Genomic DNA, 66,794 nt, shown 5'->3' on the forward strand with positions numbered 1-66,794 from the left:
TGTCAGATATTATTTATTACATACTAAAGCATAAAGACATATACCAAGTATCTATTATAGTTCAATAGTAAATTTACAAAAATGTATATAGAACTATGATTTGATTTTCCTCGGAGTTCAGTATTTTGGGAATTTTACTTTTTGTTTATCATATTTATATACATTGTTAACTGTTTTCTTCAACGGTTTTGCCTATACAAAAAAAAAAACACATTTATTCGTGAATGTATTCGGAATCAAAACTCATACTTTAAAATACAAACACCACTTGTTTATCCAAGAACTACATGTGTATTCGTGTTTTTATATAAAAAAAAAAAAAAAAAAAAAAGTCAATGCTTTAACCTTTTACTTTACGTTCTGCTATAAAGATGATGTCTGTTTATTGAATAATTCAAAGTTTGGTGACTATTCTAAATGCATACATGCATCACTATATGACCATGGAACTAAGGATACCAAGTATACGGTTAAGTTGACTTGCATATAGAAAATGGCAATGATGTTCCGATCGGTTCAAAACTAAACTTTAACCATAAAAGGGATGATTTCAATTATCTTGAGAATTTTTTTTTTCATTATGAGTAGCAATATTCCAGCTCATGTATATATTATATATATAAGTACGTCTGAGCCAGTGACAACTCTACAACAGATTTATCCATCGGATCACCAGCAGTGATGGGGATACATGGCTGTGTACATTATGTATATATACAAATCGTCTAAACATCAACCCAACAATGTTAGATCTGTAAATTTGCTTTCGCAATTTTTTTGTTCTTCCCACGCCGGGTTCGAACCCATGCTACTGAGATATCGTGACACCAAATCGCCTGCCCTGTAGCCGTCCCGCTAGACCACACGACCACATGGGCTTCATTATATATATATCTCAAAGTTAATACTATATTCTTGGACTTACTTTTCTCATCCTGAATTCCTTTGTAAATGTTAACTGCTTACAAGGAACTGCTGCGTGAAAGACCCAAAAATGCTTTTCCTCAATCTTAACATTACCGAATATCACCTATCCCCGTATTTAGCTTGAAATGCATAAGTAACTCAATTGATACCACCAGTAAGACATACATTGCTTAACCTTCATGCGTACGTGGGTTAGTCTCGTTGTTTGTGTGTGTTTTGTGTGCTTGTTTCTCAATCCTTGTTCTGTGTAGTGTTTTGTATGTTGTTCATTTATTCCTCGCTTTTTTTTAGCCATGGTCTTGTGTGTTTTATTGGATTGATGATTTTTTTTATCGGAGTGTATTCGTCCGGCTAGCCGGATGAATAGTTAAAAATCTCTATTCGTCCGGCCATACGTCTGCGGATGCGCAAATATTCAATATCAATAAACGTGTCATGTGACGTGGAAAGTGTCCCGGATGAGGTGTCGGATAACACACGCGGTGTCGGATAACACACGCGCGTATGCAATGGACGTGTTGAGAATTGGAGATCGTGATTCATATTTAAAGATGTCATAGTAGAGAGAAAACCAGAGAGAATGTGATTGTTTTAAACAAATGTATATAGGAGTGATTCCAGAGCAATCGCGTATACATGTTATTTAAACTGTGAGAATGATAAGCCTGAAATTAAGGTGAAATTGAAGATTTACCCCCATTTACCTTATCGAGGCAAAACACATTCGGAAAAAATACTAGATCAAACTTGCTTGGATGCATTATTTTTTAGGTATACTACAACGCAGATCTATGAACATACTGATATGCCCGGACTGGGAATAAGACACCAGGGTTTGGGTATCCCCCTTTTTTTCTGTTGTATCTAATATATATTTTTTTTCTAAAACAAATCTTATCGAAAACACAATCCTACTTTTGAGGACAGGTTACACGTGACTGCCCTTCTCATATTTCATATGAATTAAAATCCCGAACAATTTAAATATGAATCGTGCATAATCATATGAGGACCTTGCTTTAACCAAACTTCGCTGAAACTATAAATTCAGGATCTTTTGAAATCATAGATGAAGCCAATAATGATTGGTCCGACTATTTACCTTACAAGAAATTCAATACCCAAGCTCCTTTAGAATATTAGAATAAAAAAAAATCTGAATCAAATGTATAGTTTATTTTTTTTTTATTAGAATGAGGTTTTTTTTCATAAAACGAGGTTAGACAACATATTTTAAAACAACCCGTGCTTCATTCAAAACCTTTAAAACACGATGTTATATCTTTATCATTATATATTTGGCCGGACAAATAGCGAAAAACCGTAAAAATGCTATTTGTCCGGCTTGCCGGATGAATAGACATTTTTGACTATTTGTCCGGCTTGCCGGATGAATAGACATTTTTGACTATTTGTCCGGCTAGCCGGACGAATAGCCACTGCCTTTTTTTATTGATCCCTTCGTAGGTCCTCTCCCCCCTTAAATATATTATATTTTTTGTTATTCAGGTACTGTATTTAAGACTTTTCAATTGCTTGCACATCTTTAAAAAAACATGCATCAACTGCAATGCACTTTTTCATGAATTGAAAATTGTGACACGGTCATGCCTTTTCTTATAACGACGGTCTATCCGAGAAGCAGTAACTTCGCGGTAGACCTTTCATATTTGGTCTTGATATTATCGACTACATTTAGGGTTTATTTGAATCGTAGTTAAATTTGATGTAGGATAAGTTGTATCAAATCATCTTTTTGTCATCTTTACTTGTGTGTTACAGCATTGTACATTGCACAGGAACACTTAAGTTGACCTCCGGTGAATAATAAGAATCCAAGGCCATACAAGGCACAAGTCTTGTTGCATTTTCAAATTGAATTTAAAAACAAAAAACAGAAATGTGAGAGCAACAGAAGTGATAAAAGAGACCAACCATTCCTTCCAATGATTACTGGAATGCCATCATAATGCTCAGATCGCTCGCCTGTATCTTCTCCTTACAATCGATGTTCCATCCAGTTAGGTATGCATACCCTTGAATGTGACGTATAAGCACAACAGGTGCTCGGAAAATAAACTCCTATTAATTATTTTTTCTGATTGTTTTTTTTTTATTATTTTCAACCTATTTTCATTTATTTAATCTTTTCCTGGTGTTATAATAATAGTTGTTTGTAAATGATGCCCCTCTATTTTTTTCATATGGAATATACCGTGATGGGTGCTCTTAAAGGGTACGTTGAGTTGTGTTCAATGTACAATCGGGAGCAAGACATTTGGACTAAATCATAAGCATGACAGGGGTATCGTTTGACCTAAAGCGAATTGAGTCAAAACTACATTTGGGCTAATGAAGTTTTAACCTGTACAGGTAAATTACAGTAAGTTTCAACATAAGGAAATGCCTGTACCAAGTCTGGAATATGGCAGATGTTTGTTCAATTCGTTTTATGCGTTTGAGCTTTTAATTCCCATTTGATTACTTTCTGTTTTGAATTTTCCTTTGAGTTCGGTATTTTTGTTATTTTACTTTTGATATATGCAAATTAAGCAAACAAAAAAGTACGACGTGAATACAGATTCGATCATTGCTTGTTTGAAATTTAAGAAAAGTACTGGAGGATTTCCAGTATTTGAATCCTTTGCTGTTTCTTCTAAAATCAGTGCTGATTGAAATGAGTTAGTAGTCAAGATCAGCAAGTGTCAGAGTATAACAAAATGACAATTCTTAAAAGGCTTTTACCGTCCAAATCTAGAACAAGAACCAGCCTTTGAGAGAGAAAAAAAACTACTATAGGATGTACATTTTTATATCTTTTATACCTTTGCGTTTTACTTAGTGGAAACACTATCACTATCAAGTGTTATACAGATATGTCTTGCTCAAAATTCCTCTTTCAAGTTCCCCTTTGGTGAGTATAGGGACCAGACACTGACTGGCTTTCAAACGGAATCATGTGAATGGGTGCATACAACAAGAAACTCTATAAATAGAATATTATATATCATTTCTACCTCAGGAATAGATTACCTTAGGTGTATTTGGCAAAACTTTTAGGAATTTTTGGTCCTCAATGCTTTTCAACTTCGTACTTAATTTGTCCTTTTTAATATTTTTTTATTCGAGCGTCACTGATGAGTCTTTTGTAGACGAAATGGGCGTCTCGCGTAAATAAAAAATTTCAATCCTGGTATCTATGATGAGTTTATTTATTACATATGAGTTATTAATATATACATGTAATTGAAATATAGATATTGACATCTAAATAACCAGTATGATATGATGATAAGCCCGAATGTCGACTTCAGAATTTAGCCCAAACGTCGACTTACCATTGGCCCAAAACTGGGAATGGTATACTGTTAGTATGAGTCCAAGCCCAAACGTTACCAACCAATAAGCCCAAACATGCAATCTCTTGTACAATTAAACTCTTCACCAAAAAGAAAATGACAATGAAATGTAGTAAATTTCTTGTTTTTTTAGAAATTGTTCATTGATTGATTGCTTGTTTGCTTGAATGATTGATTTATTCTTGTTGTATGTTACTATTCAGTAGATATCATAGTACATTTAAAGTACAATAATACGCATAACTTGATTTATAAAATTGGTACGAGTTAGAAAAGGTACGAGTTTGTGCAAATTCTTTGTATGCATACACAATTATTCGGGAAGGTCTAAAAACAGGACAGATAAAACCAGGACACTTTTTTTCGATACGTTTTTATCTGTAACTTTTGTTTTACTCAACATAGTGTTAAAATTTAAATTGTATAATAAAGAACAGGGTATTTAATAATATTATTTGTAAAAAAAATAAAAATAAAAAATCTATAAGTTAAAAAAAATCTGCCAGGACAGTTAACTTTTATGAAAAAAATGGCTGATATTGCCGAGAAATATTTACTTATAATTGGAATAAATTCTCAAAATCAACTGTCTGGCATATTATTTTTGTACGATCATAAAGTTTAGGGAATAATGTTTATAAAAAACTATAATTTGATATTTTCTTTGGTGTTCAAAGTTAAAAAAAATCTCCCAGGACAGTAGCCGATTACGTTAGAAATTTTGTTGAAATCATCTCTAAATCTAAATATAAAGTTAAATATCTTCTTCAATTCGAATGTCTGGTAAGCAAATGTTGGTTCATTGGAAAGTTTGAAACATGAGGTTTTAGAAAATAAAAAAAAATATGGACTTTTATTTCATTGACACAAAAATAATCTGCCAGGACAGTAGCCTACTCCATTGAATTTCTGTATAATTTCACAACGCTATTTTTAAAACTGTAAATGCAATAGTTTATTTATTGCGATTGTCTGACATATAATTTTGATACTAAATTAAAGTAACAGACCCAACTATAATATAGAAATAAAGAAATTAATAGATAATCTGCCTATCAGCCGTCCTATAACTTAATAATGGCACGTGCCAAAATTTAATCTGCATGTGTATTCTGTAGTCAGTCAACCATAAAGTGAGCGTGTGGTGATAAATACCTTTGAGAAGTAAGTTTGTTTGGTTCTAATTATTTATCAAAATTACAATTGGAAACAATACACATCGAAACACTTACTAATTGTAGATTTTAAAGTAAAATTTGATAAGATCTCAATTTCACCGCAAGCATCAAAGAGTAATTAAATTATAGAATGTATATTACGCTTTAAGCGTGTGATAATTAACTTAATTAATCCGGTGATCACTGTGAGCACGTGTCACTCTAGGTACATGTATATAGATGCAATTTTTCTCCGGCCTTTCATTATTAAAAGTTATAAGACTAGTGCTATATTCTAACCTTTTGATACATTTCATAGTCAATTATAAAACCATATTTTTATGCTTTTTGTATAGAACATCTGTATATATTTTCATAGTGCTCTTTTCGTGCTGATGTTCTGACTCATTACCAGAGTCTGGTTGATAGCATACGACGAGTCAATCCTTCTTGCCAGATCTTGCTTTCTGGATTACTACCTCGTGAGCAGGACATGTTCCCTGGTAAGATGAAGTCCGACAGCTTTCTCTCTTTGGTCAACAGGAAGGCGTCTTACCTCAATAACAAGTTGCACAATATATCTAAGTCTATTCCCAGGCTTACCTATGTTGGGCATCACTCATTTGTTGTTGATGGTAAGCTTCAGCGTCTCCTGTTGAGCAAAGATGGACTTCATCTTACCAGGGATGGTGCTACCACAGTGGTCAGGGATCTAGAGGCTGAGATCCGTCGGCAACTTCGACCCTGTACTCCAGTACATTTCATGAGACTACCAGCCATACTACCATACTCATTGAACTACACTCAACAGGCAACTATAAAACTACAAGACCAACCACCAACGCCATACCGTGATGCACTGAAGACACCTACTCAGTACTCACAACCACCTACTCACACCAAACCACTGGCATTAGACAACATTGTAGATTTTCCTTCTTCACCATCTCTTGAAGTAAGTATATGGGATCCGTTGGTATCTCCATCTCGTGCTCGTGTCGTATCTTCAGTTGGTGCTCGTGTCGTATCTCCATCTCGTGCTCGTGTCGTATCTACAGTTCGTGCTCGTGTCGTATCTTCAGTTGGTGCTCGTGTCGTATCTCCATCTCGTGCTCGTGTCGTATCTCCATCTCGTGCTCGTGTCGTATCTACAGTTCGTGCTCGTGTCGTATCTCCATCTCGTGCTCGTGTCGTATCTCCATCTCGTGCTCGTGTCGTATCTCCATCTCGTGCTCGTGTCGTATCTCCGTCTCGTGCTCGTGTCGTATCTCCATCTCGTGCTCGTGTCGTATCTCCATCTCGTGCTCGTGTCGTATCTCCATCTCGTGCTCGTGTCGTACCTTCATCTCGTGCTCGTGTCGTATCTCAGTCAGCTACATCTCAGTCTAGTTCACATGTCACATCAGATACATCTCAGTCTTGTTCACATGTCACATCAGCTACATCTCAGTCTAGTTCACATGCCGTCACATCAGATACATCTCAGTCTAGTTCACATGTCACATCAGCTACATCTCAGTCTAGTTCACATGTCACATCATTTAAAAACAGAGTTTTCGAGGGCAAAAATTGACATACACGATTTGTTCATACCTTTAAGAGATGAAAAAAAAATAAGATTATAGATTTTTATAATTGATATTCCATAAACTTTACAATCGTACCAAAATATTATGCCAGACAGTTGTTTTGGAGAAAATATTCCAATTATAAGTAAACTTTTCACGGCAATTTCAGCCATTTTTTTCTTAAAATATAACTGTCCTGGCAGATTTTTTCTTACTTCTTAATTTTTTTTATATGTTTTTTTTTAATAATAATGTTAGTAAATACTTTCTTCTTTATTATACAATTAAAATTTTAACCATATGTTGAGTAAAACAAAAGTTACAGATAAAAACGTATCGAAAAAAAGTGTCCTGGTTTTATCTGTCCTGTTAATAGACCTTCCCCAATTATTCCCCTTGTTCTATATTTAATAACAAGGGGTTTTCCTGGAATACGAAATCCAAAAGCGAAGTGCCAAAGATGGAACACAAAAAGGTTTTCCTCGACACAGACAATCATGTATATTCATTGGAAGATTTGATAGGTCGTGGAGCCCAGGGTAACATATACAAAGGAATACATAAGGTATTAAAATGATACATTTTTGGGGTAAAAGAATAACTACTTTTCATGACTTTAACAGAGTTTTACGCAGTTGTCATTATGTTTTAAGATGTACATAGTTGCTAAAACTATATCCTTTGGGTAGTGCTCCACAATTAATGGAGAAATATACAAGAAACTGAACTGAACTGTCATTACTGGAGATTTGAAAATTTTCAGTTGAAGGTTTGGTCTCACAACTTGACATGCTTGAGATTTTAGGTGTTTATTTTATCAAGTTAAATACAAATTTTCCTTTTGTAACTTTATAATCCTTATAACAGAGACATATAATACTGTATTATTATATGTCTCTGCTTATAAGCGTTCGTCAATATTCACAATTTTTTCTCTTCATGACGGTATACACCTTATCGCTAATCCCGGCTGACCCGGCCGCTTGAACTTTTGACGCACACAACAATCACTTTTCCATTGTGGCGTCAGATATTTTGCTTTATGACGTCAAAATTTTACGGGAACCTGTATGATTTCGGGTAATGGCGGACAAATAGCGATGAGGTGTATTAAATCTCTTCATACATTGTATATATGTTTTGGTATTTTGCAAGATATGAATATGCTATTTGCTTAGAGTAAATTTTTGGTGTTGCTTTTTATTATTTATTGCATGCTGCATGCCTTGTTTTATTTGTTATTGCATATGTTTTTATATTCGGTGAAAAGCTCATTAGAGCTTTTGTTTGTATCTTCTTCTTCTTCTGTATGTATTTACTTCCAGTTATGGAACACCTCCGCAACTGATATTATCCAGCATGAGTTAATTAAAACTTATATTGTATGCACTAAAAGTTTTCAACAAATAACATAAAAAATTTAGATTCACTGTACACAGATAAAATCTAAACTATTTCAGGACTGATAAAATAATTTACGCAATTAAAAGGTAAAAGTATCTAGACCTTATCAATATTTATTTTTAAGATTTACTGTACACAACTAAAATCTAAAAATATAGGGTGCTTTATACATGTACAATGGAAAGCGCAGAAATCCAAAGTTTATGGATTGGAATATAAATGTAAATAAAAAACAAATAAATACTGGTCAGGATCACTTAAGCTTTATACAGTAAAAATAAAAGGGACACCCTGCCTCTACCTTATCACATATGTACAAATAGCTCATATCACAAATGTTCAATATTTATGGTTTTACTTTTATATACATGATATACAGTTCATCGGACGGATTCACAATTTCTTTAGAATACAAGTTCTCTCGGTATGCAACCTATAGCACATATCGGTAGACATTTTTTGAATTTTGTCTAAGTCGGTACAACTGTTAATATCAGGCAATATAAACGTACTGTCAATAATCAATTTAACGATATCTACTTGATTTTTAAATCTTTCAGTCCATCCTGACATGCCAATAAAACAGATCACTAAGGCCTTTAGATTATAGAATAATGCCTTTCTCTGCTGATGTTATGCAGGACAGAGGAGTAAAAAGTGTGTTATGTCCTCATTTGATATTCCACTCAATCTGCATAAGGAAGACTCTTTTCCACCACTAAATTTATGTTTATGTGATTCAAAGAGATATGTTCCAGTTAAAAGACGAATTTTTACTGGTCCAAACAGGGTGTACTGATCCAATTTTTAAGAGAGTTCTATCCAGGTGTACTAAAGTAGTTTTAGATTCTATTTCTTCCAGAAAAAATTTTGTCCAATATTTTTGAAGAGCCATTTTTACCGACGATTTCCACTTGAGTTTGGATGGAGGCTATTGCTTTAATGAATCAATGCCTGGCACATCATACATAGCTAACGTACCTGCGACCTTACAGAAGAAGCTTTGTTGATTATCCATATTCATAATTAGTTGTCTGTCTACCAGATCCAGTATTGTTGAGTTTTCGCATGAGACAATGTTATAAAGGAAAGAAGGTGCCTTTTATGGATTTTAGCCTCAATTGTATGAGCGTTTAAGATGAGAAATACAGCTCCAGTAGCTGTTCTTGCAGGCATTGACTGGAAATTTCTTAAATTTCTTATTGTTTGTCAATATGCTGAATCTAAATAAAGTTTTACTTACTTACTTACTTCTCATGGAAATTATATTCTGTTGTAAGTTGTAAAATGATAATCACATATGTAGTTTCGCTTTAAAAAATAATCATAAAAAAGTGTACTAAAAAATAAAAGAATTGAATAATCAGGTAATGGAATTGGTAAGAAAAAAATGAAAAAGAATGTCTATTAAATTATCCATTAAATGGGCACTAGCTGTCAAATTCATGGTTACATGTTTTGACTCAAATTTTCATATATTATTTATAACAATGTAAAACATTTATCCAAACTATCTAAAGTGTGAAATAAACAGTTTACAGAGCATATATGGTCAATAATATGTAGTTTCGTTTCGTGTGTATTTTAGTCTAGACTCTATCTAATTAAATATCGAGTTGACCTCAGATGACCATATAAGCCATGTAAACATTAATATACTAATGATTAGATACATGTATAAATAGATTAAGCCAATACCTGCAGTTGGATTTTTATAGGTCTGTTTAATTTTATTTTATAGATTAAAAATATATGTTTCTCATTGTTTTTACATGTAGAAGAAAGATTTTTAGTGGATCGAATCAGTCATCAAATGATTTACCTTTGTTTCACTTTCAATGTTGACATTCCTTTCCTTTAAATAAACAGAACGCGTACAAAGCATGAATTGTCCATCTCTAGTTAAGGGGTTTAATTGAAGTTCACATGAATACAGATTTAATGAGGTTGACTTATTCACTTGCAAGTGAATAATTCATTATCAATATTATTTAGCTTAATTTGACAAAATTGAACCATTTTGGCTGCTAAAAGTGAATTATTATTTCACTATTTCACTTTTATTATTGATTGAACAAAAATAAATCATACTATAGATTTTTATACATCTCGTAGCTAGTGCCCCTTTAAAAGAGTTTGTTTCCTCTAAATGAACATTTGTACTATATTTACACATGAACAGAATATGGCCAAAATATTTTAAAAGACCAAAAAAATGTTTGTTTATCTGTTTATTTTGTCATAGTTTTGTCTTCAGTTGTTTTTGTTTTTTTCGCTTGAACACATACAATAAAATTTCACAGAACTATACTGTTCTATTTCTCTGCATTCAGTTTATATTGGTGGAGGAAGTTAGAGTGCCTAGAGAAAGCCACTAACCATCCGAAGGAAAACTAACATCCTAGTACATGTTTTAACATTTACACAGTTACAAGTAGTTATTAAAGCCATATTTATAAATAAACCAGAATCACAAGTCAGTCAACACTGAGATTGTGAGTTCCAATCCAGTACATCACTTCACGCAAATCTTCATTAACTAGGATTGTCAGTTTTACTTTCAAATGTCAGTGGCTTTTGTCTTGACACCCTAAATTCCTCCACCAAAAAAAAACTGAATGCAGAGAAATAGAACAGAAGTGCTGAATTCAGTGTTTAGGATTTAACAGATTAGGTTCACATCTGTTATCTAAGTATTTACAAAAGAAAAAAGTGTAATGTCGTTCTTATCAAGGTCAAATGAAGGTTGACATCTTCACAGATAGATGGCAGATGATATCTTTTCTAAAATTTCAGATTTACAATTTGGGTCTGAAATTAACTCTGAATACATGTAAAAGAAAGAACTGCTAGTTACAAATTTCAGACTTACTCGCTCTGCTAATGCTAGTGTTACATACATGTATGTATCTTAGTTATTCTTATTGGTATTATCTTGTTTCAGTCCAGTGGTGAGGTTCATGCCTTGAAGATGTTTGAGAAGTATAATCTGCAGACACAAAGAGAAATGGATGCACTAAGTAAACTGCAGCATCCAAATATTGTCATGTTTTATAAATGTGAAAAAGATGTAAGTTATTTCATTAAGAAAATCTTTGATTTTATATTTTGAATCATTTCACACAATGTCATACCAAGGTTGTCCTTGACATGCATGAAATATATGCCACTGGCTGTAAATTTGAAGCAAACAATAATCAATCAATCTTCCATACATTTTGTACATAGGTTACTATATAGTATTGGTTTTGCTCAATGTTCCAGACCATAAAGTGACCTATGCTTGTTTTAATCTCTGTAAGATAGTTGTCTCATAGAAAATCATACCATAAATCCTAATTATGGTATAGAGAACAGATTAAGCATGTTAAGCCATTAAAACAGGTAAAATAAAGTCTTTAAGGACTGAAAATATGTCTGCATCCGGTTTTTGAAGTGCAATGATGCAGGTTTATATGAACAAATATCAGACTGTAACAGGCAAAGGATTCTAAAAAATACTGTCATAATTTGTCGGACAACTTCATTGTAAAATAATAGAACAGTACAAACATGAGGACAAACATGGTGCATATTCAGATATTAGAAAATGTGGCATGAAATATTGGGTGAATAAGGCACATAATTTAGATTGCCTGCAAACAATTTTGATGAACATGAGCAGAGACATATAATACAAGAGATTGGCAACTCGGCGAAATCCCGTAATATCACACCGCCACATTTAAACCTCGAGAGATCTCTTTGGGTAATAGAGTCTTTATCAAAGTATTAAAAGTACTCGAAGTAAGGGTGAATGTTTAAGCATAAATTAACTGTTTCAGTGTTAAATTTAACATAATTAATTAAATAATTTGAGTTCATGCATAAATATTTATTTCAGTGTCATTTTAATTTTGATTTGTATTATTTGTATTATTGAAAAAGAGACATAATTTGATATTGAATTAAAAAAAAAACGATATTAAATAGTTGACACTTAATAAATTGTATCAGAGTTCATTTTATTTGATAGTTTCATAATGGGTTAGGCTTGAATTATTCGATGGTCAGGTAAATCACAACCTGTTTAAAAGAGTTTTAATTGACACCTGGTACACAAGAAGTTGTTACACCACAGGTGTCCACAATCTTTCCAAAAATACAAAATATAAAATTAATTAATGAGTAGAAAAAAAACTTAATTTGTTTGTTTATTTACCGTTAATCATGATCAACTTTGTCTTATATTCATAATTTTTATAGATCATTGAAAAATTATTACTTTTTGTGTTCATTATTAATTGGGCATGTATTCAGTTGTTTTTTGGGGGGATTGTCGGTAAATTGTTTTCTAAGTGTGTTTTTCGAAATTTACATTATGAGCTTGCATTGAGGTTTTTTTTATGATTGTCGGTTAATTTATGGTTTCTCCTTTTCACGGATTGTGTATTTAGGACTTACATTTAATGATCATTTAATAGAAAATGGCAATATAAGTCTCACTTTTCACCTCGAATGTAAAGAGATTAAACCATAGTTTAAGTGTAAGCAACTGCTAAATATACTATAAAAACTCACAGCAGCAGATATTGCTGCCTTTTCATGTAACAATTTTTGTAAGAATAAACATTCTACTATGCTATACTTCTGTTAACATGGCAAGTTGACTTCAAAGCATACACCAGTTTAAATGCCATATTGATATCTAAATGTTTTGAAATGTACATGTTTCCCTTCTTTTTAATATACTTTTTGACTAGTTAAAATCTCCTTTTAGTTTTGAAACAGACATGCACATGTGTAAATAGTTTAACAACTACTTGACTTGATTTTTTACATATTGATGTGCGAGTGTATGACATTTCTTTTCTGTACAGTATATGCAATATAATATTTAACTCTCCACAAGAAACCAAATTACACAGACATTAACAACTTTAGGTAACCATAAGGCTCTTAGCAATGAGAAAAATTCATACTGCACTGTCAACTATACAAGGTCTATTTATGAAAAAGGTTTAACAATTCAATCAAGAAAACTAATGGCCCGATTTATGTACAAAATAATAACAAGAAAATCCAAATATTGTATACAGCAACAAACCACAAGTGAATTACAGGCTCTTTACTTTGAAAAGGCAAAAACATAATAAAGGCATGATGCTCTTTACTTTGGAAAGGCACAAACATAATAAAGGCGTGATAATAGATTTCACAAGCCGTACAATTTTTGTTCCTATTTGGTTTGTTTTGTTATGTTTTTTTCCCAATCAACCAAATAACATCTGTAAAAAAAAAACACGACATACATCCCAGTATTCTAAAATGAAAAGGACCAGTCAGACTGAGAATCAGAACATGTATTTATGTATACAATATATCTAGACTATCACTACATATAATTTCATCCTTTTTCAATAATTAAACCAAGATATAGGAAAACAAAAATCATTCCAGGTATAAATAATATTTTTATTATCAAACATTCATTTATAATGTTACTGTGAACGATATCTGAGTTTTATGCTCATTTCCTGCAACTGAAATGGTACAGTTCAACTATGCAAATTTCGGTATCTGTACAGCTAAGGATATATGTATCAGTGATGCTAACTTGTAATAAATTGCATAAAGTCTGAAAGGGAGAAAGGCAAGGTTCTTCATGTTCATTGTGTGTCTCATTTACTGCAAATATCTCAATTTTTTGTGTAATCAGTTGCTCTGTGCCTCCCACTGGTGCTAGAAAACAATCAGCATGACAATCAAATTCAAGCGTACATATGATGAACCTTTTCATCTTCAGTGTGGATTGAACGGCAACATATATCTCCTACATAATGGTACCAACAGCTGTCCATGGCCGAGGATTACTTTTCTTTTTAACTCCTTTTGTTAACTTAATTACTACATCTTTTCCTCTTTGGCATTCTAAATTAAAAAAAAAATAATATTTTAGTTTTGAAAAGAAATTCGAAGCCTATTATACAACATCCAGTTGTCTTACTTTTAAACGTTACTTCCTACATGTATGTCATTTAACATTCTGCAGGTTTTTATTATGCTAAATCTATCTTAAATTTCTTTTGTCATGTATAGACCTTTCAAGGTTGCTATTAGGTACAAATATTTTATTTGTTTATCAATTGTTAAACGTCATACAGTGAACATACAATGTAAGTTGCTGACATAAACTTTATTTAGTCTCTGCTTCTATATATTTTGTAGATCTCATGAGGGTTTGAAGGGGTTTACAATGAGGGTCTGGAAGCAGGGGCGGATCCACCCATTTTAAAAAGGGGGGTTCCCCACTCAAGATAAAGGGGGTTCCAACCACATGTACCCATTCAAATGCATTGTTCGTCCAAGAAAAGGGGGGTTCCAACCCCTGGATCCGCCAATGGGAAGGTGTTTACAAAAGGTAGACGAACAGAAAGCCACAGGACATAAAGTCACAAATTTGGTAGGACAAAATGTCACAAATAATCTGTTGACAATTGTTTGTATATATAAGCATATGACAAGAGAAATATCTTTAAATATTTACTTTTTAATACATATATTCATATTAAAGTTTAAGAAATGTGTCATTATATTTGAAAAATGAAGATTTATTTAATTTTAATCATGCAAAAGAAAGATTTCTTGGCACCATGAAGCCATTTAAGTGCCAAACCAGTTTGACATTTTGTTTTTTTTTAACAATTATTTGATCATCTTTGATATGTTTTTGATAATTTTATTTGGACTAGGTTTTATGGTATCAATATGAAAATATTAGTCACCTTTGCTGAAATTTTTAGAAACTACTATAGAATCGATCTTTACGAAACTTGTCTTATTTTAACAAGATAACATTTGGAAGTAATATAAGATTATTAAATTGCATATTTATTCGTTAATTTCTAAGTTTTATGAAGATGAAAAATGGTGAATTCAAAATGGTAGTTCATAGCTGGATTTGGGTATCAATGCGAACAAAAATCCCCTTTGATGGTATTTTATGAAAACACTATTTGACCAAACTATACGAAAATAGTCTCATTTTAATGGGATAACAATCGGGAGTAGAAAATCACTACAAAAATGTATATACATTTTTAAATTTCTACGTTTTGCGAAAAAAAAATGATGGACCAGACCGGTTCTACAGCAATAAAGAGGGGAAGCTGAATGGACCGACTTTAAATTAGTTTGCATTTGATTATTATCATCATCTCAGCACATTATAGTATAAACAAATTGGTAGAATTAGTAAAATGTATCTTTTGAATATACTTAAAATTGAAAAAGGAAATGGTGAATATGTCAAAGCGACAACCACCCGACCATAGAGCAAACAACAGCCGAAGGCAACCAATGGGTCTTCAATGTAGCGAGAATTCCCGCACCCGTAGGTGTCCTTCAGCTGGCCCCTAAAATATGCATAATAGTACAGTGATAATGGACGTCATACTAAACTCCGAATTATACACAAGAAACTAAAAATTAAAATCATACAAGACTAACAAAGGCCAGAGGCTCCTGACTTGGGACAGGCGCAAAATTGCGGCGGGGTTAAACATGTTTATGAGATCTCAACCCTCCCCCTATACCTCTAGCCAATGTAGAAAAGTAAAAGAATAACAATACGCACATTAAAATTCAGTTCAAGAGAAGTCCGAGTCTGATGTCAAAAGATGTAACAAAAGAAAATAAATAAAATGACAATAATACATAAATAACAACAGACTACTAGCAGTTAACTGACATGCCAGCTCCAGACCTCAATTAAACTGATTGAAAGATTATGTCTTCATCATATGAATATCAGGTACAATCCCTCCCGTTAGGGGTTTAGTATCATACTATCATAAAATATACGAGAAGAACATAACCCGTGTCATGCCAACAACTGTTTTTTTAGAAATAAATGTGTTTAGTTCCGATGCAAAGACCCTATCAGTGAATCAATGTTAAAGCCAAAATATGCAATCTTTAATGACCTGACAACAGTATCGTAACTATATCCCCTTTTAATAAGTCTATTTAAAGGTTTTGTTAGTTTCTGAGGAGAATACTGACATTTTTGTGCTTTATAAAGAATATTTCCATAAAATTTTGGATGTGAAATACCTGAACGTATAAGATGTCTGCATGTTGAGTTATATTTACGAATTATTTCCTTATACCGGTGATAAAATTTAGTAAATGTTTTGACCAGTTTGTGATATCGAAAACCCTGGTGTAATAATTTTTCAGTAATACATAAATTTCTCTCGCTAAAATCTAATACATTGTTACATACACGAGCGAATCGTACAAGTTGAGATATATAAACACCATAAGATGGTGACAAGGGAACGTCACCATCTAAAAATGGATAATTAACAATAGGAAATGAAAAATCATCTCTTTTATCATAAATTTTTGTATTAAGCTTCCCGTTTATGATATAGATATCAAGATCGAGGAAAGGGCAGTGGTCATTGTTATCATTAGCTTTATTTAAAGTAAGTTCTACAGGATAAATTTCTTTAGTATACATACTGAAGTCGTCATTATTTAGAGCCAATATATCATCCAAATATCTAAAAGTATTGTTAAATTTTTGTATCAAATGTTGTTTTGATGGGTCTTTGCTAATTTTAGTCATAAATTGTAACTCATAACAATACAAAAACAGGTCCGCAATAAGTGGTGCACAGTTAGTCCCCATTGGAATTCCAATAACTTGACGATATACGGAATCTCCAAAGCGAACAAAAATGTTAAGTAAAAATTCAAGTGCATAAATAGTATCAAAGCATGTCCAATTGACATAGTTCTTTTGTTTATTGCTACTAAAAAATGATCTAAAAGAGTTTGAACATATGTACTCGCATTCCGACTTTTTAAATGCCCAGTTAATTAGGGATGTGAATTTTTTCTTAATAAGAATATGAGGCAAAGTGGTATATAGGGTAGAAAAATCAAAACTTTGAACAGATTCAAAATCACCAATATATGCATGCAATTTATCAAGTACTTCCAACGAGTTTTTGACACTCCAAAAGTAATTAATTCCACTATTTTCAAAGGCCTTATTTGAACAATTTATTATCAGGTTTTTTATTGTACCAAGTGTACTAGTAAGTAAAACAGACAATTTAGTAGTTGAACAATGGCTGGAAGATGAAATAAATCTATATTTGTAAGGTTTTTTGTGCAGCTTCGGAAGCCAGTACATAGTTGGGACTTTCATTGTGTTTGGTTCTGCTTGTAAAGAAGTAGCTAAAAGTTTATGTTTGTTACAGATGTCGTTTTCTGAAAATGAAGTCAGTTGGAATGTTGGTGAATTCGTGATTTCCTTTTGCAGAACCTCTATATAAAATTTACGTCAAACAATAATGATATTATTAGCAGCTTTATCAGCCGGGACAAAAACAAATTCCTTGGCTAGTTCTGTTAGTTTATTTTTGATACGCGAAATAGGGTTTTTATAGTTTTTGTTGACTTACATGCTTTAGCTGTGAAAACAATGGACATAAAAGATAAAAAAAATCTTTAAGCGTATCGTCTCCTTTTACAACAATGGCGGAATTTGCTCATCTTCGTCCCAGGTCACATCATCATCCGAAGCACTTCCGGTAGCCAAGTGATTTCATTGGCCGTTATATAGACTACTAGAGTTACCAATATCTTGTATTATATGTCTCTGACATGAGACATTCAGAGGAAAAGTGAACTAGTGTAGATCAGAGGATTTAACCCAAAATTAGATATATTACAACTCTATTAACACAAAAACATACAACCATATTAACTGAAACCTGCTTTGTCATTTGTTTTTATATTGTCATAACGATCTCATTTTTACAGTATAAGAAAAAGGAGGTAATAGTAATGGAGTTATGTGAGGGAGGAAGTTTACTTGATTCAATACGGAAACCAGAAAATATTACAGGACTAGAAGAAGAAGAATTCCTCAGAGTTTTTTCGCATTTAGGTAGGTGATAATTATATGCATATCTACAAGGCTTTGTCCTTTTACAATACCAATGGGACCAAACACTTTTTCAAGCTATATTTTCAATTCATTTCTTCAAACAAGCTTGTGAAAAAACTCCAACTTTTTTCATTGCTTGAGATAAGTCCTGAGAACACCATATAAAGCAGTGCACTGTTATAAAAATAATCTAATCATCTGTTTCAAAACAATAACTTTCTGTTTCATAAAAAGTTTTAAAAATCAGACACCTTTGGCTCACTGGTATAGCTAAAACACATCTGTTATAATGACACAATATTAATAGCTTCATCTAAACAGACGAAGACACATTTTAAGCTCTTTATGGATGCTATTATTTCTTATTTTAGTCCCAATACCTTAACTTGTTAGACTCAGAAAGAGTTATGAGCACTTACAATTACTAAAATTCAACATTATATCCTGACGGAGTGACTGCTATTTATAGTACCTGCAATTAACACATAAGCCTGACTTAAATCACACATTTTATCATCTCTTCTGTTACTATTATTCCATTCATTTTCAGAATTTACATAGAAATAGCATGAAAGCAATTATATAACACATTCTTTTTTGTTCTGATCCTATGCAAAATATGGACACCAATTACATTTGTTTATTTTAATAACTGGGTGGACTTCTACAATAACAGTCTCAAACTATGTAAATTTTAAAGGAATAATCATTTTTGACAGGTTACTTTTTAAATTGGATGATCTCAGCTTTGTAAAAAGGCAAATTTTAAAATAATTTGATTTAGAGTTCACTGATATATTTTTATATTATTTCCAGTTTCTGGTATGAAACATCTACGAAAGCATGGATTTTCACATAGAGACATTAAACCTGGAAACATTCTTGTTTGCATTGGAGAAGATAGCAGGTATTTTCATTTTTTTTATTGAAGAGTGATGCATTGATTGGTGTTTGCTTAACGGCCAGTGTCATGTAATTGCGTACTTACAGGCTATTTAAATCAAATTATTGTACAGAAAAATATTTAAGTATTACTATGCCCGGTAAATATAGAAGTGCATATGCTAAATTTAGAGCAGGTGTTGCTCCGATTAAAATTGAAACTGGCAGATATGAAGGTATAGATGTAAATGAAAGGTTATGTTTTAATTGTAGAAAAAATGATTTGAATATAATTGAAGATGAAAAACATGTTTTATTAGAATGCCCAGAATATGCAGATTTGCGAACGATATTTTTTAACAGTGTATGTAATATAGAAAGTAGTTTTAGTAATTTAAGTAATGAAGAAAAGTTTTTATTTATGTTTCATGATGATCGAGTTTGTTATTTTACAGCCAAAATCTGCCATGAAGTACTTTTTAAGAGAAAGTGTATTTTATACTCGTAATAAGTGTTTATAATGTTGTTTGTTTTCTTTTGTATAATTGTTTTTAATAGTATGGTGTTTTATGCTAAGATATATTGATATATGTAATAGATGTAATATCAATGTATTTTAATCTGTGTTTTTACAGTCTCTCATAACTCTTTTTAGAGTGGCTCTTTTATAAATTGTTAATATTATATTGTGTTGTATATCAAATGTTTTAAAGAGGTGAGACTCTAATAAATTATTTGTTTGTTTGTTTGTTTGTAAAAGATAACATAAAGTTGGTAAACACTTATATAACATGAGGTATATGAATTCATTTAAAAGTGAGATGTCTATTTCAAAGACAAAAGTGTAAAGTTAGATAGATAGATATGTGAATTTAGTTTAAGCACATATCTTTCTGTCACAGAAACATGTTATCCTAAATATCACTAGAACACACAAGCGACATTGCAGGTCTGTGACTGAATTTAAAAAGTTATCAATGGTACCATGATTATAATTTAATACGCCAGACGCGGGTTTCGTCTACATAAGACTCATCAGTGACGCTCAGATCACAAAAGTTAAAAAGCCAAACAAGTTGAAAAGCATTGAGGACCCAAAAATCCAAAAAGTTGTGCTAAGGTAATCTACTCCTGTGATTTTTAAGTACTACATGTAGCCTGGATTTTTAATATTTAATTGTATTGTCTTTTAATAAAGTCATGCTGATTGTGAGATGCACAGAGTTTTCTCTGATTTTAACATTTTTCTGTTTGAACTTGTCCTGGTTTTCATACTACAATTGAAAACTACACGTGGCATATACTACCTGACTACTGGTATCAGATTTAGATTTGTAATCTTGTAAAACACCATTGAACTTTATAAGTTTTACATAAAGTTGAATTCTTTGATTGGTTGTTTTTACGTCATGCCAGCTAACAAATTATACCTCGTTATTGTAATAGTATAGATGTTCTTCTTTATAATAATTGATGACACTTTTTTCTTCAGAAATATCTACAAATTATCTGATTTTGGTACTGCTAAACCTCTCAATGACAATGATTTCTTTGTGTCACTAGTTGGAACAGATGAATACCTTGTAAGTCAATGGTTACTGAGATATATGTATAATTATATAGTTCAAAGAGATTTTGTTTTAGTAAAAAAAGGAGTAAATTATTTTAGTATTTCTCAAACACGGACTTTTTTCAAGCAATTAGAAATATTAGCTAATGCATAAGCATACAATTAGAGTAGACATTCTTGTTCCTAAAAGAAATAATATCAATTCTAAAATTGAAAGGTATTTTGTTTTAATTTTTGTAACAAGTAGATATGTGTATTCAGTTCCATCAAATATTTCTACAATTAATTATAAGCAACTTTTAAAAGATTACACCAGAGTGAAGTGATTTAAAAATAATCATATAGATGTACTGCATTTTTATAATCAAAGGAGTGCTTTATTGAATAGTTAAAATAAATATGGATTTTATTCCATGCAATAGTATTTTTGAAAGGTATTTTATTAAATTGTGTTGATCAAGTTAAAGGCTAACTCTAATTTCTTCAAAATGGTAATACTGATCTGTAAATTTGTTTATACCAGCATCCAGATATATATAAAGCTGCCTTCATTGACAGAAGACGAGGTGGTGGATCATTCACTATATCAGCTGACTTATGGAGTCTTGGAGCCACACTTTACCACACAGTTACAGGCAAAGTGCCTTTCTCTCCATACATTGGACGGGATGATAAAAATGTTATGTATGTATTACTTTGATCCATTTTCATTGTTTTATAAGGAATAATAGTTTATATCAAAAACAGAGTTTTGATACGTTCTTTAAAATCTTTTATAACTGAAATTAGAGATTGTCATGAATTTCCTTGTACTGTATGATTATTTTAAACTTGAACACCAACTTTTCTAGAACACTAAACAAGAAAATCTCCTTTTCTTACACACCACACATTTTCCTGTAAAGTTAAAAAATCAAGGATTTATTTTACCAATAAACAAAACTTAGAATTGACAACAGAAAGATATTTTTCACTTAGGCTAAAGTGGTAAGTCAAGTGTAGGCTGTAAGAAATTTTAACCATTGATAATTTTATACTTTTCTCTCCCAAGAGGTTAAATGTATCAGTTTCTTGCAGGATTAGCTATAATTATGCCATTCTATTAATATTTTCAGGTTTGAGATGATCTCAGAAAAAGAATCTGGTGTTATATCAGGGGAGCAGATGTCAGCTGGTGGAAGTATTCACTGGAGTAAAAATCTCCCCAAAACATGCAGGCTGTCAAAGTAACGTAGACTTCTAATTTTTTGTCAAATAATAGTTTTTGTAAAAAAAAACTCAGTTAAAAAAACTAGATATAGCTGACATAAAAATAAAACCTGTAAAACTGAAACTTTACTCACTGGTAGATAATTATGTTTCACAAAAATGTAAAGGCAATCTATTTGAATAGATAAATTCTTAATGTTGTGTAAAAACTATCTTCAATCATTTTCATTGTTGTTTTCATTTTAGGGTTAGATGGTTTTCTGATGTCTTAATCATTCCATTAAAAGGCAGAGAAAAATAAAATTGTAATCACTTTGAAAAACTATCATTAGAGACTTGCTTTTTATTATGTTTCAGATCTATGAACACCTGTGTAAAAACCATTCTTATAAATCTACTGGAAAGTGATAAAACAAAAATATGGAGTTTTGAAGATTTTTTTGATGCCGCTGATGAACTAATGAGCAGGAAACCAGTTTATGTGTTTTATCCAAATACCTGTACAAGAAACATATTATATGTAAAACAAGAAACAAAGTAAGAATTCAAACCATTTCCTCAAATTGCATTAATAGATTTAAGAGGGGGATATGGTATTCTAGTTGGATAAATATTGTACAGTATGGGTACGGTGCAGTCCGGTGTATCCGCGCACATAAGACTTATGACTTCACTTCATTCAACTGATAAAACCAATAATTGGAAAATATTTAGTGAATACATTCATAACATACTTTTATTTCATAAAATTATCAGTTTGTAGGGTTTAAACCTCAAGATTTTGTGTAATGTGTGTCTAAAGTAAGGAAACCCCTGTTTTGAGAGTTCCTCCAATGTCCAGCGATTCGTGCATGCCTTCCAAAAATAGCTTATTTTGAATAGAGGAAAGATTTGCTGCTACGAAAGGTAGCTAAATTCAAACCAAGCACACTGCCAAGGATGCAGAGCAAAAATTATTTCAATCTGATACAAATTTGACTTAAGTAAAAACAAATTTTATCTGATGCTGTATTTTTTTAATGGACATTGGCCAAATATTGTAAATCTAGGGATTGCAGTTATTATTTCAATCTGGAACTTATCAATTTTATTCTTTTTTTTATCCCTTTGGAATGCTAACACAATGAGAAGAACAATTTTATTTGCGTTACGAAGTTGATATAACGAAATCAGCTAATGAGCGGTATCACCGGCCGCACGGACACCGGGGACTCCACTGTATGTGTGAAATATCATGATATAAATTCATGCAGGTCTCTAAAACTGCATCCCATATTTTAGAATAAGAATAAAAATGTTAAAGGTCTAAAATCCAAATAATACACCTTTTCGCTATTTGTCTGCCATTATTGGATATCACACAGGTTCCTGTAAAATTTTGACGTCATAAAGCAAAATATCTGACATCACAATGGAAAAGTGATTGATGTATGTGTCAAAAGTTCAAGCCGGGATTAGCAATAAGGTGTATAGGATTGTTATCAAATAAAAAAAACCCATGTAAATAACAAAATGATAGACAGAAAACAATACAAACATGTGGTATTGAAAAAAAATAAAATTATTAATAATAGATAATTTTCAAATGAAGCATGTTTAGTAAGATCTATTTTATTTTGCTATTTTGTTGAAGTCAAACGTGCAGATTTCTTAAAAATGAACCAAATTCAACTTGATATACTGACCACTAGACTAAAAAAAATGTTATATTCTGACCAATTTTGATTTGTTTGTGACTACTATGATTCATCACTACAATTTAGCAAGGATTTCTTTTAGAATGTGTTTGTACCAAATGTTTTAATTGGGAAAGTCAAACATAAAAATCGATTAATTGATCCTCCAAAATTGGTAAATGTACCAAAGAAATAAATCCAAATCAAATATATCACTGAAGTCCTATCTATTTGAAGTCATAAAGAGAAATAAAGGTACAGGAGTCAAAAGTAACCTTAATTTTAAATAGAATAGTACTACAGTCTTTAAATGTTACTTTTGTTGTAGTTTCAGGGAACTTAAGGATATGATTTCATCAGAGACAGATATTACACATGCTAACCAGTTTGTATTATATTCAGACAATCATTTGAACAATATTTTATCAGAAACCGACTGTGTTTTTCAAAATATTTCCACTGACTATGAGAATCCACTCATTATATTAGATGTATCCAATAAAGAGGAAACAGCCAGCATTATTTATGAACCTTGGGAACATGCAGTGTTCGGTATGTTTTTATTTACTGTAAATTCAGAAATTATTGCATGCATTTATTTTTGGGATTTTGTCATTTTAGATTAAAATGAGATTTTAAAAATGTTTGTGATATTGAGAAAAACCCTGTTCAATTCATATAAAAAATTTCAAATGTGTTTAAATTATTGCATTTTTTTGCAATAATAAAATAATCTCAATGATTTATGAATTCACAGTACTCTGTATTCAAGATATATTTTTTTGAATTGTTAGTAACAAGATATCCTATAGCAGATTATTTTTGGAAGTTTGATTGTTGTTATGGAATTTTGAGGGGAACCAATATATTACACACAACTTCTTACAATATGCATGTGCGATCATAGAAATCAATTTAGTTTTTAAGTTTGCTTATTAGAGGCTGAAATATGAAAATAGTTATATTGTCAACTCATTTCCATAATACTAAAAATGTGCTGCTTAAAATTATGTGTATCCACAAATATGACACAGTCCAAAGTAAAATGAATATAGCATAGAACAGTAATATTTTAGAAAGTGTTTGATAATTTCAGATGAGCCTATGCCATGTTTTGAGCTAACAGAACGAACAGTGTATGATATAAACAGAGATTATCAAGTGGCCAAAATTTATTGTGCAAAAATGTTTTTAATGGAGAAGATAATAAAGAAACTGGAATTGTTTAAAAAGTTGTTGCAGCAAACTGTTGGTGTCAGCAGGTAACACTTAACATTTTATTGTAGAATTAGTTTTTAATTTCACTGAAATCTGATAATTGTAAATATAATATGTTTTTCTTGGATGAGTTAGATAATCGTTGAAAAAACTTTTATTTGTGACTATTTTTTCTGGAAATAGGTCTTTTAAAAAAGATACTGTATTGTGTGTAGAGTATTTTACCTTGATCTTTTAACTTTTCTTCATTTTTGTCAAGCCTTCGACTTTAATCGAAAAAGCGAGACTAAGCGATCCAACATTCTGTCGGCGGCGGCGCCGTCCACAAGTATTGACTCTGTGGTTAAAGTTTTTGAAATTTTAATAACTTTCTAAAACTATACTGGATTTCTACCAAACTGGGACAGAAGCTTGTTTGGATCATAAGATAGTATCCAGAAGTAAATTTTGTAATTTCTGTATTTAATATATATAAATGGACTTAGTTTTTCTGCGGGGAAACATTACATTTACTCTGTGGTTAAAGTTTTTAAAATTTTAATAACTTTCTCAAACTATCCTGGGTTTGCACTAAACTTGGACAGAAGCTTGTTTATGATCATAAGATAGTATCCAGAAGTAAATTTAAAAAAAAATAAATCTATTTTTCCCATATTTTACTTTTAAATAGACTTATATTTTCTGTCAGGAAACAACACATTCATGTACTCTGTGGTAAAAAAAAATTAAACTTAATTTCTTATACTATTTTAGATTTGTACCAAACATGACAGAAGCTTGTTTATGATCAAAAGCTAGTATCTAGAAGGAAATTTTGTTAATATTTTGTACCCGTGTATCTGTATTTTACTTATAAACGGACTTAGTTTTTCTTCCAATTAACATTACATACAGTCTGCAGCAAGGGTCCGGAAACGGTCATATATGCCAGACATGACCGATTGGGACACTCAAAAGTCCTAAATCATTTATTGGGATTTAGGTCAAATTTTCGTTTTTCAACAGAAATAAGTTCGGTCATTTCGTTGAGATTGAGTTTCAAATCGCCATTTTAAACATATTTTTGTTTTGTTATCGATTTTATGTAATTAAACTGCCACTCCAGTAAAGTGTTATAATCCTGAGGGCGCTCCTAATAACTATATTAATGCCTCGGGGAGCTATTGGCTAATGATCGCTAATCTCTTTACCTGTGTTTTCAGTTCACACATGGCTATTTTAATCACAAGCTCCGAACTAATATTATAAAGAAATTAAAATTCTAAACCAACTGTCTTCATTATTTAATTACTTTTCAGCTAAGACAATTGTCAATAATGATTTAAAATTAAATTAAAACTTGATTTAATTTACGGAGAAAAAAGATTTTTTTCACTACTAACACACGTGTGAAATTCTCTTCCGCAGATTTGACACTAAATCGTAAATTTAAAATGATTTCTTGCTAAATAAAGCAAGTGCAACTATTTTCATTAATATTCTTACACTATTAAAGGTAAATATTAAAAAAACGATTTTCTTCTGAGATTTGGATAAACAAAACTAATCCTGGAAATAAGTCCGGAATTGTTCGTTTTAGTATTGTCGCATTACATCTGGTTTGAATTTCGACTTCAGAATCGAAAGAAACGTAAGCGATGACTGAGAAAATTACGATTTTGAGTCATTAAAATCATTTTATTCTTAAACTGTTGCCTTGCCTTAATAGCTTTTGATCGATTTTAGGAAAATGGTAGGATAAATCATGAAGTAAACGCGATGCAACAGTGAAACAAGTTCGTTGATGCTACGAGTATGAGCATACTCGTGCAGTAATGAGCTTTTGACAATCTGTTTTTGAAAAGGGGCACCAACTTTTATGTTATATGAAAATGACCGAAATTAGGTGAAAAAATTTCTGGATCCTTGGTCTGCAGTTAAAGTTTTTAAAACATTTATTAGGTATATAAACTATCCTGGATTTTTACCAAACTTGGACAGAAGCTTCTTACAATCAAAAGATAGTATCAAGAGGAATATTTTTATTGACTTTTTTCCTCATTTTTGTTAAGCCTGCGATTTACAGCTAAAGTAGGCAAGACCCTTACAAATTTTTTATATATGCACATAATTCCTCCCATGGATTGACTGAATAGGTTAATACTCTGTCCCATGCTCTTGGCAAATATTTCTCAAAATACAGATAAAACTTCACAAAATTTAAATACTTGAAGTTTCAAATTTTACTGTTAACAGGTCTATTGTTTTACATGTACCAGATTATTTATTAAACAGTTAAGGGCATATGATACAGTTAAAAGGGAGATAATGAGCTATTTTTCTTGAAATCAAACTGAGACAAATTGATTATTAGCTTCAAAATGAGTAATTTGATCCCTATTTTATTTTAAAGACAATTAGCTTGATTTTTTTATGATGGAATTTTTTGAAATTAGATATCTAAAATAAACCTACAAAATGCATTTTTTTAAATCTAAATTTATGTTGATAATTATATATATATAAACATATTTATTTTCAAAGAATTATTGCATAAATCTAAGGCATACATGTATATAAAAAATTCCAAATGATTTTTAAAAAATCCTTTTGTGCTTATCTTTTAAAACAAAGAGGTTAGGTATGTCTATGCAATGAATAGATTTATCTGAGAATAGTCTGGTGAAAAATAGTTTGTATGCAATTAAAAAAAATTAACTGAGAACAAAAATGTATTGTATGCCCTTAAGATTAAGTTGCTTGTGTTGATATTTGTTTTGCATACCTGAGTAAAAGCTAAACTTTCAATAATTATTTTATTTATGAAGAAAGCATAATGACCAGAAGTTGGATGTCTTATCAAGAGAGTTAAGTTTCCTACAACAAAGACTAAGTGACATCAGTAGCTTAACAGAACATTCCAAGAAAGAGAAATTTACTGCTATAACTAAAGAAGGGGATGAAGCCGAAGATGATACAATGATGGTATGTAAAAACAGAAATGCACTGATTGTAAAGAGAGCATTGACTGCTGTGTTAAATTCTGATTACAAATTCATATATGTATTTTAACTCATTTATTTTCAAATTTGAAAATACATATCGTGTGTTCAAGCTTTGCTTACACGGATCTGACAACACTCCATTCTACTTTCTGTGTTCATGTTTATTAAATCAGTCAATCAAATTCCTACCTAGAAAATTTTGAAGGTGTATATCATCATGACAAATCAAGAAGCCTTAAAATAGAAAGTAGAACAGAGTATTTTCAAATCCTTGTAAGCAAAGTGTAGACACAAGATCTGCATTTTAATCAGATTGCTAATTTGATCAAGACTGTACAGATTGACACAATAGCTTTTTATAATCTGATAGCTGTAAAATTGAAATGCTATATGATTCAGTTGAAGCATTTTCACAAATATGCCAATTTTGCCAAAAATTGAAAAAATGTAATAATAATTGTAAAAATTTGTACTTACGTTTTTATATGTAAAGGTTACTGATTTAGAAAGATTATTTATTGCTGGATTGTACATGTTCTATATTAAGATATAGATTTCTATTCTGAAATGTATATTTTACCAATATTTGCTTCCATTTATTAAAATAAATTTTTTTGAATATTAGAAATAATAATATTTTTAGACAAAAGCCAGAGTTCAAAAATGTGAGAAAGTATTGTCAGAAATATCTGGATTATATACAGAAGAGAAAAAACTATTTCCAGGACAGAAACCATGTGCAAACTGCCTACAAAATAACACAGATAGGTATGGATTATACATTCAATTTAGAAAAAAAAGATGTGGTATTATTGCCAATGTGACACTTATAGACCAAAGTTCAAAAGAAGCAATTATAGGCAATGAAACAGCTTTCAGCAATGAGGAAATCCAATACCATAAAGCCAGCTATTAATTTAGTATGTTTTTTTTAAAGAAAATATGAACCATTTTATTGAAAGAATAGACAATATGGAAAAGAAATTTAAAAACTTTCGTAATTTGAATGTGAAAGTATAAAAGAGATGCATGAGCTACTAAAGGGATATTTAATCTCACAAGCTGAAAAAAAGTGGCAATGGCATGACAAAAAAAGTAAAACAACAAAAAAAGAGACATCAGTCTACATAACCCAACATTGAAAACTAAAGACTGAGCACCACCTTTTTTAAGTAATCCTTGAAGATATGTATGTTGTTAATGAGTACAAAGTAAATATAACTAATGCCTAACCCCAATACTTTATGTGGCTTCAAATAGATATTTGAAATGACTTTAACTATTGGAAATGATTTCCTAATGTTATCTTGAAATATCTACACTTTTGATAATCTGAATCTGGAAAGGAAATAATTTTCAGCCAATATATGCAATATTAGGAGTAGAACATGTAAACGTCTATATACAAACCATGTATGTAGCTCCATAGAGGGGGCAGGCCTCCTAAATCCTCCTCTGATGTTTAATTCGTTTTGGCCATTAATGAAAAGCCAGTACAGTAAAAAACATTTAACCTTAAGCTATGAAGTAAAAGAACATTTCTCTTAACATAATGTTCAGCTGTTTCAATTTCTAAATGTCTTTTCACAATGAAAGAACGGAATTTACTAGAATTTTTTTTTAAAGTGAGAGAAAAGTAAGGAGACATGTTGTACAATCAGAAGAATTACTGAAGAAATTTGCTGAGAGACGAAGTCAACGTATGACTGTACATATAGAATATATGCACAATTTTGACAGGTTAGTTTGTTAGAATTTCTAATCCAATTTTTATACGCCCGTCAAAACTTTGACGGGACGTATTATGGTTTACAAATGTCCGGTGTCCGTCCGTCCCTCTGTCCGTCTGTCTGTCCAGCGTAAACATGTGGCACCGTAACTTGAGAACGACTTATCTAAATTTCATGAAACTTAATATTTGTTTTTTATGATGGTCAAATGATCTGATACTTTTTGGTTAAAATAAAATTTATACTTTTTGAGTTACGGCACTTTGTAACTAAAACAGGGGTGTGTTTTTTTTCACATGTCGCACCGTATCTCAAAAACGATTCTTGATTATTGCTTAAAACTTTACACATTTCTTAGTACATATCTTAATATCTGTATACTTTTTGGTGATGATTCAAAATTTCATTTTTGAGTTATTGAGTATTTTGTAAAAAAGGGGGAGGGTTTTTTACATGTCGCGCGGTATCTCAAAAACAATTTATGATTATTGCTTAAATCTTTACACACTTCTTTGTTATATTAATCTTGAGATCTGTATACTTTTTGGTGATGACTCAAAATTTTATTTTTGTGTTATTGAGTATTTTGTAAAAAAGGGGAGGTGTTTTTTTTTACATGTTGCGCGGTATCTCAAAAACAATTTATGATTATTGCTTGAAACTGTACACACTTCTTTGTTATATCAATCTAAAGATCTGTATATTTTTTGGTTTGATTCAAAATTTTATTTTAGTGATATTTCAACTTGAAAGATGGTGAACCAACACCTGAAGTGGTTATCGTGCGGTTGGGTAATAGCGGGTGGATACCACGCGGTATTCACAGTTGTCTTTCACTATAAAAGCAAATAAACGTAATCAGGTGTTGGTTCACCATCTTTCAAGTTGAAGTTTACTTTTTTACTGTGAACCCCTGCATCCGAGAGGATCCACCTTTGCCAAACTAGCGTTGTACCTAACAACCACACAGCATGAACGAAATACCGGACCATTTAAAGAGTTCTCGATCCGTTGCCGAAAATTACCAGATACGGAGAAAAAATAAGGAGAGATTTGGAAACAGAAGCAACCACAGAAACATACAAAGAAGAAGAAGTCCATCACTGAAGATTTACATACCATACATAAGTACACATGCAAAGTCAAAGAAATTCGGAATACCAGGCATTTTACTTAGGAAAAAAGGAAGGAACCAGAACCAAGATGAACCACATAAACCACAAACCATATTTATAAAGAAAAGCTTCATCCACGGACATTTTATTAGCAAAGTTAATTTTTATGAACACATCTACCAAGATTTACAATTCCCAAAATTGCGGCGATCACACACTTCACCTTTTACTAACTCAATGGAAGCAGTACCTCCCTCGGAGCGAAGCCAGTTGAATTGGTACGGGATGGCCAATGGGGTGTTGTCCAATTTGGAAATAAACTGACATTTTATGAGCTACTTCCATCATTTCTACATTATTACCACTAGAAACTTCTATGAGGACCACTACACAGACATGCAAGAATAGGAGATAACCACATCATTAATAACTTTATTGACTAACTTTCTCTTTGAACTATACTAGATTCTTATTTTACTTTCACTTTCACTTTCTATTTATATCTATAACGTCGTCATAACAACCTCTATTGTTAAGGCAAACCGCACAACCGCAAAATTTGTACTTCACTGTTTGATTTCATGTATAATATTGTCCTGAAGACGCCACGCTTGTTGGCGAAACATGTCGACCACAATAAATTAATCACCATGCGGTAATTGATGGGTGTTGTTGTCTTTAATTACGTTTATTTAGTGATATTTGTAAAAAAAAACAGGCTGGGGGGTTTCACATGTCCCGCCGTGTCTCAAAAGCAATAAATGGTAATTGCTTAAAACTTACTCAGAAACTATTTATGATTATTGCATAAAACTTCCACACAAGACGTCGGGTGTATCATGCGCTCATGGCGCAGCTGTTTATTCATATTTTTACTGTTAAAGCTTGCCTTTATTACTATTTCTTAAGTAACATTTAATGTTATAATCTGTAACTTGTGGTTTTACACTTGACTCATTACTAAGCAAAAGATTTTTTCTTTTTTCTTTTATATTTAAACCAGGAACTTGTTTAAGAACTGAGCAGATCATGTAAAAATCAGACAAATTGATGTTTGGAATCTTTTGATGTTTAAACAAAATTGAGATGATTTTAAAACATTTTAGTTTTAATAAAAAATATTTATAACTTTTGTAGAAAAAATATTCTGGAACATTCCAAAGAAATACAAAAGATGATGACAATCAGTAAAACAGAATTTGAGAAAGAACATTCAGATTTCATTGCATGGAACAGGTAATGCTGTAATTATATAGCTAAACACTTATAATGATGTGAAAGCAAGAGTATGATGTTAAAGGGAGATAATTAAACTAATTTCAATTTCTTTGTAATACATGTAATACTTTATTCCAAAAGCAAGTACAGCTTATAGGATATATATATATACATTTTTTGACAAATTAATTATACATGCACCATATCACATATACAGACATAAAATAATAAAATATTAACTACATTAAAATACATTAAATATCTCTTATACAATACAATTTTAAGTATAACACAGATTATGAAATTCACAAAATAATTAAAAGTTAGCAGTATGGTTTCTCAGCTAATTTTAAGTCTTTACCCAGATTGTTTATTGTACAGGGAATAATTATATCAATTTATAAGTAGAGGGGTGTCTCCAATAATATTGTTTGATATATCTTCCCTAATGTCAGCATATTTAGTAAATTCCAATAAAAAATGAAATTTGTCTTCAATGGAACTTGTATCACAATAAATACATAATGTATCTTTCCTGTCAATATAATAATATCTTCCAGTCTCTATATTCAAATTATGTGCATAAATACAGTATTTACAAATATAAGGTTTATATATATGATTCACTTGTTTGTTTAAGTAAAATTGTAAAGCATGTGTAAAAAAAATATATTTATATAATTGACATTTATTTGAGACTTTAAAGAAAGCATTTGCTTCGCTTGTAAATTTATTAACTATTCTTTCTTTTCGTTGTCTTAAGCCTCGGTCACACCTTACCTGATAGCACGAACGGACGCCTAACGGATGAAAATAAAAGTTGTCCGTTGACAAAATTGACAAAATGGATAACTGACACATGCCGGATATGCAATGTACGAGAAATGGACACGTACCAGACAGAACATGTGTTGAACGTACATCCAACGGACGAGTACCGCATAAAACGGACACCTAACGGAAGCGTACTGGATAAAACGGATGAACAAGATATACGGAATAATCAAATGCGACAATAATAATACATGTAAATCCCATATATATTCAAAATGTTTCTGTGTAACTGGTTTTGGTTTATTCTTCAAAATTCTGCCAAAGGGCAGTGTCTGGCCTAAATAAGAACTGCTTGATTGTGAAGACATGCCTATACACTAAGATCGATTATGAATAATAAGAATTCATGAACCTTAAGAAATCTGACATACCAATAATTGGCATTTCTGACGCGAGATTTTCAATTTGCATTTATCCGTTTCAGATCCGTTCATCATCCGTTTTATCTGTTAAACCTCCGGTAGAAGTCCGTTGGTGAATTAATCTTCTAGACCTCCAACGGATGTCTAAGGGACACGTAACGGATACAAAACGGAAACAAAACGGACGAGTACCGTACAAAACAGACGCCTAACGGACGTTCAACAGACATTTTATCCGTTGGACGTTCGTTCAAAGTTTTGAACATGCTCAAAATTTTCCACCGGACAGAACGGACACCGATGGATAAAACGTACGCTTAACAGACATGCAATGAATATATGAATGGACGTCTAACGGATAAGAACGAACGTCTAACGGACATGAACGGATTGAAAAAAAGTTATTCGTTAGGCGTCCGTTCGAGCTATCTGGTAAGGTGTGACCGAGGCTTTAGTAAAAAATCTACATTTTCTACCTTTTGACGTAACCAAATAAAGTCAAATCCATATTAACCCAAAATATCTTCAATCTTACAGCACTAGTTCTGCTTATCATTTGGTTTCATATTACAGCTATTAAACATTTTATCATAACAATTTTCAATATGCAATTATCAGTACATAATAATTTTATCCAATATTTTACCATTCTATAGTCTCTTGTAAACACAATTTCTCCTAAAAAGCCAGACAGATAATGGTGAAACTTTTAACAGTTGTAGAAACCATCTGACTGAGGATGTGCACAATGGAATATTATCCTGTTTTTCTTGAAGACTAAAATAGTATTTGGTTCATTTCCTTTTTTTTTGTAAATTTTTATAGACTTAGTCATTTAATTTAAGTTTTGATATGCAAATACAGGCATGAGTATTTTTATGAGTTCACTCACAGTTTAAGATTTTATTTATTCACTGGTGTCAACGTGATGATCGTAACTGCAATTACGATCATCCCAATATGGCGGACACAAATTTATGGAAATATTAGAAGCCTGATTTCTCTATTTCAACAGCTTATTTTCAAATTTGTTTAATATGAAGAAAAATCTTAATAATCATTGCCATTGAATGTGTTTTTCCTAAATGATATAGAAACAACTAGAACGAAAATCGAGATTAAAAAAAAACATGATGATGATGGTTACTCCGTCTACGTATGATCGTAACTTTGACATGTTTTTATGAAAAGATGATCGTTACTCAAAATTTCTTTAAATGAAATCCTATTTAGCAGTAACAATGTATTGGTATTACTGAAAACAGTATGATTTGCATACTAAACAAAATGAGTGTTTATGAACACCACTATTTGTCAAAAAGAAATGACATAAGGGGGAATTAGCAGCCTTATTTATATGCAAATGTCCTCAATATTTATTTAAATAAATTATTTAGTTAACATTCCAAATGAAGTACGTTTATATGAAGCAAATATAAATATCATCCTTGTGATACAGTTTAAGATACAGGCCAAAACTTTCACTGAATATTTGAGAAATAACTATTAAGTGATGGTAGGCATGAAGTTACATTATTTTGATGTGTTTCAATCCGGGTCTTGAATTTTCAATGAAAAAGGCAGGGCCGAGCAGGATTGATATTTCAAAATAAAAAAATGCAGAACAACATTTTCATCCTAGCCCCTTCCCCAATAAAAATCAAACAGTAGCTCCTTTATTGATGGTTTCATTGGTGTATTTTTTTTCTTCATTCAAAAGATATGGTTAAACTTCTAAATGCTATATTTTTTTCAACATCTCCTTTAATAATGCTATATCTGATAAAAAAAAAAACACCTGTAAAGTCGGAATTCCCCCAAAATACCAGATTCTCAAAAAGTACTATTATCCCTAGTACAAAGAAAGAAATATCTCCAATTTTACCAAAATGGCCATTGATATGAAATGTCCAATACCTTCTTTATATAAAAAATATATGTTATCAATATAACGTTTTTAACCCCCAAAGCTGTTTAATATTGTACTATAGATAAAAAAAAAACATGAAATCTCGCGAAATCATAACTATTTTTGAACTTACCAATAGGAAGTTACCTTCCCTCTGTGATCGTTCCTCATTATTATCACAATATAAGCTGATAATGTACTCTTTTTCCCATATCAGACAGCTTTATTTATCAGAAAATGCTTTGTTAGAACAGACAGTTATGATCATCTTAAATAAAAGTTACGATCATCGTCGATAAAAATAAATAAAAGTTTTGTCAAGTAAACAAATGAAATAGTTTTCTTCTCAATTCAGCATTATGATACTAGACAAATAATATTGAGAGATAATTGAATTTTGTTGTATGAAAATATACAGGTATAAAAATATATATTTGTAGATATTTTAAACAAGGAAAGAAAAAGAGCACAGAATTGGATGTGTATATAAGTGAAGCTGGTTCTTCTATTGATGATCTTGTACAGACATTTAAGGTCAGGACTCTTTTAGTGTGTTGATACAATATCTATTAACATAAAACATATTTATAGGTTCCATATGTAGAATTCCTTATGCTTTTTCATAACATTTTGCACAATAGTTTAAAATTAATTTATGACAAGGTATAATATTTCTTGCAAGACAAGAATACTAAGACAATATAGAATGAAATTCAAAACAGTGTAGCTGTGGCCATTGATTGACACATTAAAATCATCCATTGACTGGGACAATTTACGTGAACGTTTGTCTGTAACGACCACTGTTCACGACGTACCTACGATAGACATTTAAACTGTGGGGTCACCAAAGGTTTCTTAACGCCTTTAATTATAAAATAATTCGAAAAATTAATCAGGAATAACCTTTGTGTTTTGATTTATATAATTGATATAAATCAGAATATCGTGTTATTTCTGATTAATTTTTCGAATTACTTTATTTAGGTGTTGAGAACCTTTGGTGACCCCATAGTTTAAGTGTCTTTAAAAAGTACATAGTGAGCATTGGTCGTTACATACAAACGTTCACCTAAATTGTCCCAGTCAATGGATGATTTTAATGTGTCTATCAATTGCCACAGCTACACTGTTTTGAATTTCATTCTAAGTTCAATATTTGGTCTGCTAGAATATTTTCTTTATCTGTCTTTTCATTTTTGTGTCAGGAATTAAGTACACAAGAACCACCATTACCTGCCATAGGAGAAAAGACCCTTAAAAGAAAACAGTTTATCACAGATGTTAATTTGAGGTAAGGTTTGTTATTAATTAGTCTTACTAAATAGATTTGCTAGTTAAGCTTTACAAAATTATCTAGCTCATAACGTTTTTTTTAATACTTTTCTCTTCTTTTTTTTTGAATGGAAAGGAGATTTACTAATAATTTGGTAAAAACTGATTAGAAATTTATAATACAGAATAATTGCCTAAAATTTACATTTAGATTATGAAAAAAACCAGTTTTATAATTTTTCAAAAGAATATTAATTCCCATACAAAGATAGACACCTACTGGGATCTTTAAATGCTTTTTTTTTTTTTTTTAGAGTTGAAGATATACAGAGGAATGTAATGGAATCAAAATTAATAGCAGTTCAGTCAAGGGAACAGTTAGATAGGTAAGTTTATACTCTGCATACACATGTGTCTTGAAATTAAAAAAAAAAGTTCCAGATGGGGGAAAGAAAGGGTTTTCATTACTTGCCATTCTACATAAAAGATGGCAGACCCCAATTCAACATTTTGAAACTTTGTCTTTCTTCAACTTCTTCATTGGTACATAGGGTGTTTGGTAGGTTGTTTCCCTTCTTGTGAAATATTGGTCAATGTCTTTTGATCCATGATCTTGTTAGTAACACTTTCCAATGCAGGTTTCTTGATATGTTTTAAAAATCAAAACAATTAATAATCTGAAAAAAAAAAATCCTTTGTTTCTATTGAGTCTACTTTCTATTTAAAGTAAAACTACACTGCCCTTTTCAAAGATTGCACAAACTTCACTTACTTTTATAACAGATGTGACATGGAATGTAACAGAACTATTACTAGTTTATTCAGTGTTTATTCTTAGTATAATCCAGTTTCCACAAGCTTATAATTATATTAAACTTAATGCATGTTTGGTGTTTATACTTTTTACTACTATAGTTTTAAGAATTTTGTAATAATAAAAGTACTTTGTCTTTCTCTTTCAGTTTGTCCTCCTTAATGAGTGATTTCCCATCCCTTGAGGATGTTGACTATACGTCATTGTCCAACAAGTTTGATACTTCATTGACTAATGGAGTAGATACATCCCTTGAGAAGGACATGTCAATTTTAGAGGACTTGGTTGATTGCAAAAGATGAAAATACAATGTAGCTGTTGCTGATCTGACTGCAAAGCACATTATTTCTGTGATATGAATAGAGAGAACACTTGATGTAATTGGTTAAAAGTAATTCTATGCATATTTCTGATGTCGTTTGATTGGAAAATTGGTGTTTTAAAGAAGTGTTATAAATTGGTACAAAAATACCCAAAAATTCATCTATCATTGCTAACATATATAGTATTCATTAGAACCAGGTTAATTTTTGTTATATATTGATATATTTAAAACATTTTCATATCAGAAATGTCTGAATGATAAATCTATCTTATTAACCAATTCTAAATCTAAACTTGAACATGCCTGTTTTTGGTAGACTATAGAACAATAATGTCATCAGCATTCCTTCCACACTTAACAATATATATCATGTAATTATGGTATTTGTTAAATTGATATCCATATGAATACTAAATATAACAGAGTGAAATCCAGCGTTCATATTAATCCCAGGCTACAAAATGATTCTAATATTTCAGTTTATACTGATTAAAAACAGTATTTTTAAATAATCACACATCTTTAAACTGAATAACATAAGATTTATACACGAATAGTTTTGTAGCAAGCTTTCCAAATTTTGCTAAACTATCTTGAATATATGAAGATATCTTGAAGTCTTTGAGTTTCTGACTCATTATAAAATTAAAGAATAGGAAAAAATCAGGTAAATTTTCTAAAAGGGAAAAGATAAAAGGATGAGACTCCTAGACTTCTTGTCATTTGAATTCCTGCTGTTTTTCATTTCGATAAATTATATATGGTACACATTATTCTATTAAGGGTTGTTAATTACCGTAAGTGTTACTTAGGTTACTAATTAAAATTATGAATATTTTTTTTATGATTTTAATGTTACAGTGCTCCTTTGGTTTATTGCCTGCTCTGAACAGCCAAACTCCTATATCCCCACAATATTCCTTAGTCACGTTTTTTCATATATTAAAATTCCATTGTTTAGAAAAACCTGTATTACTATATCACCAATAATTAAATGATGTTTTAAACTAACGGGACATAAACAGTGAAGTTTTCCTCTCTTTGATTACCAAATCACATGATGATTTACAGTTAATAACTTTTTACTGTTTTTAAAACAATTAATGTTAATACTTGGGCATCAAAATGTCTACATCAGAAATAAAAATCCATTATTAGTGAACTGATTAATGACGATTGGTATGTTGAATACTGATAATGTTGCCAACAAAATAACTTTTGACATAGTTCAGTTATTAAAAAAGTGCATGCAAGGATTAAACTTGTTTGCATAAAAGAAGTATTTTTTTTAAATTTTCGTCAGAAAAGTATTTCAAGATGTATTATCTATTGGAAAAAAAGTGAGTGTAATACAAATCATGCAATTGTTTTAATACATGTACAAATATACATTTAATTCTTGCAGTTCAGTAGTGTTTGTTTTATCAACTAACCACTCATTCAAAGATCTTTTGTATATAAAAAAAATTCTAGATATACCACCACCCTCACATATCGGCAAAAAGGTGGCAGTGTTCCAAGAAATGTAAACAACACTATATGCTTTAAACAAATTTTAGTTTGGAAATAATGCAAAACTTTATAAAATCAAGTACAAGACCTAAGATTGTATGTATTTGTTATTTGTGCATACTTATTATGTGCTGAATGATTTTTTACTGATATATATATTCAGAACACTATGAATAGCCAACAACTGATTTTATTTTTTTCATACATATTATTTGATAATGTTCTTTACCAAAGCAAGTCAGGAGCATGTTATTCAATGGTCATGTTTGTTGGTTTCTGTATATTTGTTATTTCTTTATGTTTTTAGCATAAATCAGGTTGTTGTTTATTCTTTTGAATTATTCAACCAATTCATGGGTAGAACTTTAATACAACATTAGAATTGACAACAGAAAGCACCCTTTCATTGAAATTTTTTGACATTCCAGAGTTACTTTATTTTGACCCTTAGATTCGATTCATTCCAGGGTTATGGACCTTAAACTGTTACATTTCATGCAATTTTTCACAAAATCCACATTGACTTTAGTATTCCTAGGGTGGTCCAAATTTTACATTATTTTGATTGATTTAGTGGAAGTTGTACAGAAATGTTAGAATTTGTAAACATATGATTAAATGCTTTCCAATTATCCCATTTTATTCTTGCAACAACTTCAATATGCACAATAAGTGCCCCCTCACCCCCTCTTACATTCTGTATACGCCTGTCCCAAGTCTGAAGCCTGTAATTCAGTGGTTGTTGTTTGTTGCTGTATTTCATATTTGTTGTTTGTTTATTGTTTTGTACATAAGACATAATTACTACAAATAGTAATATAAAGGCCGCTCCTAACCAAAACCAAAATCTTAGTGGCTATGAAGCTATAGTTAGACTTTCTGATTCAAATCAATTTATGTGGTTTAACGCAAGATTTCAAAAACATGCACTTTTTGTCATTTTGAGTAAAACAACAATGTAGGGCACTGAATAATATTTTGATTTAATTGGTATTGTAAACTTTTGCAAAAGTTATTAAAGGTACCAGGATTAATAAAATCTTTAAAAGGAAATATTTAGACTTAGGTTCTTAAAACATTTTGATATCAGTTCCTGAACAAGTCTGATTACATTTGGCATATATACCGTATACAGTTCTTTTACCTCATGGTGAGAATTCTCAGTTCTGTGCTATATGTCTTTTGTGTCTCTGTAAGTTATTGTTGTGCTTTGTATTGATCGGATGAGTTTAGTCCTTTTGAACTTATTTTTGTAATTTGTTCTTATGTTGTCCTGCTACACCACTGTCCCAGCTTAAGGATAGACTTGGCCACCTGTAACTGTGGTTAACAATGTATGAGCATTGTTGTTTGTTGCAGTATATTATTTTTTTTTTTATTGTATATTGAGTAGTTTCTCTGTTATATAGTTTTAATTTGTCATCTCAGGCCTTTAATGGCTTGCTGTGCAGTATGGCCATTTGCTAAAGGCTTTACGGTTAAGTATTATTGCTGACCTTCCACATCATTTGGTCTTTGGTGCAGTGTTGACTCATTGGCAATTATACCTCATCTTATTATTACATGTAGTAAAATTTGTTTTTTTTTTGGTTTTGATTTTTAACATTTTTCAGATCATTTAAAACTATGGCAGAATATATTTGCATATTTAACCCATTCTTTTAGTACACAGACAGAAACAATATTAAGTTTTGACTGATGCTAGCATGCCTTTTGTAAAGAGTGAATCTTTGGGCAATATCATCCATTGGAATTGCATGTCTTATGAGAAATGGAATGAAGAAGCTTTTCCTATGAATGCACATATCTGTTTCCATTTGGAGTTCATGGAATTTGAGTCTTTGTACTTCTATGCGTGTATATTTGTACCCTTTCTTATTTATTTGAACTAATCCCCATTTAAATGATTACGAAAAGTATGAATTGCTTGCAACAATACAAAAACCAAAGACTTGAGAATCAATACATTGTAATAACTCTTTTTACTTTGGAAATGATAGAAGACATACTTTGTAGAACATAATTTTATTGGTGGTGATTTGATTATAACAACTTAAATTTATGTATGCAAACCTATGCCAGAGTGAATCTGTGATACATTTATATATTAATATGTTATGTTTGTTTCATTGATGAATTTACAGAAAAATAAAAAAATATATATTTAACCTTAGTTTTTTTCAAAAAAATCAAAATCATGTTTCGTAAGACTTTTAAAAATAAAAATTGTTATTTTTAACAGAGGGATTCTTTTAATCTCCACAAGAGACCAAATGACAAGAAATTGCCAACTATATGTCACCGTATGGCCTTCAATAATGAACAAAGCCCATACATAGCAGCTATAAAAGGTGCAGAAACGACAAATGTTAAACAATTGAAATGAGATAACTAACAGTCAAATATATGTATAAAAATGAACGAAAAACAAATGCTACACAGCAACAAACATCAACCATTGAATATCAGGCTTCTGACTGTGGGCAGGCACATACAGAATGTGGCAGTGTTAAACAGGCTTCTGACTGTGGGCAGGCACATACAGAATGTGGCAGTGTTAAACAGGCTTCTGACTGTGGGCAGGCACATACAGAATGTGGCAGTGTTAAACAGGCTTCTGACTGTGGGCAGGCACACACAGAATGTTGCATTGTTAAACAGGCTTCTGACTGTGGACAGGCACATACAGAATGTGGCAGTGTTAAACTAGTTTGTCGCCAACCCCCCTCTCAATGGGACAGTGCTGTATTATTTGTCTCTGGTACATCACAATAATTCATTTAACAAAACAATAAACAAAAAAAAATATGAAAAACAGCCACAAAAAAAAAAACGACACTCAAATACTGGCTCCTAATTTGGTACAGGTACATATAGAATGTGATTAGATTAAAGTCGTTTAATTGACTAATATATTTGGTATTGCAATGTTGATTCCTCCTCAAGATGGTGTGGTATAATTAACACTTTATTTTGTTCTTTGAAATATGTGCGGCAATGGGTCATCTCGTGCAGAAGTGGTTGGTCTTTTGCCCAGTCTTGAATCATTGTATGCCCAGGATGATCCAGCCTATATTAGTCTGTGTATACCTACAGTGTAAATCTTATAAAAGTTCATATGAAGATACCAAGATCTTGTTGATCAATAATCCGTATAATTCACGGTGATCTTGAATTATAATTTCGAGGTACTGACGCTGTTAATCATCTTAATTACGTGTTATTTGTATTTGAAAATTATTTTATTTTATCTTGTCATTGTTTTTGTTATATTCATTTGACGTGGCTCGGTGCTCATCCGTAATTGTGTTATTGTGCTATGGTGAATTTTTGTATTCTTGTCTTTCGATTTTACTTATGTGCTTTGTCTATATGACGTGTTGTTTTCTTTGATGTCATATTTCTTTGTTTTTATAATTATTAAGATTATAACACAATGTTGACTGCGGTATCTCTACTTTTGACATTTTTACCTATTATGATAATATATAATAGTATGTCTGTTTGTTTTGTTTACTCGTTGTGGTAAATATAAAGGAACTGTTTGTTACTGTCATACAAGTGAAAGTTTTGGCAGGCTTTGAGGTCAAGTTTGGTTCAGTATTTTCTACATAAGAAAATGCCTTTAAAAAGTTGTTATCCATTCGTTGGATGTGTTTGTTGTTTTGATTTTGATCATGAACTTGCCGTTTTGGATTGTCCTCGGGTTTTAGTATTTTTTGTCATGATACTTTTTCAGTATATATATTCGGTACAGAATATACTTGCTATTAGACAAGAATCTCAATTTTAACGCTGTCAAACCAGGGTTGGAGTAGTCTAGTATCAAATACTTCCCAATTAGCATCTTTTATTTGTTTAGAATCGATGTTTGAATCGTTGCATGCTTCATTCATGTTTTAATCGGGATAAAAGATCCAGAGTAGGAGGAACGAACTGAAGCTTGATGCGACCCAACTACCATAGTTAATAAATTCATTGTTAATTTTGTTTAACGATACAGTAATATCATATTTAGCTAGCTATAAAACCAGCTCTTCATCAGAAAATGCCTGTACCAAGTCAGGAATATGAAAGTTGTTTGATGTGTTTGAGCTTGATTTTGCCATTTGATTAGGGATTTTCCGTTTTGAATTTTCCTCGGAGTTCAGTATTTTTGTGATTTTACTTTTTATTTAACTGTCCATTTACTTATTCATTTACTTATTACCAATGTTATTTCAACCAATGACGTATATTAGATTTAGTTATACGTCCTTGTTTCAACTGATCGGACGGAGTTTACGTTTTAATTTGCATAAGGGCAGTCTATTTGAAGATGTGTGTGATAAGGATGATTGCCGTTATAATTATTACTGATTTCTAATCACCTATCAGTGTCATCAAAGGAATTTATAAAAGAATTACTGGACACTTCATTGGTGAGTTTATCCTAAAACACCTATCTATAAGATGGACTGGTTTATTATGAGCGAACAGGTTAAACTCCGCCCAGTCAAGTAAAATAAATCGAGTAATACTAAAGTACCGCTCACCTTCATTAAAATTGCGCCAAATACGGCTAAGGCACTATATTTCTGGAATTAGAAAATCCTTAGTTTTTCGAAAAATTTAAACTTTTGTTAACAGGAAATTTATAAAAAAAAAATGACCACATTATTGATTTTCATGTCAACACCGAAGTGTTGACTACTGGGCTGGTGATACCCTCGGGGACGAAACGTCCACCAGCAGTGGCATCGACCCAGTGGTGTAAATAGTTATCAAAGGTACCAGGATTATAATTTAGTATACATGTTCTGCTATATACATACTGTCCTCTCACTCAATAATTAAAAGTTTTGGTGACTTTATTGAACGCATCTTTCAGATAGAACGTATGGTAACGGAAACAAGTCTTATATCTTCACGTAAATCTAAAAATTGACAATGAGGGTCGGTAGAGAAAAAAATCTAACCACATAAAAAGATGATTGCAGCTTCCACAAATCTGAACTTTCCATTTCCATGTAAAGACATTCCAGCAGCACCTGCATATGGAGTACGTTTCACAGTTGATACGATATCCCAGAGTTGCAAGGAAGCTATTAAAGAGTTTCAAGTGGTGCAGTTGAATCATCCGCTCGTTAATTTTACTAACGCAATCCCAAGTATGGAAGATCTGTTTTACAAATTACCACAACGACTCGACATTAGCAACAGGACGAGTTCTAAATGTGCAGTAGGAACGGAGCTGCTTGCTCTTTCATAGCACCTGTGATCACTTCCAAATTGTGCTCAGTCTTTGTAGTTTTCTATATTTACTTTTGTGAACTGTTGTTTGACGTTTCGTCAGGGTTTGTTTTTCATGGCGTTGCCTGTTTGTTTTTACTTGTAAGTTTGATATCTTTGGTATCTTTTGTCTTCCTTTAAAGTTTCACTCATATCTTACTATTGTAATAAGTTAAAGTGTGTTACGTGATTGATATTGTAAAGGGTAGAAAATTTCCAGTTAGCTGTTCAACCAGCTGGTGTTCCGTTCCCATTGTTATGTTTATTGGATGGCGGGGAATGAATAACTAGTAAACACGTCACCGTTGTACGGTACTAAATTGTAGAATAACATTATTAATCCTTTTTTGCGATAATGAATATACGAATGCCAATCATATATAAAATTTTATTATAATTTATTTTTTAATCACAGTACGGTAATACTGTGCGGCGACTCATTATTCGGAGCGTTCATGTTCCTAAAATTCAAAAGTTGCCAATCTTTGATCAATGGCAAAAATGTATATATATGTCGAGATTGACTTTGTGGACAATGGTAAAGGATATCAAAAACGAAACATTTTTAGAATTTCAATAAACAAACTTAAAAATGTATCTATTTTCTTGGGCTTTTGTGACTACTTTAATCTGTACTTTGGGTAAACATTGGAATATTTGGGCTAAGGAAAAACGTATATATATTTTAAAGTAAAGAAAACGCAGGTTTGTCTTCCGTATAAGTTATATTTGTTAGTCACTTCTTACATATAATGGTATACAATAAGGATTATTGATATGATTTCCGATGAGACAACTATCCATTATGGGCCCAAAATGACGTAGTTTTAAACAACTATAGGCTGGCAACGAACAAAGCTCACTGCCCCATGCCGTAAAGTCAGCTTTGAAAACCCGTAATATGACAAAATGTGAAGAAATTTAAACGAAAAATCTAACGGTCTGATTTATAACAAAACAATAAACAAAAGAAAATATGACATACTGAATAATCCAGAAATAGACCCGAGAACAGTTACAGAGATCTCAAGAGTGTGTACAGTGGAATAGTTTGTGTTGCTCTTATCTAATGACATATTTTGTTTGTTTGTATTATTGGAAATCTGTTTTTGTTTGCATTCATTTAAAATATTTGAGAGTTAAAAGCATTGCCTACATGTAATAATTGAAGCTACTAGAAAAACTATTCTTTAATTTGAAAAGCAATAGCTGACATGGTAAACATATATTCGTTAGTGGAACATACAATATCAAACAGTCTTTACATCTATTAGTTAAGTATGAAACAGTTGGTCGAACATTCAAACCAACATACATTATTATTCAAACAAAAGTAAACTATCAAGCGTTTTGCAAACCTTCTAATCTAAAGACCCATGCCCAATGACATGGCATTTTGTTATACGGTATATACGGAAGAGTTATATTGATTCCTCCTTGTGGCGGGGATGTCCACTCAAGTTGACCTTCTGTTCCGAGGAAATATACAAATGTCTGGCCTTGGACAGGAATTGGAGACTGGAGATATAAATATTTGTCTGGCCAATTTAGAGTTATAGCATAAACGGCTTTGTTGGTCTTAATTTGCTGTTCAGTATACCTGTTAATAATACAATGACGCTGTTAAATATACATGAATAATATAACAATCATATCAGTTGGTCTCTATTGGATAGCTGCATCATTGGTAATCATACCACATGTTATTACTTTGATATGAAAAGGTGTTTTATAATTAAACGACAACTTCCTATATATGTTTCACTCAAGGAATCAGTTTGAAATAAGAGGGTTTATTTGTGACAGTGAATATTTAAGTGTCTTGCATGCAATTAGACATCTTATGTTTCTTTCAGACATTGACTCTTGTCTTGCCTAAATTATGCATTAGGCCCTAATGTCTAAGTACTTAACAGAATAATGTTCCTACATGGATCCTTAATACATTTATGTATATAACAATTTCGGAAAACTCCGAAACCGACATATCATGTATCCTTAAAATAAAAAGATGATTTCATTGGTAATGAAGAAATTCCTTTTTCCCAAATCTACAAATACATTGTTTTGATAAATATAACTTACCAAATTCGAGGAGTGAAGGTATCATTTTGATGTGTCCATGGGTGTGATCCGTGTATGGCCTCAGAATTGACCTGCAGCCAACTACCCATTTGTTTCAATCTTTCTTGGAACAGTGGCTGTATAGTACCATCGTATGATGGAGCTACATTAATTAAGATATTGCCACCACAACTAAAACAAACAAAAGTGTACTCAATTCGTATGATGGAGCTTCATTAATTAAGATGTTGCCACCACAACTAAAACAAACAAAAGTGTACTCAATTCGTATGATGGAGCTACATTAACTAAGATATTGCCACCACAACTAAAACAAACAAAAGTGTACTCAATTCGTATGATGGAGCTACATTAATTAAGATATTGCCACCACAACTAAAACAAACAAAAGTGTACTCAATTCGTATGATGGAGCTACATTAATTAAGATATTGCCACCACAACTAAAACAAACAAAAGTGTACTCAATTCGTATGATGGAGCTTCATTAATTAAGATATTGCCACCACAACTAAAACAAACAAAAGTGTACTCAATTCGTATGATGGAGCTTCATTAATTAAGATGTTGCCACCACAACTAAAACAAACAAAAGTGTACTCAATTCGTATGATGGAGCTACATTAACTAAGATATTGCCACCACAACTAAAACAAACAAAAGTGTACTCAATTCGTATGATGGAGCTACATTAATTAAGATATTGCCACCACAACTAAAACAAACAAAAGTGTACTCAATTCGTATGATGGAGCTACATTAATTAAGATATTGCCACCACAACTAAAACAAACAAAAGTGTACTCAATTCGTATGATGGAGCTTCATTAATTAAGATGTTGCCACCACAACTAAAACAAACAAAAGTGTACTCAATTCGTATGATGGAGCTACATTAATTAAGATATTGCCACCACAACTAAAACAAACAAAAGTGTACTCAATTCGTATGATGGAGCTACATTAATTAAGATATTGCCACCACAACTAAAACAAACAAAAGTGTACTCAACTCGTATGATGGAGCTACATTAATTAAGATATTGCCACCACAACTAAAACAAACAAAAGTGTACTCAATTCGTATGATGGAGCTACATTAATTAAGATATTGCCACCACAACTAAAACAAACAAAAGTGTAATCAATGCGAGCAAATAAATTTTTGTTTCGATTTATGTTGAAAAGAAGCGATATTTTTAATAAAAAAATCAGGTTTTATTAAAATGTTTGATCTATTCAACTATGTTCCTTATTTGAAAATAGTCCTGACTATTTGATATTGTGCAAATAAGAAAATAAAGCTTAAGAATCTATATCTTTTTAAGTTGGACCAAGAACATTGATGAACTCTTGGAAATTTATTTCAATAGCAGCTATTATGATAAGAACAACTTTTTATTGAAAACATACACACCTTATGGTTGAAACAATGGAAGCAATGAGTTCTTCTATAGTGAGGAATTCGTCTAACTTTGCATTCCTTCGAAATCCCCAAGACACTTTATCAATGGTCATGGCATTCTCCCACTTCTTTTTCTGAAGTTTTCCTATATTAAAACATTTAAATTCATACTTCTTTTATTGATTTGCCTACTTGGTATTGTCTTATTGGTGTACTGCTTCGAAATATAACTACTTGTCATAACGTTACTTGAAGGAATTCAACAAATCTTTCTCATTGATATCTTTATGATAAAACACCAGACAGAAAGGTGTATCATAGTCATATGATGTTTCAGTATTGATCTTTGATTGGTTTATTGAAGTGAAAGAAAAAGCTGCTTCAAATTGACTTAACTTCTATTGATTTACATTGTAATAAAACAAATCAAATCATTTGACAAGTATATCTAAATGTGACATTAGCTAAAACAATTAAAATAATAAGATATGATATTTTTGGTTCAGCCATTAACGAAAGTGAAATAGTGAAATAATAATTCGCTTTGAGCAGCCAGTTTGGTTCAATTTTGTCAAAATAAGATAACAAATATCGATGATGAATTTTTCACTTGCAAGTGAATAATAAGACAAATTCAATCCGTATTCATGTCACCTTCAGTCTTACCACTTATCTAGAGATGGATTACGCACAAATTAGGCGTGTTCAGTTATTAAAGGGAAATGGGTGTAAACATTGAAAGTGAAACAAGGGTAAACCATTCGATTGACTGATTCGGCCCACTACACTTTTAACACTCAATCATTAAATATGAAAGCTCACAGAGTTGAACAGGATAACAACTTCATCTACTAGTATTCCAAAGCTTTCACTTTCTGTATTAGATTCATGGTTAACTTTCTGTTTTAACAGAACATAATCTTGAGGACTCATTGTTTTGTGTCGTAACGATTCCTGCCTGTTAAATATACTACCTGGATTAAACCTATCTGAACAGGTCAGAAAACCGCCATGTTTACACATTGTATCCGTACCCCACCTGTCGTTAGTAACAATTTCATCTCTAACTGGACTTTAAATGGAAAAAAAGAAATGATTGGTTAATAGACAGTTGTATAAGTATTAGAGAAAAACTACTTAGTCATTTTTAGTGGAAACTAATATAAATAGTTGATATTATTGCATAATATAATCCGGCATTGTGATATATCGACATGGTAAATCGTTAGCATATAGGGTAACGCTCAGCATTGGGACATGTCACTCTATCCAAACACATTATTCTGACTGTAACCAGACTTAAGCTTTGAATGCTGTCGGTAATGCAGGGCTTTCTGTGGTTAAATTCAGTCGGGAAAGAAGACAGAAATAGATATTCTAATTAGAAAGGAATATAAAGAAAAAAGCAGTCAAATAATGTACATCAATTTTATATTTGAAAAATTAAAACATAACTTGATATATATTGCTATATAAGTATATGTTTTCTCCATCCTGCAGATAGTGTTTATTTTGGCATTGTACAATGTCATGAGTGTCTCATGCTGTTTATGGCGTCTGTAAACTAAACCCGATGGATATGTTCTGAGTGACATTTTAGTTTGAGAGAGTATGATTTATTCATTAGTTGTAATTGGCTTTGAACTAGCTTGGGTAAATCCCTTAACTGTGAATGCTCTTAGAATTAATTGAATAACAGTGTGGTCGACAGTAAAACGTTTGTAGGTTGTAACTTGTTTGTCAACGGCTATGATTTTATGCTCACCCAGTCTGTCAGAGGCCTTCCAGTGGGGATTGAAATATTCACTTGTTACACATTCCGATACATAAAATGAAACTTTCTTTTTACAAAGCTTGAAAGGAATTTGTTTTAAATATTTATTATAATCATCACATACAACCGTGTCATTTATAAGAATAATAATGTTCAGAGATGATATTATTTAATAATAATAAAAAAAAAATGGTTTATCCATTGTAAAAAAAACTATTAAGTTGATGGGGTTAATTCACAAAATATCTAATTGATTAAGAGCACAACTACTTCTACGGTGTGATCATTTAAGAATTGCCTACTATTTATTCAATGCGTATACATGTGGGTTTTGTTTGTGAAGAGTTCTGGATAATTAAAAAATCATTTGATTTCTTTGTTTAATACCATAAAACGATTCATTCTTTCAGATATTTGTCACTTTGCCTTATCTTCAAGTCCAACACAATTTCTCACGTTTCTTACAAAACTTATATTCTTGTGATGTATTCGTTTGTTGAAAAAAAAAATGTATAAATATAGATAGATATAGGAAGATGTGGTATGAGTGCCAATGAGACAACTCTCCTCCCAAGTAATAATTCATAAAAGTAAACCATTATAGGTCAAGGTACGACCTGCAACACGGAGCCTTGGCTCACACCGAACAGCAAGTTAAAGAGGGCCCCAAAACTACTAGTGTAAAACCATTCAAACGGGAAAACAAACGAGAAACGAAAAACACATATGAACTACATAAACAGACGACATCATGCATTGTAACTTTTAAAGCCAATTAAGTAAAAAAAATAATCTGAAAGAACGTGCGATATCATATTAGGAAAATTGATGGTCAAACCATAACAAAAAATCAAGTAAAGAATTTGTAAGTATTCAACCTTTATAGCTTGCTGTTCGGTGTGAGCCAAGACTCCGTGTTGAAGGCCATTTTTATTTATTTTCAAATTACAAAGGTTATTCCTGATTAGTATTTTTAATTATTTTATTTAGGCGTTTAAAATCTTTGGTGACCTCACAGTTTAAATTTCTATGATAAGTACGTCGTGAGCAGTGGGCATTACAGACGAACGTTCACCTAATTTTCCCCAGTCAATGAATGGCCATAGCTACACTGTTATGAATTTCATTCTATTTCGTGGCGTTTTTCTACTGTTTTTGTTATCATTGTTATTATATCTTGTACTGTCCTGTTGAGTTAATTATAAGCCAGTTGCAACTGATTTCCATAGTTTGTTCTGTTATGCTGTATTACATCTGTATCAGGTTAGGGAAGGATTGAGCGCTCACCAATAAGTTTAACCTACTCTTATTCTGAATATGCCATTTACAAGTCATTAGTCCGTAGTATAGTAGTTGTAGTTCATGTCTGTCATATTTGTTTTCGTAAATTGTTTTATTTATAAATTAGGTCGTTAGTTTTCTCGTTTGGATTGTGTCATATTTTTCATGCCGTGGCCTTTTATACTCAACTATACGTACGGTATGGTTTTTCTTTCATTGTAAGAGCAACACGGTTGCCTATACTAGTAATTGTTTACAACAACTTCCTATTAATTAACCCTGGAAACATAATGCCCATAAATGGGGCATAAAAGGCCAAGTTTATAAATATAAACATATCAATCTAATGCTATTACAGTGTACATTAGTAACATTTTAGAATAAGTCTTTTTAAAGTTAATTAATGGCTTATAAGAAAACTGTAGCATAAGCAATGCAAACCCCACCAAAAGCTAAGGGTTGGACTTAAGTTCTCCTGGAGCGAAATCTGTTAATCAAACAAGTAGAAATTCGAAGATTATTATAATATATCACTGTATGTTATGAATTGACCAATTCAAAAATTAAATTTTCGTTGTAAATTACAATAGTCTTTGGAATTAATACTCTGTGTTGCTTCAATCACCTCTTATAAGTGGCAACTGCATGAAAATGCAATTATCACTTGAAAAATCTGTGGTGTTTAAAACGCTTATCTGTAAATATACATGTACCTGTAGTTATACAACCAAGCCAAAAATTCTGTAGAATTCCAATATGAGGACGGCGCTGGACTTCCATCAGACCATATTAGATCAGGTTTGTAATTATTAACTAACTCATAAAGTTCAGGCATAGTTTTAGTCTAAAAATTGAGGAAATAAAAAGTAAAATCACAAAAATACTCCAAGGAAAATTTAAAAAGAAAAGTCGCTTATCAAATAGCAAAATCAAAAGCGGAAACACACCAAACGAATTGATAACAAAAATCTATTTTTGTCAAAATAAAATATGTCATGTACCTAGTAATAAATTACCGTTAACATTTTCTATTGTTATATAACAGAATTTTTATAGATGGTTATTGTTTTTACTCCTACATGTATATTTGCACACAGCTATAAACATATGGGGAATATTTATGTCAACGATTGACAGTGCTCGTATAATGCTTTCATGGTGACGAAGGTGTGCATCGTGTTTTTTGTTGACAAATTTCAATTCATTGCCAGTCGTGAATTTAAATACTAGTAAAGCATTTTGAACTTTGTGCGTCCGAAGAGCTTGTCTGGATTTACGATTATCGGGAACTCTCAAACCTAACCATTTGAAAGCCAGTTGGTGTAAATACATATATATGTTTATATGATCCGTTCATCCTATACTGACTCTTAAAATTCAAGAGTCTATCTAAAAAATGAGGGTACTTTTTCTAAAAATGAGGGTACTTTTTATAAGGCCTTCCAAATACCGTTTCGATCCCTAACATCACTGAAGAGACATTTATTGTCGAAATCCGGATCTGGTGTACTAAAAAAATATTGACACCGTATGTTTGTGGCATAACATCGTGGCCACAAGTTAATGTTTATCTATTTAGTATTAAATTTATATTAAGATCCATTTTGTTACATCTTGTGATCAATTTTATTTGGCAATCGCCAATGGCAGTCAGAAGGGTTAAAGAACATCAGTTGTTCGACCTGTTAGTCAAAATGCGTTTTGCTTAAATATACTTTTTCACTTTTTTAGTCTTTTGGAAAATATTGTTTGTGCTGTTTTTAGACCCGTCTACAACGAAATTTGTTTTATTATATACTTAGTAGTAAATACAGATAAATTGTATGTGTAATACAATCATTGGCAAGCGTGCTGTATCAGCCACCCGTGATGATATCGATATCAGCACGGTTGCAAAAGCTTTATCACACCTTTAATCTGTATGACGTCACGTCATCGATTGCAGTCACTGTTGCAAAGGCTTTCAAATCCCTAATCTGTAAAACGTCATGTCAAACCTATAATCTGTATGACGTCATGTTACATAAAAACATCTACTTGAGGTATATGTATATATAATAAAGTGTATATAATATGGCTTGAGCTCTTGGGATTATATTGGTGTCTCGGGTTGATACGGATGCGATATTGAAAAAGCCATATGATATTCTCTATTTACATGCACACGTATAAAAATTGCGGTTTTTATCCAACGCAATCAAAGGTTTGAACGTAGTTTTCAATTAAGACTCGTTTATATATAGATATATATATACAACTCTTCTTAATATCAACCCAACAATGTTAGATCTGTATAAATTTGCTTTCGCAAATTTTTTGTTCTTCCCTCGCCGGGATTCGAACCCATGCTACTGAGATATCGTGACACCAAATCGCCTGCACTGTAGCCGTTCCGCTGGACCACACGACCACCAGGGCTTCAAAATGAAGCATTCGGTGGCCGTGTGTTACCTTTCCACGTCAGTTTTAATCTAGCGTCGTACTACAGTACATGATATATATATGTTCCAGACCATATGAGTATTTGGACCGTACGCGTACGGTCCGGACCGTATACGTATACTCATACGGTCCGACCATACGCGTACGGTCCAGTACGATCTGACAATACATGTTATTTGATCATATGGGTTAAATTGAAACAATCTTTATTTTCAGTTTTACAAATTGTTATTGATAATTTGTTACAATTAGATAGATAAAATGAACAAACGAACTATTGAAATTAGGTATTTGTTTAATTGTATATATGTTTACTTCCGATATCTTCAATTTCAGCGTTCATAATACAATTAATGTACTACTGATCGACATGCTTAATACAAGAGATTAGCATATTTAATTAGCGTGAATTAAAAACAAGTTAGAATATAAAGTTTTAGTTTGAAATACAATTGAACTTTTTTATATTAATGAGATAGTTAAGTTATGTTGATCTGCTATATGCATTTGTATCTAATAAACTTGACCAACTTTTTAATAATAGTCAGACCGTACGCGTACGGTACGACCGTATGAGTATTTTGAAAAAGTACGCAAACGGTCCAGACCGTACGCGTACGGTCCAAATACTCATACGGTATGGAACATATATAAGGCATGGAGATGTTTTTATTACAGATCAGCTAAATTATCTATAGTAAAGGATCCTACAAATTAATGTAAGATACATTGCGTAACATTACGTCCATACATTTGAAACAATTCCATTAAAACACTCAATGTTTTATCTATGTATATATATAATTTTAAAACCAAAATGTGATCGCAATCGAAATGAGATGAACATGAATATAAAAGGATAGTTTACTTACTGTGACAAATTCTTGCGTCGTAAAATTATTTGCCTTATCCTGCAGAAACAGTGGATTGAACCATTCAAACAAAGAATGGTAAAGTCCAACTCTGAGGTCTTTTTTACGTAGTGATGTAACAAGTTCTCCTAAAAAAGTATACGATACTTTTAAACATCAAAGCATAGAAATGTCTTATATTCACGCTTTGCGGGTCTGGTGTTTAAAATTTTAATCCTGGTACCTCACGGTGTATATTCAGAACGCTTTGATAACTATTTACACCACTGGGTCGATGTCACTGCTAGTGAACGTTTCGTCCCCGAGGCTCTCACCAGTCCAGGCAGAAGTCAGCACTTCGGTGTTGACATGAATATCAATTATATGGTCATTTTAATAAATTTCCTAGTCAGCACTTCGGTGTTGACATGAATATCAATTATATGGTCATTTTAATAAATTTCCTGTTGACAAAACTATAAATTTTCTCGAAAAACTAAGGATTTTCTTATCCCAGGAATAGATTACCTTAGCCGTATTTGGCACAACTTTTTGGAATTTCGGGTCCTCATTGCTCTTTAACTTTGTACTTGTTTGGCTTTATAACTATTTTTATCTGAGCCGTCACTGATGAGTCTCAGACAAAACGCGCGTCTGGCGTATTAAATTATAATCCTGGTACCTTTGATAACTATTTGGCAATATGAACCAAAATTAAATTCGCATTAAAGGAACAAAAGGTGTTTGATTTCATTTTTTCCTTAGATTTGTTTTGTTCAAAAGATTTATTAATAAGAGGTACTGTTATATATGTTTGTATCGTAAAGAATAGCAAATAGGTATAGGAAGATGTGGTATGAGTGCCAATGAGACAACTCTCCGTCCAAATAACAATTTATAAAAGTAAACAATTATAGGTCAAGGTACAGCCTTCAACACGGAGCCTTGGTTCACATCGAATAACAAGCTATAAAGGGCCCCAACATGTAAAAACCATTCAAACGGGAAAACCAACGGTCCGTTTCTTGGTATAAGATACTAAAAGAAGTATAAAAACTTGACGCAGTTTGTTTCAATCTTCAAAGCCAAACAAAAAATCTATAAGTATGTGTATTAAATTATCTATATATTTTAATATTTTGTTTCGATATTTTAATTCCAAAAAATGAAAGATAATGGTGTATAATGATATACAGTTTATATTTCAATGATAGTCATGTTCCATATTACCTGCGTCAAGGGTGTAAACTATTCTTGAGAACATTCAAATCAATTAATTTTACTTTAACGGCCTATAATTTTATGAACAGAAAAAAAATTAAAAAATATTGAATTAAAAAAAAACAATTGGTCATTTCTCGCTTATTTAAAATACTTTTTGTCATATGCAAGTTTTTTTTTTTGTAAATCATAAACTAACGTACCTACGATATCCCTTTTTGGACCGACTGCCATAGAATTCCAGTTAAACGAGTGGTTAGAAGGCCACATTGTAAAACCTTCATGATGTTTAGTCGTAAATACCACATACCTGCAAATACAAACACAAAATATCGTTTATAACTATATATCTGTATTACAAAAGTCTATATAAACTATAGGCATAACATGAAAGTATTTTCCACAAAAGGTCTTTATGTAGACATAATTCAGTAATGACCAACTAAAGTATAATGACGCAAGAATTTTTCTCTTAATTTGTCTACAAACAAGAGTGCACACGCTGAAATGTCTCGCCTTCTTTACTAATCATTGATATTATGTTGATAGTCCTAAATATAAAACTTAATTACAACTGTCACATAAACTTAACATTAACCAAAACAAGAGTGCACACACTGAAATGTCTCGCCTTCTTTACTAATCATTGATATTATGTTGATAGTCCTAAGTATAAAGCTTTATTACAACTGTCACATAAACTTAACATTAACCAAGATAGCTAAACAAAGACCAATGAACCATAAAAATGAGGTCAAGGTCAGATGACATCTGCCCGCTAGACATGTACACCTTACAATCATTCCATACAACAAATATAGTAGACCTATTGCATAAAGTATGAGAAAAACAGACCAAAACACAAAAACTTAACTATAACCACTGAACCATGAAAATGAGGTCAAGGTCAGATGACACCTGCCAGTTGGACATGTACACCTTCCAGTCCTTCCATACACCAAATATACAAGCCCTATTGCTTATAGTATCTGAGATATGGACTTGACCACCAAAACTTAACCTTGTTCACTGATCCATGAAATGAGGTCGAGGTCAAGTGAAAACTGTCTGACGGGCATGAGGACCTTGCAAGGTACACATATACCAAATATAGTTATCCTATTACTTATAATAAGAGAGAATTCAACATTACAAAAATTCTGAACTTTTTTTTCAAGTGGTCACTGAACCATGAAAATGAGGTCAAGGACATTGGACATGTGACTGACGGAAACTTCGTAACATGAGGCATCTATATACAAAGTATGAAGCATCCAGGTCTTTCACCTTCTAAAATATAAACCTTTTAAGAAGTTAGCTAACACCGCCGCCGTAGCCGCCGCCACCGCCGGATCACTATCCCTATGTCGAGCTTTCTGCAACAAAAGTTGCAGGCTCGACAAAAACTAAACATTGGCCAATGAACCATGAAAATGAGGTCAAGGTCAGATGAACCATGCCAGACAGGCATGTACAGCTAACCATTCTTCCATACAACAAATATAAAAAAAAACCTGCGCGACTGACATACAGATCATAAATTATTTCCATACACCAAATATAGTATTAAAAAAAAAGCAAAACTCAAAAACTTTTACCACTGAACCATGAAAATGAGATCAAGGTCAGATGACAGCTGCCAGTTGGACATATTCACCTTACAGTCCTCCCATACACCGAATATACAAGAGCTATTGCTTATACTATCTGAGATAAGGACTTGGCCACCAAAACTTAACCTTGTTCACTGAACCATAAAATGAGGTCGAGGTCAAATGAAAACTGTCTGACTTGCATGAGGACCTTGAAAGGTACGCACATACGAAATATAGTTATCCTATTACTTATAACAAGAGAATTTAACATTACAAAAAATCTTAAGTATTTTTTCAAGTAGTCACTAAACCATGAAAATGAGGCCAAGGACATTGGACATGCGACTGACGGAAACTTCGTAACATGAGGCATCCATATACAAAGTATGAAGCATCCAGGTCTTCCAACTTCTAAAATATAAAGCTTTTAATTAATAGCTGCCGCCGCCGCCACCGCCGGATCACGATCCCTATGTCGAGCTATCTGAGTCAAAAGTCGCAGGCTCGAAAAAAACTGGTCACCATTGATCATATAAAATCTTACCCAAGACACAAATCAATTTAGATATAACATTTAAAATTATTTTCCTTCCGCCTTTATTGATACACGATACCATTCAAATGTTTATTTAATATTTTAGTTAGTTTCAGAGGGTTATTCGATTTTTAAACACACATATATGCAGTCCAAATATAGAAGAAACATCAATATTTTATGACTTTACAGGTTGCCAGTAACAACCATAGAGACATAAGCGGTAGCAATTGTTGCAAACGTATTTTTTCGAGGGGTCTTCACCCAAAGACATTATATTGTCTTTAACAGTTTAAAGGAGTGAAATATTTTTTTACATGCAAATCAAATATGGACCTAATTCGCAAAATAACGAATAGCGAGTCATTGTAAGTAATGTTTTTTCCATATGAAAACAGAAGTTTCACATTATCCGGCTTGATAAAATTGTATATCTACTTACTCAGCACCGGAGGATTTAAAGAGTGATGCCCATTCATCCGTATCTAAAAACTCAGCTGTTAACATAGGGGCAAAGTCTGGGTATGTGAAACCTGGTCTGTAGTTTTTCTTCATGAACTCTACATATTTTGGGATCTTCTTTTCCTTCCAGAAACACCAAAACCATTCGTCATACACACTAGGAACAGAGTAGACACCCCAAACAACAAAAATTCCTATTTTAGCACTGTCATACCAAACTGGTAAAGGCCTTTTGTCTAAAGCTTCCCAGTTTGGAGGATAGAGTTTGTTCCATTGTTTTACGATGTTAAATTCCTCCACTATATGCTGGTCTTGACTGGTTAGTTCAACTGTGTATGGACATAACAATATCAATATCCACGGTAGGATATTAAAGTCTTTGATGTTCAGCATTTTCCAACAATAGTATATGCCACACTATTCTTAACTTTACATGTTTGTTATTACAAAATATCGATATAAATAAAAGGGAAATAATTGGAAAAACACGCAAGCTTCACTATGATACTGAAAATAACTCAGGTATAACCAACTTGTCAAGGTAGAGAATAAAACTATTAATCCGTAACCGATATTTAACTTTAAAATACATTTTATATTTAGATGTGTGCGAAGAAATTACCTTTCTATAGTTAGTTTGTTCGTAAGTTAGTTTGATCAAAAGACGTTTTAAAAGTTTGATTTTGAAATATGTCCTGTTGATTGATGAAGAAACACTAATCAGAAATTTTAGTGCATAATTTTGCAAGTTGAGATGATTATTTAAGCAGCTTACATCCCAGCTCCTTTGTTCTACAAGGGGTGGTCTGAGCCGGATCACCCCAGCTTGGGTTTCTTTGTTTTGCATGCAAATCCACAATAAAACTTAAAATTATTTATACGGAAAAGACTATCAAAATTTATGTAGAAACAAGAATGTGTCCCAAGTACACGGATGCCCCATCCGCACTATCATTTTCTATGCTCAGTGGACCGTGGAAATGGAATAAAACCTCTAATTTGGCATTACAAAGATCATATAATAGGGAACATGTTTACTAAGTTTCAAGTTGATTCGACTTCAACTTCATCAAAAACTACCTCTACCAAAAACTTTAACCTGAAGCGGGACAGGCACACAAACGAACGAACGAATGGACGGACGCACAGACCAGAAAACATAATGGGTCATAAAAATCCAGTGTCTATGCTGGTATTCGAACTCAAGATATTTAGCACATAGACCAACGATTAATAACCCAACACCAGAGATACAAACTTTTTGTTCATTTAACATATTTAAACATTGTGTCCGGGGTCATAAAGGGTATATACTAAAGAGTAATATATAAAGTATATTATAATGATTGTGTTGCGTTCTAAACTATTTTTTTTATGAAGAGTGAATATTTTTATGCCCCACCTATGATAGTAGAGGGGCATTATGTTTTTTGGTCTGCGTCCGTCTGTTCTTCCGTCCGTTCGTCCCGCTTCAGGTTAAAGTTTTTGGTCAAGGTAGTTTTTGATGAAGTTTAAGTCCAATCAACTTGAAATTTAGTATACATGTTCCTTGTGACATGATCTTTCTAATCTAAATACCAAATTAGAGTTTTTACCCCAATTTCACGATCCTTTAAACACAGAAAATGATAGTGCGAGTGGGGCATCCGTGTAATATGGACACATTCTTGTTTTTATCTAATCTAGAACGGCTGGGATGTAAAATAGTTATCCCATTCGGACTTGATGTTTCAGTGTAAGATCACCCTCTGGCCTCCAGCCATCGGGATGATCTTACATTGACACACCGCGTATTCATGGGATAACTATTACTTGTTGCATGCCCCTTTTCAACTTAAGCTTATTGATTTTCTGAACAAAACATATGAACAAACCGAACTAGCTGTGCACAAGATTTTTACCAACTTTCAATAAGTGAATAGGTGAACGTTCACCTTCCGAAAACCATAAAATAAGTAAATGTTAAGGCTAATGAATTTAAAGTTATGAAACGTCAAATTTAAAAAAAGTTAAGTACGTTTTAGATACTTGAATGGCTATATAACAAGTGTACAATAACTTCCTTGTAAAAGAAAATATTTTGCATAATCAAAACCTTTATAAATGGACTTCTTTTGAATTATTGTCTTTCCATACACCTTTCGCCGATAGCCTGGACTTGTCTTCGGCCACCGCACAGCGCAAGAGTGAACAGAAAAACAGTGATGACGAATGAAAACAAATGTGCACTTAGAGTTACATAGTAATAACGAATTCTTAAAGAACAAGTTTCATTAAGAAAAACCAATTGTTAAGAAAAGGTTAAATTAACAAATAAGAACGTATGGAAAAATGTGATGGCTCTATCTATTTACGATTTCCACTGTGTTGATATACTATTCAGTATGTCGTAAAAAAAATCGTATGGGGATAAGGACAGTTATTGAGAACAATATCTGTCTAAAAGATTGCCGATTTTTTGCTACTAGCTGAGCACAACGATAGTTGATGCTGAACGATACAAAACTAACAACTGTATGTGCCTGTCTCATATCGAGGCTGTTATTCAGTGATTTTCGTTGGTTGCTGTCATTTTTGTTTTTCGTTAATTGTCTAATCACAAATAAGGTCGTTAGTTTTCTTGTTTGAATTGTTGTTCATTTTATCGGGTCCTTTTATATCTTACCATCAAATACAATAAATACCGAATAAACTTTTCAAAGGCAGTTTCTTGATTAATTGAGCGGTCAATAGTTTTGTTACCTCTTACAATTTCATTATAGTCCAAGTGCCTTTTGTAGCCTATTTATCGTTCTTTTGACAATCTTAATCTCAATACAAATCAGTGCAACTTGGTGTAAAAGAGGGACGAAAGATACCAGAGGGACAGTCAAACTCATAAATCGAAAATAAACTGACAACGCCATGACTAAAAATGAAAAAGACAAACAGACAAACAATAGTGTAAGATATGACGGTTTCTGATAATCTTAAAACGAGGTTAAATGGCAAATATATTCAGCCTTTCATATTGAAATAAGAGGATGTCAATGAGACGAGGGGCGGATCCAAGATTTCCAGTTAGGGGGGGCGCAATGTTTTATTTTCGCCGAGCGGAGCGAGGCGAAAAAAATTTGGAGGTTTTGTTTAGGTAAAACTATTGAAATATTCTTCTAAAGGGGTGAAATGTAGATATCTCGAACTATTGTGTGGTAAAATTAGCGAGAAATTAAAGTTTCAAGCTGAAACCGCCTTAATCCACACCTGACAACAATCTACAGATAGACGGGCGGACAGACGGACGCAAAGTGAGACGAGACAGATCACAATTGCTCACCTGACCAATATAATTTTCAAACGAAAATTTCTACTTTTACCAGCGATTTTTAATTGTCCTTTCATACTATCTGTTTTTTACTTTTATGATTTTCGGAGGTCGTGCCAGACTTCACCGTGTTCGCCACAAACAACTAAAACCAGAATGAGATGCATTTACGCAGTTATATTTATTTTCTTGGAATCCCAAGCATACAGTAATACGGTACAGAATTCGGCTAAATATTTAGGTTGCAAGTGAGAAACAAATTAATAAACTAACCTTTCGCTTGAAACAGTATTTCTATCTTTCATTACGCCGGGATATTATAAAAGAATCTCACTGTTTTCTTGACCGTGTCATGATGAAATTGTGAAAGTGAGTAAGGGATGTTTTGGAACTTCGATTATCAAACAAATTGATTATAAAAACCGCAAATACAATGTAACATTTGTTTTTACTTTAACTGCTAAAAACCTATTATATTTGTCATCAAACGCAGCTCCGCGTTTGACACATTCCTTTGAAGTTATTTATAGAACTTTAATAAAGCGTAGGTCAGTTGATAAGTAATAACGTTGATTCTGTTAAACTGGCTGTTTTATATACTTTGAATGTTAAAAAGATTGAATGGTCTCTTCTGATACTTAATATGTTGAAGTCAACCCATGCTTTGCAAATTTTAGGGGGGGGGGCGCACGCCCGCCACGCCCCCGCCTAAATCCGCCCCTGGAGACAACTCCCTACAACGAGACCAAATGACGTTGAAACTGTCATATCTGCCCACTTAAACCTAATCAAAATATCATCGATCTTGCTATCCAACCAATATGATTTGAACATCCGCAATGTTAACTATTACTACAAAGTAAAATCACAAAAATACTGAACTTAGAGGAAAATCGATTCAGAAAGTCCATAATCACATGGCAAAATCAAATAACAAAACGCATCAAAAACGAATGGACAAGAACTGACATATTCCTGACTTGGTACAGGCATTTTTAAATGTAGAAAATGGTGGATTAAACCTGGTTCTATAGCGCTAACCCTCTTACTTTAATGACAGTCTCATCAATTTCCGATATATTTACATTGATTCTTTAAATAAACAGACACAATAAATAAAATAGTCACAATATGGGTACATCAGTCATCATCGTATAACAATTTTAAAAGGAACAATTTAACAGAACACAAAAACATCTACTATCTACGAACACATTCATTGATTTGAGTGTCTGACGTCAGAAAATTTATACGTCACATAAATTTGTCGTTCAATGTGCATACAAACAATTTTAAAATTTACATAGGAATGTTAGCATATAGGGTTGAAAAATCAAAAGTATGTAAGAATAAATTTCAGAAATAGACCGAGATTTAAATTAGTCCAAAAGTTTTATATAGGATTTATAAGAATCCAAAAATAGTTAATTCCACTACGCGATTGAATGATTTTGACGTTTGTGGTTCAACGTATATTGTAATTCATAATAGAAATATATATCATAATGACATATAATAGAACAATATCATATTGACGGGATCTTTTAAAGCACAGAGTCACGTTATAAGAACAAAAGAAATACAAAAAGTCGCATATACAAAATAAACCACCAAAAAATGAAAGCCAATTATATACAAACACATTGACGAGATGTATAAGTACCGAGCCACGTGAAACGGATATCACACCCGGGGGGGGGGGGGGGGGGGGTATTACTTCCTATATTTTTAGTGGTATGAGTGTGCCGCAAAACAGTAAAAGTAATATCAATAATAGAACAAAGACAAATGAAAGAACTATAAAACACGTTCTTAAGATGATAAACAACATCAGTACGCAGAATCTATAAACCATTTCTTAACAAATACTTTTTAAGCAGCAGTTGTTGATGGACCTGTGTTAAATTCCTTAAAGTTTCACCAAACATGACTTAGCTAAAATGTACCTTTTGTCTTAAAATGTCTTTTTTTATTACATGTGGCATACTCCACAGTTAGGTTAACTTCTGTAGTTAGTCTCATTAACAAACAAACCACCGGAAAGATATATTGTATTCTATACACAAAGGAGGGCCGAAAGATACCAGAGAGACAGCCAAACTCATAGATTGAAAATAAACTGACAACGCCATGGCTAAAAATGAAAAAGACAAACAGACAAATAATAGTACACATGAAACAACAAATAAAACTTAAAACTAAGCAACACGAACCCCACCAAAATCTGGGGTGATCTCGGCCGCTCCCCGGAAGGGTAAGCAGATCCTGCTCCACATGTGGCACCCATCGTGTTACGTGTGTTATTACAAACCCGGTAAAAAGTCTAATTCGGTAGGTCACATTCGTGAAATGGAAGGGGATTGTAGTTTTGACGTAAGGAATATATCCGATATCATCTGTGAAACGGTTATTCCATAACGGACAACCAAGTCGTGATGGCATCCGTAAAATTTAAAAGTTGATTTCAACTTCACCATGTGGAACTCTTGGTTTAATAACTTCCTTGTGAGAAGCAGCTCTCTATCAAGGAAATCATGATAGGAAATACAAGCACGGGAATATTGTATTAATTGGGAGATATATACTCCGTATGCAGGCGCTGCTGGAATGTTGCTACTTAGAAATGGAAAGTTCACAATTGGGAAGCTGAAATCATCTCTTTTGTCGAAAAGTTTTGTTTTTAACCGACCGTCATTGTCAATTTCTAGATCTAAGTCAATATATGAGGCAGAATTCACTGTATCTGTTGTATACTTTACCTCTAGTTCGATGGGATATATGCGTTCAACAGTCATCAAATTTTTAATTATTTAGTGAAAGAACATCATCTATATAGCAGGAAGTAAAGTTAAAGGATATTGCTAACTTCTTATCTTTCTTCCTAAGAAGTTCCTGTATGAAGTCAGCCTCACAATTATAAACAAGTCGACAAGAGAGCACAATTAGTTCCCATTGAAATACCGACAGTCCGTTGAAAAACACGTTCTCCAAACGTAACAAATTTATTGTCAATCAAGAAATCAAGCATCTTGCTAATGTCAGTTTCATAGATTTTTTGTTTGAATCAGAGTGATCCTTTACAACGTAAGATTTGTCACTCTCTAAGATAAGATACTTGTATCTACGTTGGCCGTTCTTTTTTATGAAACAAAGCAATACCAACTCTTTCAATTTGTCTTTTAGTTTGGAATGTGAAATACTTGTGTAAAGTGTAGAAAAGTCAAATGTTTTAACACTATTGCAAGATGAAAGAGTCTTAGATTATATCTATAATACTAAAATAACGAGGTACAATTTGTCAGCCGTCATGGGGTAAAAGCGACAAATCAAAGAATTAAACTTTATGTATAGCTAATATAGGACAATGGTGTAGATTAAAAATTACACCACTCCAGACCCTTTTGTTTTCCACATAATTAATATTGCCAATAATTAACAAGTTCCGGGTCGAATCCGATACCGATTCTAATAGACTAAAGTATATTCACCTGTTACCTATTACCTTATCTGTACGTTCCGCATCTGACAAGCGCACCACCAAACGGTGTATTTAGGATTTTGCTATAAACACGGGTCATAATCACAGGGTTGACACTACTAAAATTGTTCCCTATTGTAGTATTTTAATCAGTAAGACTTTCTAAGATAACAATACGAGTACTAAAAATCTGGTACCGTTTTCAATTTTAAGCGGGCATGACGTAAAACAGCGAATCAAAGAATTCAACTTTATTTATAACTTATACAGGACAATGCTGATGATTAGAAATACTCCATTGCAGGACCTTTTGATTTCCAAATAATTAATATTACCAATAATTGATAAGTTCCAGGTCGACGGGTTCAAACAGAAAGATTTGAAAGGAGAGAAAACTGTGTATCTTATAATCGGCATGACTTTATCCGAGGACAATACCAATACTAAAATAAGGCTTACGCATAGTTATATACTTTAATTCAGTTACGGACCCGCGATATGACGGGTGTGTTCTAGTATGTACTATAAATATCTTTAGATTTTTTTTAGTATCCACATCTGATTCACGGCACCTCTAGAATAGGCAGTTTCACAATAACTTTGAAGCCTGGCTTGACTGCTGATAAAATAGATGTTAATATTTTAGAAAGATGTTTCGTGGAGCACTTGGAAGACCAAGCAATATACCATTGTTTGTAAGGACACTTATGTATTTTAGGTATCCAATACAGTGATGGAAGATCCTGTTTTTCATCTTTGGTTGAAATTCCAAAGGAACATAGAACAGAACTATCATTATACAGGATTTCCTCTTTTGTAAGTGTCGTGAGGGTATATGTTGAGTTTGAGGTTAGAACATATCCAGATGATGTCGCGCACAACAGGATAAATATATTGTTTTCTATACACAAATGAGTTTAGAACTGATATAGATGATGTTGTACACAACAGAAAAATTACATGATGGCGCACACAACAGGATAAATATATTGGCTTGTAATTTTGTAAAATACACAAATGAGGTAGAACATTTCTAGATGACGTCGCTCACAACAGGAAAATTGCATTATTTTCTATACACAAATGAGGTAAAACTCGTGTAGATGATGTTCCACACAACAGGATAAATGTCGGGTTTCCTACACATAAATGAGGTTAAATCACACAACTGGAAATTTAAATTGTTTTTTGCACACAAATGCGGTAGATCATTTCTAAATGATGACAAACACAGCAGGAACATTACAATGAACTAGGTTGTTAAAGTTGATATATGCCTTTTAGAGCTTCTTTGTTACATATTTTTTGTACCCCTAATTTTTACATTTTTACCAATTATGTCTGTCTTTTTTATTCGCGCAAACTTGTCAATATAATGGAATTTGATGCGACTGTCATACAAGTGAGAGGTTTAGCTAGCTATAAAACCGGGTTCAATCCACCATTTTCTGAATAGGAAAATGCCAGTAACAAGCCATTCGTTTGATATAATTGAGCTTTTGATTTTGCAATTTGATTACGGACTTTCTTTTTCGAATTTTCTTCGTAGGTCAGTATTTTGTGATTTTTACTTTTTCTATACACAAATGAGGTTGAACTGAAATGAATGATGTCACACACAACAGAAAAGTTATATTGTTTTCGATACAAGAACATATCTTAAAGATGGGGCACATACCGGTAAAATTTTATTGTTTTCTAATACACAAATGAGGTTAAAACTCCTGTAGATGACGTGGCACACAACAGGAATATAATATAGTTTTCTTTACAAAAATGAGTTAGGAACACATAACATGATGTCGTACACACCAGGATACTTATATTGTTATTGTCTTTTATAAACAAATGAGGTTAAAACTCAATTGTTGATGTCACACACAACAGAAAAACTTTATTGTTTTCTTAACACAAATGAGGTTAGAACTCATGTAAAATTATATTATTATTGTTTTCTATCCACACATGAGGTTAGAACTCATGTAGATGACGTTGGATAAAACAGGAAAATTATATTGTGATTGTTTTCTATGCACACATGAGGTTAGAGCTCAGCCATGTAGATGATGTCGCACATAACAGGATAAAACTATAGT

The 66,794-nt window shown here is 32.1% G+C and overlaps 2 protein-coding genes across 2 annotated transcripts; one reads left to right on the forward strand and one right to left on the reverse strand.

Moving 5' to 3' along the window:
* Positions 1-7,415: 7,415 nt before the first annotated feature.
* On the forward strand, positions 7,416-38,886 carry LOC139496846 (serine/threonine-protein kinase TBK1-like). Its single transcript, XM_071285120.1, has 18 exons — positions 7,416-7,576; positions 11,360-11,485; positions 18,235-18,361; positions 19,178-19,268; positions 20,736-20,826; positions 21,337-21,497; positions 21,929-22,039; positions 22,380-22,559; positions 24,027-24,250; positions 24,795-24,960; positions 27,724-27,880; positions 28,544-28,668; positions 29,527-29,640; positions 31,883-31,981; positions 35,509-35,602; positions 36,277-36,362; positions 36,658-36,729; positions 37,306-38,886. Exons 1-18 carry the CDS (start codon positions 7,472-7,474, stop codon positions 37,457-37,459), a joined length of 2,283 nt encoding a protein of 760 aa, XP_071141221.1. The 5' UTR covers positions 7,416-7,471; the 3' UTR covers positions 37,460-38,886.
* A 6,551-nt stretch (positions 38,887-45,437) lies between these two features.
* Positions 45,438-58,623, reverse strand: LOC139496862 (plasma alpha-L-fucosidase-like). Its single transcript, XM_071285121.1, has 8 exons — positions 57,897-58,623; positions 55,528-55,634; positions 54,125-54,252; positions 51,524-51,654; positions 48,730-48,827; positions 47,768-47,900; positions 46,351-46,521; positions 45,438-45,865 (listed from the first exon to the last, which is right to left on the reverse strand). Exons 1-8 carry the CDS (start codon positions 58,307-58,309, stop codon positions 45,607-45,609), a joined length of 1,440 nt encoding a protein of 479 aa, XP_071141222.1. The 5' UTR covers positions 58,310-58,623; the 3' UTR covers positions 45,438-45,606.
* Between the last annotated feature and the right edge of the window lie 8,171 nt (positions 58,624-66,794).

The sequence above is a fragment of the Mytilus edulis genome, chromosome 1 (assembly GCF_963676685.1).
Source record: "Mytilus edulis chromosome 1, xbMytEdul2.2, whole genome shotgun sequence".
NCBI classification, from domain to species: domain Eukaryota; kingdom Metazoa; phylum Mollusca; class Bivalvia; order Mytilida; family Mytilidae; genus Mytilus; species Mytilus edulis.

Excerpts from the sequence above, each read along its gene's own strand:
- LOC139496846 (XM_071285120.1), top strand. The coding sequence starts at position 7,472 with ATGGAACACAAAAAGGTTTTCCTCGACACAGACAATCATGTATATTCA. Across the intron at positions 24,251-24,794 it reads TTGGGAACATGCAGTGTTCG|ATGAGCCTATGCCATGTTTT; the intron begins GTATGTTTTTAT and ends TGATAATTTCAG. Across the intron at positions 31,982-35,508 it reads GATTTCATTGCATGGAACAG|ATATTTTAAACAAGGAAAGA; the intron begins GTAATGCTGTAA and ends ATATATTTGTAG.
- LOC139496862 (XM_071285121.1), bottom strand. The coding sequence starts at position 58,309 with ATGCTGAACATCAAAGACTTTAATATCCTACCGTGGATATTGATATTG. Across the intron at positions 55,635-57,896 it reads TTTAAATCCTCCGGTGCTGA|GTATGTGGTATTTACGACTA; the intron begins GTAAGTAGATAT and ends TTGTATTTGCAG. Across the intron at positions 46,522-47,767 it reads TCCATTGTTTCAACCATAAG|TTGTGGTGGCAATATCTTAA; the intron begins GTGTGTATGTTT and ends TGTTTGTTTTAG.